The sequence below is a fragment of the Lactuca virosa genome, chromosome 5 (genome assembly GCF_052849685.1).
Source record: "Lactuca virosa cultivar CGN04683 chromosome 5, Lactuca_virosa_CGN04683_v6, whole genome shotgun sequence".
Taxonomy (NCBI): domain Eukaryota; kingdom Viridiplantae; phylum Streptophyta; class Magnoliopsida; order Asterales; family Asteraceae; genus Lactuca; species Lactuca virosa.
In genome coordinates, this window is record NC_136430.1 from 71,078,536 (window position 1) to 71,150,624 (window position 72,089).

Sequence of the window (72,089 nt, forward strand, 5' to 3'; positions counted from 1 at the left end):
TACACTTTTTTGACCGGACACTCTCTCCTACCCTCTCTAAACTCTTGATCGTACACCCCAAAACACCCTTATCCTTCCGAGAATCGTCAAGAATCACCATTGGGAGTCATTTCGGAGCATCTAGAACACGTTTTACATCGAATCCAGCTTTCTTGTTCTTGAGTGTACAGTCGTACACCCATCAAATATGCAAATATTCATCGACCACACACCAGTTCACGACCGTACACCCTTCAAAGGCCGTACACCCTTCGAGAGGGAGTTCACGGCCGTAAAACCTATTCACGGTCGTAAACACTTCCTAGGTGGTGCATTTGACTGAAAACCCACTTTCCTTGATTCAATCAAGTCCCGGTAACATTCCTTAACCGAAAGCAAGTGTTTTTTTCTAACACTTTATCTAACGAAATCGCTAATTTAGATACATATATGTATTTAATTGTTATTAGGATTCTGTTAAGTGCCACACACTACAACTCGAGGGTCTCCATTTCAGTCTGTTGATTCGACGCTTGTACACAACTAACAATGAGTTCATACCCCTACGATTTTATGATTTTTAATGTTTTTAGGGGGGGAATACAAGCCAAACACAAATGATTTTGTGAACCAAAACAAAAGGTTTTAACGAGTTTAAAACTTATGCAATTGATACAGTCAAACGATTCCCACGTTTTATAAAATATTTAGATATTTTAACCCTTTTGTACTATGTTGAGCATAAGGGACACTTTCATCTCGGAAACATAATTGCATAATTTTTAGAACAATTTACAAACCAAGTACATAACATTTCAAGCAAACTATAAAGGGTATAGTTGGGGAATTCAATACACAACTTTTACTGATTCAGATTACATACATGGGTAAACATATAAACTATGACAAATTTAGTTTATGATACACAATACTACAATAGTACAACATTTAATAATTATTTAAGTATAATTGTTACCTTATACAATATACACACAGATTTCAATACAGTAGATCATTACAGAACTACACGTAAACCAGTTAATATAGGATTGTGAGACAACACTTCAAATGTACCCTTCGGGGTACATGTTAAATCCTATCGTAGTATAACCAGAGTCTCCTGGAGGGAGAGCTTGAGATTTGTGAATAGATCTATTCAGGACTGACAATTCCACACCTGAACTGCTAGCTACAGTTAGGCAGTCATGCATGGGGTGACAAATGTCATTTATCCGACACCTGAAGAACGTCGTAAAGGTCACTAGGTCATACCGATCATGGTTATACGACTCAAAATAGTATAAACTAACCCTTTCAAAAGAACATATGTTTTATTTTTCATTAGTTTTATTCTTCATTAGTTTTATTTTAAGTAATGAAACAACTATACATACTGGTGGTAGCCAGGGTTTTCAAACAGAACATACTATACAAAGGTTTTTGTACAAGAATACACACATACTACGATTGGTAGTAACCAGACATACAAACTAATGTTTTTCCTATACTACAACAGGATACAGTAACAAACAGTCATAGTTAATTCTATAATTCCTTAGTTTAGGCATCAGGGCTACGTATGGAGAATATTTGATAGACTGTGGAATGTATGGTTTCCGCCTCATTTCCTGTTTCTTGTTTGGTTGTGGACTTAGGGCAGATCCATATAATCAACTGTCTGTTCGATATTGGTTTATACATGGCTAGCATAAACTAAGTGGTCATAGATGGAACTGATATTATCACATTTTTACTAAAGAAAATGTTGGATTTTCTTGGAAACATGCGAACATTTTTACTGATTCATCAACAGGTTTTCATTACAAAAACATCGCTTATGAACTCACCAGCTTTATGCTGATACTATTTCAAAACTGCTTGTATTCTCAGGAAATCAGTAGACAGGTACCTCCTGGAGTTTTGAGAAGGCAGAGCGTATAGAGTCACGTCTTTTTCTTTTGATTATACTTTTGATGTATAAAAACAAGAATCAAACAGATGTAAATACCTTTTCATTTATGTATTCAATGTAATGGTTGTGTTTACTATGATTACTATGATGCAATTGTTGTGATACTACATATGACGTCATCCACCCCCGAACGTTTCCACCGTTTCGGTTTGGGGGTGTGACAGATTGGTATCAGAGCTCTTGTTTATAGTGAACTAAGTATACCGAACCTTACATGGTATACAAATATAAACATTAAGGGGCCGAAGTGCTCTGAACTAAAAGTATACTTTTAAAATATAAGTATTTTATAAGAAGTATACAAGTATACATAAGTACGAGAAACAATATCATGAGTTGAACAAAATAAAAGTATTTGGATGTTGGACACTGCGGTTAAACCTGGATAGTTATGTAATCATGTTTGGGATCAATATAGCCTGATCAACTATATTTATTTGAGACATGACCAACATGTGTCTGGGAGTGATCATGGTGTTGCAACAAGCCTAAAACTTACCAAGCTATATACATCAAGATATTGATAGAATAGAACATACAACTTAAAATACTATAGGAGTATTTTAGCTAGAGCCGAATACAGTATAATAGATTCATTCCAAGTGTTGCTACTTATTTATTTCTAGCAATAGTTTACTTACATATGTAACCATTCTCTGTTTATCGCTTAGTAGAACACTTTATCTATAAGGTTGAGATATATCTTGTTTCATATCTCTTGATTTCAGATCTAGGGGACTTACCATCCTCTTCTTCCTGATTATTTTTAGAAAAAGATGTCTCCCAGAAAGAGACCTAGCAGGAAGAACAACGACCCTCCGCCGCCACCACCTTCTTAGTTCGATCCTGCCATGTTCTAGGAAGCAGTTACAGCCAGCGTGACTGCAGCGATGGTGCAAATAAACCTCGGTGGGGCTAGCGGATCCGGAGGTGGTACTCATCCCGAAAATCTCGACGATCAGGGACATCAAAAGGAATGTTCCTATAAGGATTTCATGAATGCAAAACCAAAATCCTTTGACGGAAATGGAGGAGTCATTGCCTTAACCCGATGGTTCGAGAAGATCGAATCCATCTTCGAAGTTTGTGCTTGTTCCGAGGCAAACAAGGTGAAGTTTGCCGCCTGCACCTTCACCGAGAGAGCACTGACCTGGTGGAATGGTCGAGTCAAATCCCTAACCCTGCCGGTAGCGAATGCCATGGGTTGGGAAAGATTAAAAGAACTCATGCTTGCCGAGTACTGCCCAAGGGGCGAGATGCAGAAATTAGAGCACGAGCTCTGGAACCTGAAGATGAAGGGTTCCGACATTGCCGCTTACACAGCTAGATTCTGCGATCTGGTTCTTCTATGTCCGGGAATGGTCACCCTGGAAAGCAAGAAGATAGAAAGATACATTTGGGGATTGACGCCCCCAACACAAGGAAATGTTTTGGCTGCTAAGCCTTCTACATTTGACAGCGCCAAGTGCCTGGCGCAGAACCTGATAGATCACGGGGTTGATCTTGATGAAACAACAGCCTCTCCCGAACCACCAAAGGCAAGTGGTGGGAGGAAGAAGTTTTGGAACAAACGAAAGGGGCAGTCTTCGTAGGAGCCCTCCAAGAAACAGCAACCAGTGGCAGTCCACGCTGCTACTACTCCTTCTACCGTTCCAACCACCCAAGCACCTGCCAGTAGGTATGCTGGTACTATTCCAAAGTGCGACAAGTGTAACTTCCATCATCATGGGCTGTGCTGGGAGATGTTGTGCAATAGCTGTGGTAAGAAGGGACACACAACTCGATTCTGCAAGGCACCAGTCCAACCAACCAATCAGGCTCCTGGAGCGGGCGCTGGTCAAGCCTGTTATGGCTGTGGGGAGGTTGGACACTTCAAGAGAAGTTGCCCCAAGGCAGCAACAGCTGGCAACATAGGGAGAGTGCTAGCGATGGGTCAGGAAGAGGCAGTTGCTGATGTTGTTACGGGTATGTTCCTCCTTGACAACTCTTATGCATACATTCTTTTCGATTCTGGTGCGGAAAGGAGTTTTGTTAGTCATGCATTCAAACATCTACTCAAGTGTAAATCCCAACCTTTAACTGAAACATTTACCGTCGATATGGCTAACGGAAAGAAAGAGAGCACTAAGGACATATTCATAGGCTGTACCCTTACCCTAAACGATCATTCCTTCCCAATCAACCTTATGCCGGTTTCCATAAAAAGCTTCGATGTCATCATTGGTATGGATTGGTTGAGCCCCAATCGTGCCGATATTCTTTGTTATGAAAAAGCCATCCGTCTCAATCTACCCTCGGGCGAAGCTCTCATAGTTTATGGTGATGAACTCAGCTCGAACCTTTGTATCATTTCATGCATCCAAGCCCAAAAATAGCTGCGAAAGGAGTGCCATGAATTCCTAGCCCATGTTATTAACGAAAAGCAGGAAGTTAAAAACCTCGAGAGCATCCCCGAAGTCTGCAACTTTCTTGATGTCTTCCCCAAAGATCTTCCAGGAATCCTTCCCGTTCGCCAATTCGAGTTCCGTATCGACTTAATTCCCGGAGCTACTCCCATAGCTAAATCCCCATACCGTCTAGCGCCGGTAGAAATGCAAGAGTTATCCAGCCAGCTCAATGAGCTGCTTAGCAAAGGATTCGTAAGACCAAGTTCCTCACCCTGGGGAGCCCCGATATTGTTTGTGAAAAAGAAGGATGGATCCTTTCAGATGTGCATTGATTATCGAGAACTGAACAAGCTGACCATCAAGAACCGTTATCCCTTACCCATAATCGACGACCTCTTCGATCAACTTCAGGGAGCTAGTTATTTCTCAAAAATAGACCTAAGATCAGGGTACCATCAGTTGCGAGTTCATGAGAATGATGTTCCAAATACAGCATTCCGAACTCGCTATGGACACTACGAGTTTGTAGTAATTCCCTTTAGTCTAACCAACTCACCGACGATATTCATGGATTTGATGAATTGGGTGTGCCGCCCTTTCCTAGACAAGTTCGTGATAGTGTTCATTGATGATATACTCGTCTATTCCCGAAGCGAGGAAGATCATAGTCAGCACTTGAGGCTAGTGCTGGAAACTCTAAGGGCGGAGAAGCTATATGCGAAATTCTCTAAATGTGAATTCTGGATCAGAAAAGTAACCTTCCTTGGTCACGTGGTTAGCGAGGAAGGCATACACGTGGACCCTTCCAAGATCAAAGCGATTGAGAATTGGTCAGCACCGAAGACGCCCACATAAATCCATCAATTCTTGGGTCTTGCTGGCTACTATCGCAGATTTATCCAAAACTTCTCCAGAATTGATATGCCCTTAACCACCCAGAGTAAAAAATGTGTACCCTTTTGTTGGGGAGAAAAGCAAGACATTTCGTTTCAAACATTGAAGCAGGCCCTATGCAGCGCACTTATCTTGTCCCTGCCCGAAGGGACGGAGGACTTCGCTGTCTACTGCGATGCATCCAATCAGGGCCTAGGCTGTGTGCTCATGCAGGGAGGAAAGGTTATTGCCTATGCCTCAAGACAGCTAAAAACACACGAAGTCAATTATACAATTCATGATCTAGAGTTGGGAGCAGTGGTATTTGCATTAAAGATTTGGAGACATTATCTCTACGAAACCAAGTGCACTGTCTTCACCCACCATAAGAGCCTACAACATATCTTCGATCAGAAAGAGTTGAACATGAGACAGCGGCGATAGGTAGAGCTACTCAGTGATTACGAGTGCGAAATACGCTATCATCCCGGCAAGGCCAATGTGGTAGCGGATGTCCTCAGCCGAAAAGAGTATTCGGGTCGTAGAGTGAAGGCACTGACAATGACCATCCATTCCCATCTATCCGCTCAAATTAGAGAGGCTCAGTTAGAAGCCTTAAAACCAGAAAACATGTCGGATGAAGCCTTGCGGGGGATGTAAAAGAACTTAGAGGTCAAGGGAGACGGGGTTTACTATTTCATGGACCAGATCTGGACCCCAAAGTACGGCAGTTACAGGGATGTTGTCATGAACGAAGCTCACAAGACTAGATACTCCGTTCACCCAGGTTCAGATAAGATGGATCTGGATCTCAAACAACTCTATTGGTGGCCGAACATGAAAGCAGAAATCACTACCTTCATGGGCAAGTGCCTGACTTGTGCCAAGGTGAATGTGGAATATCAAAAGCCCTCAGGTCTACTCTAGTAGCCATAAATACCTGAGTGGAAGTGGGAAAGGATTACCATTGATTTCATCACTAAGTTGCCCAAGTCTCCAAGTGGGCACGACGCCATATGGGTAATTGTTGATCGACTAACTAAATCCGCCCATTTCCTGCGAATCAAAGAAAACTTCAAAATGGAGAGACTGACGCGAATCTACATTCGAGAGATAGTCCGCCTTCATGGTGTGCCTGTATCCATTATCTCCGATCGAGATAGCAGGTTCACCTCGAGATTTTGGTAGTCACTGCAGAAGGGTCTTGGAACTAATTTGGATATGAGCACAGCTTACCATCCACAGACAGATGGGCAGAGTGAAAGAACCATTCAAACGTTGGAAGATATGTTGAGAGCCTGCGTCATTGACTTTGGCATGTCGTGGGACACTCATTTGCCCTTGGTCGAATTTTCCTACAACAACAGCTACCATACCAGCATCAAGGCTGCGCCGTTCGAAGCCCTCTATGGCCGTAAGTGCAGATCCCCTCTGTGCTGGGCTGAGGTTGGTGACACACAACTAGTCAAGGGTCAAGTCCCCGATAGCACTCTCACAGGCCCAGAAATCATCCGAGAAACTACTGAAAAGATCGTACAAATCCGGGAATGACTAAAGGCCTCAAGAGATAGACAAAAGAGCTACGCCGATAAGAGACGAAAACCCTTGGAGTTCCAGATTGGTGACCGTGTTCTTTTGAAGGTCTCACCCTGGAAAGGCATGATACACTTCGGAAAGCGTGGAAAGCTGAATCCGAGATACATTGGACCATTCGAGATCCTCGCTAGGATCGGTCCCGTAGCATACAAACTTCGTCTACCCCGAGAACTTAGCAACGTACATCCCGTCTTTCACGTGTCGAACCTAAAGAAGTGTCTGTATGATGAGACACTTGTGATACCACTCGATGAGATCGAACTAGACGAGAGCTTACACTTCGTGGAAGAACCCGTAGAAATCATGGATCGGGAAATCAAACGAACGAAACAAAGCCGTATCCCGATAGTAAAGGTTCGCTGGAATGCCAAGCGGGGACCTGAATTCACTTGGGAGCACGAAGATTTAATGAAACAGTAATACCCTCATCTATTTCCGAGTCCATGATTTGTATTCTGTGTCTAAATTTCGGGACGAAATTCCCTCTAACGGGGGGATGATGTGACAACCCGAACCTTTTTCCGTTTCCATTTACCAATTTCCGTTAATAAAATTTGAATTTTATTAAGTTCCCGTCAAACTTCTTGGTTTAGAAAATCATCTAGTTTTATATTAAATTTTTATATATGAGTCGGGACCAAAACTTCACGAAATTTCGAGTTATCATTCGATCAAAACATCGGTTTCCGGCCTAAGTGAATTTATGGCCGTAAACCCGTGTACGACCGTACACTCGTTTACAGCCAGCGTCGGGTGGACCCCACCACCGACCACGAAAACCCCTATAAATACAAGACCCTACCCCTCATTTACACTTTTCTGACCGGACGCTCTCTCCTACTCTCTCTAAACTCTTGATCGTACACCCCAAAACACCCTTATCCTTCCGAGAATCATCGAGAATCACCATTGGGAGTCATTTCAGAGCATCTAGAACACGTTTTACATTGAATCCAACTTTCTTGTTCTTGAGTGTACGACTGTACACCCATCAAATCTGCAAATCTTCATCGACCGCACACCAGTTCACGACCGTACACCCTTCAAAGGCCGTACAACCTTCGAGAGGTAGTTCATGGCCGTAAACTCCCTTCACGGCCGTAAACCCCATTCATGGCCGTAAACACTTCCTAGGTGGTGCATTTGACTGAAAACCCACTTTCCTCGATTCAATCAAGTCCTGGTAACATTTCTTAACCGAAAGCAAGTGTTTTTTTTCTAACACTTTATCTAATGAAATCGCTAATTTAGATACATATATGTATTTAATTGTTATTAGGATTCCATTAAGTGCCACACACTACAACTCGAGGGTCTCCATTTCAGTCCGTTGATTCGACGCTTGTACACAACTAACAGTGAGTTCATACCCCTACTCTTTTATGATTTTTAATGTTTTCATGGGGGGGGGGGGGGGGGTAATACAAGCCAAACACAAATGATTTTGTGAACCAAAACAAAAGGTTTTAACGAGCTTAAAACTTATGCAATTGATACAGTCAAACGATTCCCACGTTTTATAAAATATTTAGATATTTTAACCCTTTTGTACTATGTTGAGCATAAGGGACACTTTCATCTCGGAAACATAATTGCATAATTTTCAGAACAATTTACAAACCAAGTACATAACATTTTAAACAAACTATAAAGGGTATAGTTGGGGAATTCAATACACAACTTTTACTGATTCAGATTACATACATGGGTAAACATATAAACTATGACAAATTTAGTTTATGATACACAATACTACAATAGTACAACATTTAATAATTATTTAAGTATAATTATTACCTTATACAGTATACACACAAATTTCAATACAGTAGATCATTACAAAAGTACACGTAAACTAGTTAATACAGGATTGTGAGACAACACTTCAAATGTACCTTTCGGGGTACATGTTAAATCCTATCATAGTATAACCAGAGTCTCCTGGAGGGAGAGCGTGAGATTTGTGAATAGATCTATTCGGGACTGACAATCCCACACCTGAACTGCTAGCTACAGTTAGGCAGGCATGCCTGGGGTGATAAATGTCATTTATCCGACACCTGAAGTGTGACATCCCCTAATTTCTCGGCCAGAAAAGACCGATTTAATTTATGTTTTTTAAAATAAAATCAGAGTAATCCTTTTAAAAGATGTTGCGAAATTTGTTCCCAAAACAAAACATGATAAAAATTTATCAAAACCTTTCTTTAAGAAATATATATTTTCATTTTATATCAAAACCTCGGGATATCATGTTCCGATACAGATCAAAAGCATAAACAAGACCATATAAGCCTTACAACAGTTATTTACAACTACTGGCCTATATTCCAAAAATCTCTCATCATCATCCGACTATGCTCGGGGTCCACTACCTATAATATAAAAAGTTGAGTGGGTCAGGCTTGGGAGCCTGGTGAGCATATAGGGTTTTCAACCTACAATAAATAAATTTATTATGCTTAAACATCAAACAATCAACCAAATCACCCAACCCCATTATCTTAATTATTTCTTAAGGATTTACCCTAAGAATCAACTATCACTCATTCCTAAGGATTCATCCTAAGGAATAGGCACGCAGTCACATCGTCGCCAGGGTTTATGCAACAGGCACTAAGTCCATAGCTGCCAGGGTTTATACAACATGTGCTAAGTTCATAGCTCTTATTTATCGACAATATTATTCACGGGAATCCACCTCTAATACATGTCAATGGGTTTTTAGATTACAACTGATGAACATATAGTTCACACACTTACAGGTTGCGAGCCTGCTAGTGTTCCACAGACCATCTAGAATAGTTCATGGTTGTCATTCATACTCTGTTGAATGACGGGGGCCAACGTTTGGGTAAGTGATTCTCTCATATTTTACCACTCACCCTCATCTCATGATCTATATCACTGATCATCTCATTTATCCAACTCATCTTTCATCACATACCAACTATTTCATCTACCCATGTTTTACCCAATATTTTTGTAGATAAAAAAATACATATACAGTTTAAATTATTTAAAAACCTGTATAAATCATTCCTTCAACATCCATCTCAAATAAACAAACAATATATATTCACATAGCACGTATTTTATATAAAATACTTAATATCTATGTGTAAGATGAAAGTGACTATACACTCACATGATTTAACGATAATTGGGCAGCACTTCGTTTCCTAAAACAATCGTTTCTAATAAAACCGGGAGTTTTATTGAGAAACCGGCTCTGCGAGGGTTGGGTTTCAAAACCGAAAAGATAAATTTTTCTGGGTCTTCGGGCACTTCGGGACGTATTTTGGGTGTTTGGTATGATACCGGGGCTTTGGGGGAAGTTGAAATAGCTAAAATATGAAATTAGGGGTGAAAAATGGCAAATTTCCAAACTTACCCGGGAGGTCTCGCACCCTTCTATTTATAGGGGCGAGCCTCGGACCGAGGGGGAGGATAAGAGAACACGCGACAACAACGAGGGGTTCCAGATGGCTCGCATGCGAGGGAGGCAGGTGGCTCGGTTCGTAGGTTGACACGCATCAGACACGCGTCGGTCTCGGACTGGACCTGCGCTTCGGATGCGAGAGATGCGACACGCGACGGACAACTAGCTTTGGACGTGCCACGAGTCGGATACGGGGCAGCTTCTCGAGCGAGGTGACGTGGCCGAAGTCTGACCATGCGAAATTCCTCGGATTTTGGGATTTTTCTCGATTTTATTGCCCCAAACTTCTAAAATTCATAACTTTCGTATACGAGCTCCGTTTTCAACGTTCTTTATATGCACGCGTAGATAAAATTATGCTCTACAACTTTCGTTTAGACTTCGTCGGCTAACTTTGACTTTAATTTTAATATTATTATTTTTAACAGACCTGGACAGGAAATCCGTTAAAAATTCATAACTTCTTCATCCGACGTCCGTTTTCGTCTGTCTTTTTACCGTTGTACTACTATTGACGATACCTTCGGTTCTCGTTTAGGTTGTGTCGGCTAAAAATCACTCGATCTAAAATTCGAGTTTTTAGCTGTCTACTGCTAAGCTGAAACTTAGAAAAATCATAACTTCCTCATACGAAGTCAGATTTGGGCGTTCTTTTTATGCATACTCTCAGTTTAACGAACACTAAGACTTTCATTTTGATCACCAAGGCTAAAAAGTAGTTTATCAAAAACTCACTTTTTATGTCATTCGGCGCCATGTCGGTTTTGTCGCGAAACTTCAACATGTCATAACTTCTTCGTTATAACTCGGATTTCAATATTCTTTATATATCCGGAATCCTTGTCACGATCACTACAACTTTCTTAATAGATATCGGCTTTATCTAATATTCATTCTCGACGCTTATTTTTATTCTTAATTAATTAAATCCTAATAATTAAGCATAAAACACATAATTCACATAATAATCACATAATTCCTCTTCATTTCTTCAAAATGAGTTACAAAGGTTAACCTAGACTATTACGTCAATATTAATGCCTAGCCTAGAAACACGGGCGTTACATGAAGAACGTCGTAAAGGTCACTAGGTCATATTAAGCATGGTTATACGACTCACAATTGTATAAACTAACCCTTTGTTTGCGAGATTTCATTCTTCATTAGTTTTATTTTAAGTAATGAAACTACTATACATAATGGTGGTAGCCAGGGTTTTCAAACAGAACATACTATAAAAAGGTTTTTGTACAAGAATACACACATACTACGATTGGTAGTAACCAGACATACAAACTAATGTTTTTCCTATACTACAACAGGATACAGTAACAAACATTCATAGTTAATTCTATAATTCCTTAGTTTAGGCATCAGGGCTACATATGGAGAATATTCGATAGACTGTGGAATGTGTGGTTTCCGCCTCATTTCCTGTTCCTTGTTTGTAACATCCCAAATTTCAGAAATATGATATAAAGGCTTAAAGTGTACATTGAAGAAGCTACTCGACGAGTAGGTGCGAGTACTTGTCGAGTCGGATCGAGTTTTGGTCGCGAATTAAGTGACCAACTCGCCGAGTCGGAAGCTGGACTCGACGAGTTGGTGCTGGGAAGAGAAAACCCTAATCTCAGGGCTTGCACCCTATTTAAAGGACCTTAAGTCCTCACCTCAGCCTCTTTGTCACCCCTTGAGAGTCAGAAAACCCTAGAATCGTGTGTGAGCCTATGGAGTGAACTTGGAAGCTTCGGAAGGAAATTCTAGCAAAGAAGGCTTGTAAATCAAAGTGTAGAGCATCAACGGATTTGCGTAGATCCAGAATCCACTTCAGCTTGGGCATATTTTAGAGGTAACAAGCTGTTACCTTGACTCTATTGCATTTATATCTATTCTAGAATGATATTTGGGGCCATTTTGGCATGGTAAGGATCTAATTTGGGTTAGGGGTCTAGATCTGAGGTTGCTACTTCAGATCTAGACTTGTCTTGGTCCAGAACCTCACAAAGTATCAGCCCTTGGCTTGTTGGTGAAGCATCATTGTCTTAAACCTTAGCCCTAGAGTGATTTGGGCTTATAACACCTTGTATTCACGTAAAGTTTGCAACTTTACGTGAGAGTCATGACCTAGAAGTGTGGATCTATAGTTTGGAGCCCCTGCATGACTCGAAAAGTCTCTGCATGAATAAAGGACTGAAGAGACTCGGCGAGTATGTTCTTGGACTCGGCGATTCTGTTGAAGATAGGCATGAACTCGACGAGTTGGAGGAACAACTCGGCGATTCTGTTGAAGATTGCAGTGGACTCGGCGAGTCTGTTCTTGGACTCGGCGAGTCAGAACGCAAAACCCCAACCTCTTCTGGTTAAGACTCAGATCAGCGAGTTGAGTGGTGACTCAGTGAGTTGGTCATGATAGGACTCAGAGATCGTTAAACTCGACGAGTCATGGAGTGACTCGGCGAGTCAAGTTGTGATATAAGAGTTTTCTGAAGTTGGGAACTCGGCGAGTCGACGGGTTGACTCGGCGAGTAGAGTCAATCAGGAAGGTTGACTTTGGCTAGGACTTTGACTTTGACCTGTTTGACCTTCAGGGGTGTTATAGTGTTTTGGATATTTATGTCATGGTTCATTGATGGCATCAGGTGCTGGAGTTTGGAGCAGTGATTCGGGCCAGTGTTCTCGTGTTTCGATTCGGCAGTTGCGAGGTGAGTTATCCTCACTATATCAACAGGGTCTACGACACCAAGGCCGACCCTTTATCGGATTTGTATTCGGGTATTCGCATGATATACTTATTGGTCTGTTAGATCTGCGTCCTGGTAGTTAGGACGGTGTTATGTTAGTGACCGGTTAGGTCAGTATCCTGTTTAGGATGTTGCTATGCTATTATGATCTGTTAGATTGGTATCCTGGTATATAGGATGATGTTATGTTAGTGACCGGTTAGGTCAGTATCCTGTTTAGGATGTTGCTATGCTATTATGATCTGTTAGATTGGTATCCTGGTATATAGGATGATGCTATGTTAGTGACCTGGTTAGGTCGGTATCCTGGTTATAGGATGTTGCTATGATTGATGATCTGTTAGATCGGTATGACTGTTATATATATGCCAGTATATGTTATTTATGTGCACATGGTTATTTTTGGTGGGTGGGTTGAGGCGGGGTCCTGCTTCGTGCGGTTGAGGCCAACATACCCGACGAGCGGTCCAGATAGACTGTGAACCTACATGATGGTCCAATCATACCGAAGGCTCGAGATAGATCCAGGTAGACTGTAGGCCTTGCAAGGCGGTCCAGTCAAGCTAAGGGTTCAGTATGCATGTTGTTCTGTAATCGTTGATATGATATGATTATGGTTATATGAGGTTGGTATTTTGGGGACAACTCACTAAGCTTTCGGGCTTACAGTTTCTGTTTATTGTTTCAGGTTCAGCGGATGGCCGCGGGGAGGCGAAGGCGTGACCGTACAGTTCCTCGATTGACGATTATGATTTCTGGGAACTCTGATGTATAAACTATTTTGAAAACAAATTGTAATAACTGAATGGTTTCAAATGATTTAAAAGTTTTAAATTGGCTCGAATTTTATGGGTGTGACATTGTTTGGTTGTGGACTTAGGGTAGATCCATATAATCAACTGTCTGTTCGATATTGGTTTATACATGGCTAGCATAAACTAAGTGGTCATAGATGGAACTGATATTATCACATTTTTACTAAAGAAAATATTGGATTTTCTTAGAAACATGCGAACATTTTCACTGATTCATCAACAGGTTTTCATTACAAAAACATCGCTTATGAAATCACCAGCTTTATGCTGATACTCTTTCAAAACTGCTTGTATTCTCAGGAAATCAGTAGACAGGTACCTCCTGGAGTTTTGAGAAGACGGAGCGTATAGAGTCACGTATTTTTCTTTTGATTATACTTTTGATGTATAAAAACAAGAATCAAACAGATGTAAATACCTTTTCATTTATGTATTCAATGTAATGGTTGTGTTTACTATGATTACTATGATGCAATTGTTGTGATACTACATATGACGTCATCCACCCCCGAACGTTTCCGCCGTTCCGGTTTGGGGGTGTGACATTAGGTAAAAGACAAAATAATCCAACTAGTCCAAAATGTTGTGCATGACTTATTAATTCATACCATATGAAATAATAACTAGTAATACTCTATTATAATTATTATTTTCACAAACAATAATTATTCCCTAATTAAAATACAAGAATTGATATTATTTATTAATAATCACATTAATAAGAAATATATAAAATGTGTCAACTTGATAAAGGTGTGACCCTATAGGATCATATATTATTAGCAATATCACTCCATAATGATTTTTGGTCATATAGATCGAACAATCTCCCACTTGCACAAGATTCATTATAGACTGACATAGATAGTAGCTGACGTCTAGCAACGAGCTACTGCCCCTAACAACATATGAAGGGTGTCATTTCATCACCAGCCAATTCCAAGAGCTCTTAGCTACAATTGTTACTAAAGGTGTGGTATCAATTATTCCTTTGTCTCAAACATCAAGTTGAACATGAGATATGGATCGCGATCAATCTCATTTACTGTTCAACTTTAACTAAGGCTTTAGATGTCATACTCTCAACGAATAAGAGGGACAAATCCCATCTTGACTACATACGTCCATCAATATAGTTCATGTCATACCCAACGATGGCCCTTATGACTGCCTTTTACGAAACAACGTTAAACCATGTCAAAGCACATCAATTCCTACAGTTCAAGTCCCAAATATGCATCTCAGGTCTAAGAATACAAAAATCATTTTGACTACATATGCCCATCAATGCAGTTCATGTCATACCCAACGATGGCCCTTATTACTGCTTTTCACGAAACAACGTTAAAACATGTCTAAGCATAACAATTCCTACACATCAAGTCCCAAATATGTATCTCCGGTCTAAGATTAAAAAGATACAACCTTGATCAAAACATCACTCTTGACTACGATCCATAAAGTGGTTTTGATGCGGGTCAAGTCCAATACTTATTCTCCCAATCAAGTATCTATAAAGTTGGTAGCAACTCTTTTCCATTCTCATCTCCATGAGAATCCACAAATCCACTCATATTAGTCTTACCTCATAGTTGCTCCCAAACCTATGAACGACTATGGACATTTAGTATAACCTAGTTATTCAAGGATTTAAACATGCTAATATAGAACACAACAATTATTTAATGAAAGACTCATATCCAATATATCATTCATTACAATATATGTTGCTTGTACTATTCCACTATCCAAATACTAAACTTCAATCAAATACATCTACTTGTATCAACAATGCTCTATAGCACCAGCTTGACTTTCATGTTTTAGCTAATGAAGCAGCTTTGTTAAGCAGATTTGACAAACTTGATTTGTGTAAACTTTGCGAATACAATCATTTTTAGATTTATATATAACTCATGTATAAAGAAAAACTATTGAGAATGAATTGGATGCTTGAATATGACTTAGATACCAATACTTGTGTAATGGGATTACTCATAGTCATAATGAACTATACATTAAGCATCTTCGTACGTGGTTCTCCAAACCACGAGGTTCTCTAATTCTGATGTGTAACTGTAATTAAAATATACATGGAACCACTATCAATGTAACTATCTCTTCATTCATAATGAGGACACGCCCGATTGTGACTGAAAGTCATCTCAATCTATTTGAAATTTTATCACATGTTTAACAACTTTAAACATAGCTTTCTTTCAAATACTCCGTAGACTAGGAATATTTCTATAGTTCTCGCAAGTACTTTAGAATATTCCTATAAGTCACATAATGACTTGTTCTCGGATTATACTGGTATCATTCGACATGCTCCAAGCATACGGCTTATTTGGACTTTATGCATAATCATGACATATATAATTTCTCCAACTGCAACAACATATGGAATACAATCTAGTTCAAAAACATTTCCACTATGATTTTACTCAAAGTCATGTCATGTAGTTTTGACAAGATAACTCTCTTAGAGTCCCTTATCTTAAGCTCTTTAAGATCCTTGACAATTAATGCAATTTTTACTTAATCCTTTAAGTTGCCATGATCTATATATATATATATATATATATATATATATATATATATATATATATATATATATATATATATATGTATATATAGAGTGAGAGAGAGAGATCCTTATTACATGAATTAATATGTCGACTACATATAACGTTAGGAATGTTACTACGCTATCACTAGCTTTGTAGAAAAACAGAAGATTCATCTTGATTTATAATCAAATCACACTATGTAATTATCTTATAAGAAAGAAGATTCTTACTTTGAGATGTTAGCTTAAATTTGAGAAGATTTTTCAATCATGTATGTTTTCTCCCTTGAAAACTCACTTACTCTTTATAGTCAAACTATATCGAGGAAGATCAATCAAGCCCATACTTGATAATCATACATGAATGCATCTCTGTGTGTTTTATTAGTTTCTGATCAACTATTGAGCAGATTCAACAACAGTTGAAAAATTTGCTAGTTCCAAACTATAATGCATTTATTATATGGATCTTTAGCTCTTAAAGTTCCAAATTGCTCCAACATAGAAAAAGAAATTTCTAATCACTTGTCTTATGGAATGACAATTAGTGGGATTAGTAGAAACTTCATCCTAAAACAATCATTTAGGATAATCTACATAAATGCAGTTACTAGACCCTACAGTGGTTAAAGCTTATTGTTTAACATAAGCTCTATAACTCTATACATTTTAGATAAGGACAAACCATTACATCCTTAGTCTAATGAAAGTATTAAACCACTTGTTTGGTTGGAATATATATATATATATATATATATATATATATATATATATATATATATATATATATATATATATATATATATTCAATATATATTTGTTGCAGTGAGCATCATTCTAATAATTTTATAAAGTAAATAGTTCTTTTAATAAACATCATGTGATAGACTAAAATGTATATTTTTATCCTCTTCAAAAACTTGTACTATCGACATTCAGCTAGTGGCTAGTTGACCCTATCCCACTAGAGAATTCGAAGGCTACCTCGAACAACAAAAGATAGATCCAATCGACCAGGTAATCGAGTGTCACAAGAACCATAGTAATGACGAGTGAGTGTTTTTGTCGGAATGAGTTGTGAATCGATTCTACAACTCTTAAGATGTTCTAAGAAGACTTGGTCTACAAAAATAATTTTATTTATCACAACGAAAGGTGAATGATGATCTCATTAAGTTGTATTTCAATCTTCACTGTGAAACAAATTTAGCAAATCAAAGGTTTCAACAATAACGAATAAAAGTCGTCAGTGAAATTGAAGAAACATCTATCGCCAAATCTATTCATGGATTGTAAAGGATTACATACATCACTTATGTATAACTTTTTGTCAAGCCTTTTGTTCTTTAACTACTAATAGACAAAGACACTTGTGAATCATCTTCCCATATAAATAGGATTCACATATATCAAACGAATCAAGCTCATTTGCCTTCAAAAATTCCATCCTTTTGAGGTTGGTATATGTATTTCTTATTTATATGGTCATGATGATTATGACATAGATAAGTTCTAATCAAATATCATTTGATTATATAGGTGTTATGATAAGAACTATTAATTTAATGAAAGATTATAGATTTACTTCATAAATAACATTATGAGAAAATATTCTTTAACACAGTGTACATCGTTTCAGAACATAAATGTGAACATCCATTAAATGATAGGTAAATCTAGATTTATTCATAAATTACAATTGTTACATGTCCCTATAAGGATAGGTACAATACATCTATTGTTTAAATAAAAAGACTATAACAACACTTGTTATATCTTCGACACGAAATATCATTCGTTTGTAATCAGTTGATTATTTCTTCCAATCATCAACACATAATATCAATCATTAGTGTCACCTAAAGTATAACATACTCAAGTGAATGATGGAAAAATAAATAGTTCTATTATATAGATGTATGAAGTATTGTCCAAGTCAGACTTCTTTAGCTCGATGAGATTAGAGGAGCAATTCCTCTTTTAGTGTCGAGTTTCTTCCACAATAGAAACAACACTAATCATTTGGTCCTTTCTTGATTTATGGGTTTATGTTGTATTTCCCTTAACTGAACTATAATTCTATATGAGTGCACAATCTCTTAGACTTCCTTTTATTCAATGCTTGAACAGACTTGAAGCTATTTCTAGTGTTCTGATTGAATATCTGCTTTACTTGATGAGACATCTGATATGTTTCATAATTATATCCAAGACCTTATGCAAGTCAAGGTTAATTTTTTCTGTATGATGTGAGATACATCATCATCATCACAATAATACTTCCATCAAAATATCATGATCAAACTAACTGGTTGCAGATGTTATTTAGGTATGAGATCATTCAGTATTTGTAATTTCTATTTATCTTAAAGGTAGAACCTCAAGATATTATACCAGTTATAAAAATTATAACCATCAAATGTTATTGTCTCTTGGAACTCAACAAGAGAGAGGTTTTGCAAGGCGTAAAATTATTAACAATTATCAACAGAATTAACAAAGTTTCATTTAGTATTTTCAATATTTAGTCTTTAAAAATTAATACCTTATATTGTTTCTTAAAACATTAATTTATTAAAGTCTAGGATCCAAGTAACGAAACAAGTAAATGGTTAGGCGACCTTTATCCCAAAAACTTAATCAAACTCGGTAGATAGCGATTACCAATTGCATACGATATGTAACTCCTAGATTATGGGATCCTAAACAACTATTGTTTAGTTTGGCATGTTCATCCCATCTATGCCTCAAAACTCTTATGCTTAGGCGACCTTTATCACATAAGAAATTGATCAAATCATCTATTTAAAAAACATGTGAGTTGTATTTCACAAATGGTTAGCTGACCTTTATCCCATAAGCAAATACAAAAACACCTTGACTATTTTTGACGACTCAAATGAATAAGGTGACCCTAAAATCCACATGAACTGCACAAAAATCCCAAGTGAATTTTAAATGGATTGCATAGATTTGAAGTTTTGTAAATAAGGATTTATATATGTTTTACAATTATAGTTTATAAAAACATGGTCTCATGAATATTGCATGCATCCAACAATTCATGTACCCTTTTGTAAAATTCATATCACTTGTTATGAGGTTCTTTAGGTGCCAAATAAAATTTCATTTTATTTGTCTTTAACCGCGATCAATTATAAACTAAAATCCGGTATTTTAAAGTTTAGCCGTAGATCGGTTTTAAGAACTGGTAACAGTCTTAATAAAACTTTATTTTATGCTTAAGACTTGGAGTTTTGGACGAGTTATAAAATCACTATTTTAAATCTCCTTTTAACAATAAAAAAAATTATGACTTCATGAATTTATAGAATAAACTCATTTTATTTTATAAATTCAATTTTATGCATCTTATGATAAAAGTGATATTTTGATAAACCAAAACTTGGGTGATGATACTTATATTTTAAATCTCATTTAGCATGTATAAAACATAATATCAACATGTTGCGTTATGTTTAAAACACCAATATCATATATTAAGTTTCGACGCAAAAAAAAATTACTAGTTTTATTATTTGCCGTTATAACGCTATAAACCGATTTTAGTCTTTTTAATAAAACCTCATTATTTATTATAAAGACATGGAGTTTATATAAAGTTTAAACATCTTTTAATCCATTTCAAATATTTTAAAGTTGGATATTTATAAGTTTTACAATAAAACTATTTTTAACAAAAAAAAATGAGTTTTAACCGGTAAAACGTTTTTTTTATAAATATCCATTTATAAATATCTTATGTTATCTTTTAAATATTTTTTACTCAAACTCCAAGTGATATTATCTTATGAAAAAAATGTTATTTGACATGTAAAACCATTTTCATACATAAAACATAACATATATTTAACATAAAATAAACATCACAAGCATACATTATAATGTGTATAAACCAAACCACGTCTAGTAATAATTTTTGTGATCCATCACAAGAATTATTAAGTCTTTCCTAAATGACTTAAGGGACACTTCAAAGAGTCTTCAAGCTCTCACTTGCCAAGTCAACTCTTGCTTGCAAAAGGACTTCAAATCTTCATGTTGTGAAAGTTGCAACACTTAAACCATTAAGACTATAATTAAGCCAAAAAACACAAGTAGAAGCTAATGGTTTGGATTATGGTCTTAAATGATTAAGTTATCTTCAAGGAGGTCATTTCTTCATCTTGTTACATTTAAAAAGAAATACAACTAGTCTAACTAATTTATTACAACAAATCAACAAATGAAAAAATACATATTTATCTATTACATCTTATGAGTAAATAAATATCAACCAAACACAACACAAATGTCAAAATGGCTTGTTTATACATAACAACATATCAAATATTACAACAAACAACTCTTTGTTTTTTCTAAGGCAACTTTTATATAACCAAAATGCATGAAAAATAGTTTTATATAAAAATAAACAATTTTAACCAAGAAGTTGCCAAAGAAGTCAAATATGGATTTTTCTTAACCAAAAGAAATTAATGCTTGTTTTCCAAAAATTAAAGATTATCAAACATAAAAAATCATTCTAACATATAAAAGATGACTATTGATACCACTGATGGGTTTTGATACGAAATAGAAATTTGTTTTTCATAAAAAACCGGCAACGAAAGACTTTAAAAATAACAAGTTTATGTTTAGTTCATAATAAAACCGAACCATCATGGATCCATTTATAGAGGTTAGAATGAAATAAAAAAACCGTAGGATGTTTTAGAGATAACATTTGAAGCCTTTGAACCCACTTGGTTTTGAGGTGTTGATGAAGATGTAAAGATCAAAGAACATGATCTTCTCTACAAGTATCCACCATCAAGAGTAAGGCACTTGGAATGCTATTTCCTTCTTGTATTCTTGAATGTCTTAAGCCTTTAAGTGTTTAACTCAATTAATCACTAAAGGGAACAACTCAAGAGGTCTTTTAAATACCAAAGTAAAGCACCAAACTTCAATACCAAAGTAAAGCACCAAACTTCAAAGGTTTGAAGCTCCTTCATGTTAATGGTTTTAGAGAGTAGAAGAAGGGAAGAAAGAAGATCAAAAACTTGCACATTTCTCATACATTAGACACTCTTATATAGTCCATGAGATGTAAGGCCTAACCATTAAAATAATCTAAAGTAATGGTAACCTTTAGAAGCATGAGAGACAAAAGGTGGAAGGTTGACAAGCAACCTCCCACACCTTCATGATACTTTCGCCCCATGCTCTTTTTATAAGAAAGGTTCTTTATTTTTTATAAACTCCAAGTTTATAAAATATAAACTTTGTCTTTAGATAAAAGACAAAAAAATCCAACTAGTCCAGAATGTTGTGCATGACTTATTAATTCATACCATATGAAATAATAACTAGTAATACTCTCTTATAATTATTATTTTCACAAAACAATATATATTCCCTAACTAAAATACAAGAATTGATATTATTTATTAATAATCACATTAATAATAAATATACAAAATGTGCCTACTTGATAAAGGCGTGACCCTATAGGATCATATATTATTAACAATATTACTCCATAATGATTCTTGGGCATATAGATCCAACAGGTCTTCTGTTAAATCTCGTATTCTCTAAGTCAGCTCAATTATCGCGAATCTTCCAATTGCCATGGCGTGGTGTAGAGTAGCCACACCGTGGGCTTCAAACTTCATCCCTTATTGTCTTCAAATGTCTTAGCCCGCTCTTTCCTGCTTCGAGCTCTGCATTTGATTTCTTTTCATCCCGAGCATGTCTTTTCTACTAAAAAATAAATTTTAAACGTAATAAGTACCATATGTCCCAAAATAAGCATAATTGTAGCTAAAAGTATTCGAAATATTCACAAAATATATGATTAAATATGCACATATCAAAATACCCCACAATTGTCTTTTGCTTCCCTCAAGCAAAATTGATTTTTATTATCATACCATCCCATTAAAACCCTAGCTACCAATATCGCACAAGACAATCCATTTTGAACTTCTCCATTTCATCAAGACCGCAATGCATGTATTTATGTCTAAATTTTATAAGAACCTCCCCAATCCTAAATACTCACAATCCTCATAAAAACTTTCCAGTTTCTTTTGAACAACATTCATTTTATGCATCCCTCCGAATATATCCTCATAAATCTTTCTTAACCTCAAGGTAATTTTTGGTTAAGCCGTCCAAGCATACATATGTAAAAATAACATAGAAAGAAAAAAAATACGATCAATAATAACTTGGCATATTGCCTTATTTCCGAGTCTTCAAGATCTTCATACTTTAATAGCTTTTATTCACTCAACAACTTTTGACAATTTTTTTTTCTATTTTTTTCTATTTTTCTCTTTTTTTTTCATAACTTTTTTTCACTTTTTTTTTTCTTTTTTTCATAACTCATTTTTTTCTCTCAAAACTAAAAACCTAAATGAAAAACATGTGCTTAAGCAAGGTAATTTATCTTCAACGTTTATTGGTTAAAGGAATTAGTCTAAAGTGCAATGACTACAAAAGATCTCCTGGATACATTTATGGTAAAAGATGCTAAACATATTTTGTCCCTCAAACTAAGAAAGGGCGTGTGTTTTGTCCCATGATTTCACTAGGACAGGGAAGCCACAAATATACTATAACATATATAAGCTCAAATAAACATCGAAACTCCCATCAGATCACCCCACATAACACTAGCAACCTAGGTCTCAACACAACAATACAACAAATTTTAACTAGATTCAATTTTAGACCATTATTTCAAGTCTTTATATACTAATTTATTTAAATCCTAGTCATTTTTTTAATTTTTTCACCAGTAAGCTTGCATTCCTAAATTCAACCCCTACCCCACACTTAATTGATGCAATGTCCACATTGCATACTTAAAAAATTAAAGAACATAAAAATAAAAAGGGAAAATGGAACAAACTCCCATGGGGTAGTAGTGGCGAGATCGAAATTGAAATTTGTGTCGTTGACATCTCGTATAATGGCTGGAAACAGTACTTCTGAACTCTTTTCTCGTGAATGTAAATGTGCTGGATATAAATAAACCAAAGAACCATCTTCAAGAAGTGTGTTGAACGTGGGCCACGACATGGAGATGATGGCCATGCCGTGGGGGTAGGTCTGCAAGATTATTGATCGCGATAAACTCAACGCCACTACGTGGTAGTGATGGCCACATCGTGGTGAGTTTATAGAAGGTCATGAGGATCCAAAACATAATGCATCTTCACTTCGTAATGGATTAGGACCATTCTCGACCTTTTATTTCTGTAAAATTCATCAAAACTCTTCTTTTCATCTTGTAGGCACCCACACTTATTCTAAAATATGGTTTCCAAGATCTAACGGCTTTTTTCTAATTAAGCTCCTTCACTGCTTCACTTTCTTTCAACACTATGAAATTAGATCAAAAGACTAGAGAAACACATCATCATTCTATTAAAATAGAATAAAACTAAAACAATGACTAAAAAGAAATCAAAATAAAATGCAAACTCTTAAAACATCGGGTTGCCTCCCGAGAAGCACTTCTTTTTGTAGGAGTCATGAGCTGGCCTCCTTCCCGCTCTACGTTGTTGCGGGCAGAAGTGGGTTCTCCAACTTCTCCTTTTGGTCTTTCCACCTACTCTCGTATGCTTGAACTCACCTTATTTACACCTTTTTTGAGTTCTCCTTCTTCTTTTTATTGGTGCCTTCCTCGTATTTTCATTTCACCCATTTACTTTTTTCCAGCAAGATTCGTCTTCCTTTCCTTTCCTTTTTCTTCCTTTGCTTCAACTTCCATCTTGACAATGATTGGATCATTTATTTTCTTGTTCAATCTTTGCCTCACTCATCTCTTCTTCATCACCTGATTCATCTACTTGAGCCTTGGGTGCAGTGAACGTGAATACTTTAAAGGTCATTGGAATTGAAGCCTTCTACTTGGAACACTTTATTTCTTCAGTTTGAGGCTTCTCCCAAGCCTTCAACTCTTCCTCCATCAATTTCTCAATCTCATCTAGCTCGTTAAGATTTTCTTCTTCCAAATCATTCACCCTAACACTTCATCTCTTGGCTTGTCATAACTCGCTTTTTGATGCATTTCAAAAGTTATTTCTTCATCTTCTACGCGAAGTGTAAGCTTAGAATCATGGATGTCAACAAGGGCTCTTGCGGTGCTCAAGAATGGTCTTCCCAAGATTATGGGAAGGTCTCCGTCTTCTTTCATGTCTGGAACCACTTGCAAAGACCATTTCCATTACCTTTTATTGATCAAATGCTCGAGTGTTTATCCGAACATCTTTATTACTGCTTTTTAGATGGTTTTTCAGGCTATTTTCAAATTCCCATCGATCCATGAGACCAAGAGAAGACGAGATTTACGTGTCCAAGAGGGACCATTGCCTATCATCGGATGCCATTTGGATTATGCAACGCACCGGCCACATTTCAAAGATGCATGACCGACATCTTCCACGACATGGTGGAAAAGTTCATGGAAGTTTTCATTGACGATTTTTCTATTTTTGGTTCATCTTTTAATGATTGTTTGGATAACCTGATTTGATGCTTGCTAGGTGTGAGAATACCAATTTGGTCTTGAATTGGGAAAAGTGCCATTTTATGGTGAAGGAAGGAATAGCTTTAGGTCACAAGGTTTCCAAAGATGGGATTGAGGTGGATCGTGCAAAGATCGACACCATTGCTACATTACCTCCAACAAACATGAAAGGGGTGCAAAGTTTTTTAGGACATGCGAGATTTTACTGCCGTTTTATAAATGATTTTTAAAAAAACACAAGATCATTGACTCAATTACTTTTAAAAGTAATTGATTTTAATTTTTTCTAATGAGTGTTTGCAAGCTTTTGATAATTTAAAGGAGAATTGACTCACGCCCCAGTCTTGGTTTCCCCAAATTGGAACTTACCTTTCGAGCTTATGTGTGACGCTAGCGATTTTGCTTTAGGAGCGGTTTTGGGACAACAATTTGATAATCACTTTCAACCCATCTATTATGCAAGTGAAACCCTTAACCTGGACCAAGAAATTACACTACTACTGAGAAATAATTGTTGGCGGCCATAATCTATGCTTTTGACAATTTTTTTCCCTATCTGATTTTGTCCAAAACAATTATTTTCACTTACCATTCTTCTCTTAAATATTTGTTTAATAAGCATGATGCAAAACCAAGATTGATTCGATGGGTGATTTTACTTCAAGAATTTGACATTGAGATCAAGGATAAAAAGGGAATGGAGAACGTGGCAACCAATCATCTATCAAGATTAGAGAATCTGAAGCTTGAAGAATAGAAAGAAGACGAGTTTGATGATAACTTCCCCGAAGAGTACTTGGTGGTGATAGCGGGTGAAGATCCATGGTACGTGGATATTGTGAACTACCTTGCAAGCAAGTATCTTGAAAAAAGGATGAGCCTTATCTATTCAGAAGTTGTGCAGATGAGATCATAAGATGTTACATATACGGGAGTCAAGCAAGCGACATTCTCCAACAGTGTCATAGTGGGCCAACTGGAGGACATCATGGGGACCAATACAAGGAAAAGATGGTATTTGATGCATGATTTTATTGCCCATGATCTTCAAAGACGCCACCATTTTTATCAAGGAGTGCGACTCTTGTCAACGTTTGGGTAACATTTCTTCTCGCAATGAGATGCCCCAAACTAGCATTCAAGTGTGCGAAGTTTTTGACATTTGGGGTATTGATTTCATGGGTCCATTTCCAGCTTCTCGAGGTAACAAATATATTTTAGTTATGGTTTATTAAGTGTCGAAGTGGGCGGAAGCGCAAGCGTTACCCACAAATGACACACGTGTATTTATTAAATTTCTACAAAAATTGTTTTCTTGATTTAGTTTGCCAAGAGCATTTATAAGTGATCGGGGTACCCACTTTGCAAACGAAAAACTTGCAAAGGTGTTACAAAAATATGGTGTACACCATAGGTTTGCAACAACTTATCACCCTCAGACGAGTGGGTAAACCGAAGTCACGAATAGGGATTTAAAAAGAATACTTAAAAGATCGGTTGGTTCTAATAAAAAAGAATGGTCCGAAAAACTCAATGACGCATTGTGGGCATTTCGAACCGCTTTTAAAACCCCAATCAGTACTACGCCTTATAGGCTAGTTTTTGGTAAAAATTGTCATTTACCGGTCGAAATTGAACACAAGGCTTATTGGGCTTTGAAGACTTGTAATTTTGAACTTTCCGAATTACGCACTAATCGTTTGATGCAGATGAATGCCTTGGATGAGTTGAGGAATGAATCCTACACTAATTCATTGATTTACAAGGACAAAACAAAGGAATGGCAAGATGATTAGTTACGAGGAAACAAATATTTTGAAGCAGGACAAAAGGTTCTTCTTTTCAATTCAAGAATGAAGCTTTTTCCCGGGAAATTGAAGACATGATGGTATGGACCATTCGTGGTGAAAGAAGTGTTTCCACATGGAGAAATTAAGCTAATCAAAGATGACGACACAACATTTTAGGTCAATGGGCATCAACTCAAAAGATATGAAGAAGGGATGCCAAGTGAGGACAAAGAAGGGGAGGACATGCTTTTGGGGGCAACTGCCACAATGTAGGGCGGGAAGGAGTCCAGCTCAAGACTCCTAAAAAGAAGCGCTTACGGGAGGCAACCCATGATTTGAGTTTGCATTTTCTTTCTTTTTGCTTGAAATATTCTTTTGATTTTGTTTTGTTTGAGTTTGTGTTTTATAAAGGATTTTCACTCTTTCATCATTGTTAATGATTGTTGTTGTGAGGGCAAGCAAGGCACAAGTGTGGGGTGAGGTGTTTTTAATTATGTTTTTTTGAAAAAGTTTAAAAAATGCATTGTGCTAGCACCACGACATGGATGAGCTGTTCCCACGGCGTGCTGGCTAAACGGTTCCGATAATTATGAAAATTTGAAATGCCACGACGTGGCCTAAACTTGCCACTGCATGGTAAAAAATTTTATGCAGTAAAATTCATTTAACCTTAAAAGTCAAAATATTTTCACCCAATACACTTAACACGCCACTGCTTTCTCTCCCGTGACATTCTTCTCCAAGAACCTCCGATTTTTAGTGTTTTTCTCCAAAAAAGGTACAATCTTTAAACTCATAATCAGTTAATTAGTGCTATAATGTTGATCTTGAGCATCAATTTGGTTGTTAGATCGATTTTTTTGGAATTTCTCAAGAATTAGGGTTCCGAATTTGAGTCGATGTAGGGTTGTTTTTATTCGATTGTGACATGAAAGCTATGCCTAATAGTGTTATTATTTATCCTAAACAAAACCCTTGTGCTTGATTTGTGTTTAATCGGTCGAATTTGTCCCATTTTAAACCCCACCTCCGAACCTGTTTGTCCGCATGACGTGTGATACTTAACTATGGTGTGGTGAGTTTACAGTTAGTATTTTTTTCACATCTAATTTTTTGTTTTGGTTTGGATTGTTTGTGTTATTTTTTTTACAGAAAATGAGAGGAAGAAGGCAACCAAATCAACAAGAAAACCCACGTGAACCTCGAGAATTTCCATGTTATAATTTCCCCACCGGTTGTTGAACCCGTGATTTTGGTCGAATGGAGGAACAAATTGGCTTCTTGAGGGTTAAAGAGGTTCATGTGCCAAATGCTTTGGATTGTAATTGGTTGCAAGAGGTAGGACTTGTGGAAGCACTTAACCCATGTTTGACTAAGGAGTTTATTGGGGATGGAGATAGGATCATATGCACGGGATGGAGGAGATTATTCAGAATCCAAGAACCTGTCTATAAGGAATTGTGTGTGGAATTTCTTGCAGCAATTCAATTTAGAAAAAGGGACAAAATCCATGATTCGGGAAATTTTACTTTTTGCTTGGGAGGAGAAAAGAGAGAGTGTAGTCTGGCAGATTTGGTATGGCGATTGGATGTCTACAATCAATATGAGGTCATAACAGAGGGGTTCAACATATTTCTTTATCATTGCCACAAAACTTTACCGGATGGTATCAATGATGCAAATTGGTGGAGCACTATTGCAAGTGGGACATATATTCCAGGAACCGCTCAAGAGGGTGGCATTTGGTCACCTATCCATCGACTTATCTACCGCCTCATTACCTTCTCCCTCAACCAAAGAAAGGAAGGGGATAAAGTTCTGAGCCTTGATGTGTTTTACCTATGGAGCATTACTATACTGGGCGTCTTTTGCAATCTCCAGTATCATGTGGCTGACTTTTTAACATCTCGTACAGGAAAGGATAGGAAAGGAACACCACTCTATGGAGGAATGCTAATAATGAAATTGGCCCAATCGTATGGTGTTTTTGAGCTGCGGGTGGCTAGCCTTTTGACCTTGGAGCATATCCGCCCTTTTAACCGACTTCTATTTAAAAGGGCGCACATAGTACATGACAATTGGGGTGGTAACTACTCGATACCTTAAGATGATCCAGTGGATGCTTCGGAGGCGAGGCGAATTAGAAGGAGGTCGGATGATATGAAGAAGGACCCACATGTTATACATGAGGAGGACGATCTACCCATGGATGCCTACAATGTCGCATTGAGGAGGTATTAAGATAATATAGGTCCAGGTTTGAACTATATGGGGATGCACCAAGATCTTATGGTGCAAAATATGGCGATTGATCGACCGGATGGGTACCCCACTTCATACACTTACATCCCAACTTGGGACGAGAAGTGGGAGGAGCGTCGAGGAGGTGATGGTGGTCGTGGAGTTGGAGATGGAAATGATGAGGAGTGATCATCCTTTATTTTAATTTTATTTTCTGTTTTGTGTGGTGTGTTTGAAGACAATTTATTTTTATGTTTGGTTGTGTTTGGATTTAAAGTAATTTAGGACTTAAAGTAAATTAGGATTTAAGTAATTTTAATTTGTGTGATTCTTTTTCTTGTTTATTACTTGTTTATTTTTGGATTTCACAAAAACATAGGGAGTTGATGAGGGGATGCGATAAATGATTTCCGAAAGATGAGACGAAAGCTTAAGTGAGGGGTGAGACTCGCGACTTGAAAAAAAAAAGATCTTGAGTGAACATGATGATTAGTTAATCATAATAACAGGAACATGAGTGTTTACAACAAAATAGAGGGGTATACCACTTTGGTGTAACCTTTTCTTGGCCAAAATCGCGCTGGACAGAAGACATTTTAGCCTGGAAAAACTACAGCCACGGTGTGGTCACATTATACCTCAGCGTGGCCATGAAAAATATCGCGATAAGAGTCCAATTTACAGAAGACCACGACGTGGAAAACTCTAGGCCATGTCGTGGTGATGCTCAACTCCACCATTTTTGGTTGCTTGTTTCGCACTATTTGAAGTCCGTATTTCTTGGTGTATTGAAGATTATTCCTAATAAAGTCCAGAAGTATTGTTTTCTAGCTATTTCACGAGATGTCAACCACACAAGATTCAATTTCAACCTCGCTACTTCTATCCTAGGGGAGTCTGTTCCCATTTCTCTCTTTACTTTTATGTGCTTTCATTGTTAAAGCATGCATTGAGGACATTGCATAAATTAAGTGTGGGGTAGGGGGTTGAACATAGGAATAACAAGTATGCTGAATATATATATATATATATATATATATATATATATATATATATATATATATATATATATATAATGATTAGGATAAAAAAATTTATAGAGACTTGAAACAATGGTCTAAAATTGAATCTAGTTAAAAAAATTGTTGTATCGTTGTGTTGGGACCTAGGTTGCTAGTGTTATGTGGGACAATCCAACGCGATCATAGATGTTTATTTGAGCCAACATATGTTCTAGTGTATTTATGGATTCCTTGTCCTAGTGAAATCATGGGAGAAAAACATAACCTTGCTTAGTTTGAGGGACATAATACGTTTAGCATCGTGTACCAAAAATGTATCTAGAAAAGCTTACGTAGTCATTGCACTCTAGACTAATGCTTTAACCAATAAGGGTTGAAGACTAAGTTCCCTTGCTTAAGCATATATTTTTGTTTAGGTTTTTAGTTTTGTGTGAAAAAAATGAGTGAAAAAAAAAAAGAAATGTTGAGTGAACAATGCTTATAAAGTTTGAAGATTGAAGAATGAAGCAAAAATCACCATGAAGTCAATTAAGTGTTTTATTTTATTGTAATTTTCTTTTATAGGTCATTTTTCTAAATGTATGCTTGGGAGCTTAATAAAAAATTATCTTGAGGTTAAGAAAGATTTCTGAGGATATATTCGGAGGGATGCATACAATGAATGTTGTTCAGAATAAGTATTTAGGATTGGGGAAGTTTATAGGAATTAGACACAAATACATGAATTGCGGTCTTGATGTAATGGATGAGTTAAAATGGATTGTTCTGTGCGATGTTGGTGACTAGTGTTTTGATGTGATGATATTAAAATATAATTAATTTTTCTTTGGGGCAAGCAAAAGTCAAGTGTGGGGTATTTTGATATGTGCATATTTAATGATATAATTTGTCTATTTTCTTAATACTTTTTGTTACATTTATGCTCATTATAGGAAAAAAGGTGTTTAATTTATTTAAAATCTATTTTGTAGCAGCGAAGTCATGCTCGGGATTAAATGGAAGGTATTACGGAGCTGGAAGCGGGAAAATTGGACGGAGTCAACTGAAGTCAAAGAAGCCTAGCAACTAGAGTACCACGACATGGTGATTACCAACCACGCCGTGCTAAATGGAAACTTCCTGATCATCGAGTTACTTGGCGGATACACGATTTTAATAATCGCCATGTCGTGGTGCCTATTTTCCATGGCGTGGTAAGCGAATTTTGGGTTTTATAAATTGATCGATTCCTCTCTCAACCCTAACTTATGTTGGAAGCTATTGTCGACTTTTGAAGACCGAGGCTTTGGAGTGCAGAATTCAATTGAGAGCTTGATTTTGAAGAGATCTAAAGGCATCATTACTCTTAATCACTTAATTACTTTGTTTTGATCATGCTCAACAAAATGGATTTCATTTTTATGTGTTTGTTTCCAGTAGTTATGGGCTAAAAACCACAACTTTCGTTTAGAGTAGATGATCTTGCATACTATGTGTTGATTAAGTGGATTTGGATTCTTATTAGTTGCTTATGTATTATGTTTGCTTGTTAAAGAACATTTTTATGCTAATGACAACTTCTTTTATGTTTATTGTTGAGTTTAATTGAGATTGTATGATCCATCTATCTTAATTGACTTGAATCTTATGATATTGTGAATAACTTTGTTATAAGACTAGTGATTTGACCAAAAACCTAGGATTAAATAGAAAAGTTGGTAAGTTAATGTAGGAGTTAATATATGAAGAACAATAATTTATTAAATTGATATTTATAACCATTTATGTCAATCAAAATTACAAGTCTTGTAGTGTTTGAATTGAATACTAGTTTGCTTGATTAATTGTCCAGTTGATCACTGAATGATTGAACTTGTTTAGCTAAAGGATTAGTCTATTAATAATGATTATAATCAATCTAGGAGTCGGTAAGCAACAAAATAACAATCCATTGCACTTTCCACTAAATCAACCACATGAGCAAGTTAACCGAATCTTAGCGAAAGTCTCTTTAGTTTCATGGTTAAAAATCGTTTGTTTGTTTCTTATTTAGTTTTAAATTGTTTCTTTGCCAATTTTCTTCTTTGATAAGTCGTTTTCAAGTTTCTAGACTTGCAAAACTAGAAAAACACCCTTTTTTATTTGATTATTAAAATTAGTTAACTTTAGTAGATATTTTAACTGTTATTATTGTTCCATGTGTTCGATACCCTACTTACCTGAACTATATTGATATTCGATTAGGTACATCTGCCTATCGCATATTAGTTAGTTTAGATTAGTTGGTTTATTACTTAGTACATAAAATACGTATCATGAATCTTTGCGTTTCTTCGTAATTTCTTGATCTTCATACTTTGTACGCTCTTATTCACTCAATAACTTTTGAAAACTCTTTTTTTTTCACAACTTTTTTTTTCACTTTTTTTTCTGACTTAATTTTTTTCTCTATACTAAAAACCTAAAAAAAACATATGCTTTAGCTTGGAAACTTAACTTCAGCCTTTACTGGCCAAAGAATTAGTCTAATGTGCAATGACTACCCAATTTTTTTAGGGATACATATCAGTAAACAATGCAAAAAAAATTTATATCCTTCAAACTACACACGTTTGCATTTTTGTCTCACGATTTCACTAAGATTGGGAAGCCACAAATATACTATAAAAATTTGGCTTAACTAAACATTAGAATTCATATAAGATTATCCCACATAACACTATTAAACTCAGTTCTAACTCAATAATATAAAAAAAATGTAGATTTTTTCTATTTTAGACCATTCTCAAGTCTTTTTCGTTTCAATTTTTTAAATCTAGCACACACACACACACACACACATATATATATATATATATATATATATATATATATATATATATATATATATATATATATATATATATATATATATCTGGAATGCTTGTTTTCCTTTTTCGACCCCCTACCCCATATTTATTTCATACAATGCTCTCATTGTATTCATAAACAAAAATAAAGAATATAAAAGCTAAAAGGGTGAAAAAGGAACAAATTCATTAGGGATAGTAGTGGCGAGATCAAATTTGAGTGTAGTGTGTAGTTGTTGACATCTCGTGTAATTGCTGGAAATTAGGACATCTGAACTGTTAGATGCATTACCAAATCATGTACCAAGAAAACGGATTTTGACATGTGGTAAATGCATACACAAAAATGGGTATAAACTTCACAGCGTCGTGGTAATGTAGTGACCACAACGTGGTGATATGTATATTGTAGCAAACCATCGTGACAGAAAGCCTCACCATGACGTGGTAAGTGTGCAACCATGTTTTGGGATCGTAAATTCGCGTAATATGTCGCTGTAATAATAACCAAAAGTGATGTCGCAATGACATATTCTACTCCTGTTGTAAACATCCTTTTTCCTAGGACTAATGGTAAGCACTCACAATTTTTCTCAAAAATTCTATCAAATGATAAAGTTGCACCCTTATCTTGATTTTCTTCATGTATCTGGATAATCACATTGAACTCTCACAGCCTATTCGTTGAACTTACTGCCAACATTCTAAATGTAACGTCCCAAAAACAGTGATAAAATTTTTCATTTTCAAAATCATCAATCCCATAAATCATAAGTCTAAAAAACAACCATGGTACAAACTGTTCAAAACATAAGAGTAAAACGAATCACAATTTCGGAAACATGAGGGGAGAATTATTGTGCCATCACGACGGGCCCTTCCCTTATGCACTGAAAGTACCTTAAACCATAAACATAACTATAAGCACAAGCTTAGTTAGCTTCCCCAAAAACCACATACAATATACACATAAAATAATATAACATGTGGCTGTGTCGGGTCCATATCAACCCCCGGGTCCGAATTAACCCCATGTAACAACAAGTAGTTGTGTCAGGTCCGTATCAACCCTGAGTCCATAATGACTCCAAGCCTAGCATGGCTTTATACATATAACATTCAATTATATCAGTAATAACCACATAGTCACATACATCCTACGCATGCAAATCAGTGGGCCGACATTGGTGCCTTCGACCCCCTAGTGTAGCGAGGAGACTCACCTTACAAAAAATGCTCAACTGCTACAACTCTCACTGACTGAGTACCGCTGCTACATACCACCTAATTTGTCAAATCAAAATAAACCTTGAGTTCTTCCTCCAAATTAGGTACTTGACTAAAAGTCAACTCAAGTCAAAAGTCAATGGTCAAAGTCAACGGTCAACGTTTACTTTAGTCAACGGCCACGTCGTGGCCCTCCAGTAACAACCAGTCGTGATTTTCCCTAATGCCACGCCATGAGCACTAGGTTTTCAGTAGCTTAATGGATTAAGCTGCTTTCTTCGATTTTAAACACTCCAAATTTCAGATCTGGTCTGAAACAAACTCTAGAAGGATAACGTTTCCAACTTTACCCGATAAGACTATCCAAAAGGTTAAAACCTCAAACCCTAAATTCAAATGAGCTAAATATGACATGACCTTTCCCATTAAGCACTTATCCCATAAAGTCCACAACTCATTTACTTCTAGAACATATTCTAATACCTAACTCAACATAAAAGCCGGTGCTTTATAGACATGCATGTCCAATGCATGTCTTGAAGCCACAATGAGCCAAATAAGGTTTTTTCTATGGAAATCTCATGCATGGCTCAAAACCCATCAAGAAACCAGATCCAACCCAATAATCATACCCAAAAGTCTTCTATATTCATAAAGTTGTAATCTTTAAGAGATCCCATTATTCCAATCCCACAAAACATGAAGATTAAGGGTAAAAACATAAGATCTAGCAACCTATAATGATAAAAATTGAGTCTTGGGCACTTACAAAGGTCCTGAATACTGCTAGCACAAAGGACAAGGACTAACTTGCTGAATCTTAGCTTACTTCTTCTTCTTTCTTCCTTTTAAGGCTTCAAGTACACCAACAAAGGAAGCAATTAAGGGAGAGAGAGAGATTCTGGTTTCACAGGTCTGATGGAGGCTGAGGGTGAGAAAACCCTAGCCTCCTCATTTATGTAAATAAGGAGCAAAACCCGGGGAATAGGGTTTCTCTGTAACATCCCAAAAATCAAGTTAAAATTTTCGTTTTTCAACACCTAGAAACCACTAATGTTTACAAAACATAGTTTCCAAAAGTTATAATCATGAATCAGAGTTTCCCAAATCAAACATCATAAAATACGATTGATATGCAAGATTGAGCCTTTGCCTTTCCCCTATCCTTTGAAGTACCTGAAACCATAACAATCAAACTGTATGCCAAAGATGAGTGAGTCACCCCAAACTATGACATACAACCATACAGATAACAACATGTATAAATGAGCCTTCAGCCTGACTGGACCGCCTCTCAGGCCTTTAGTCTATCTAGACACCACGAGTATCTTGGCCTTTTGCACAAAGCAGGACCGCCTCAACCCAATAACCATAACATGCCGACATATAAAATAACAATCAATAACCATCAACACATCTAATCATACAAATCTACCAATCTAATGCATACTCAGTGAACACATGTAATCATACAGATCTACCAATATAACACAAACTCAGCATAACATCAATCCAATATAACAAGATACATAATGCAGTGGGCCGAGATTGGTGCCTTCGACCCACAAGTACAGTGAGGAAAACTCAACCTGAAACGAAGGACCCAGAATCACTGCGACGCGCTTCCGTTCTCTACTGATTGCTCCCACGATCTCTCTATCATCAAAAAATGGAAGAGTCTTAATTAACAGCCCAAATCCTTCAAGTTTGACCCAAGGTCAAACTGGCCAAAAAGTCAATGGTCAAACTTGGTCAAAGTCAACGCCATGTCGTGGCCATGCCAAAACAGGACAGACGCGATTTTTGACTTCGCCACGCCGTGGCTACTAGAAAATGTCATTTCTCTCATTAAGAGCTTAATCCTTTTAGATCTAAGCTCCTACTTCCATATCTATTCCCCCACACTAATTTAATGGATAAAGTTTCCAACTTTATCCATTTGGACTCCATTGCAAGGCTAGATCTAGAATTTAATGTCTATTAGGTCCTTAATGAGGTTACAACTTGCACACGTACACAAAATACACCAAACATGGTCCTTTTTCTCAATCAACATAATTGAATGACCTAGAAATTCCATCAAAAGTCTTAGAGTTGTTCAACTCCAAAGCATCCAAGGGAAGGACCAAAATGATACTAAAAAGGACCCAAACTTGCATCAAGAAGAACATAAGTCAAGATGAGAACTTTATACCTTCAAAAACTCGAAAATCTGGAGAAGATAATGGATGAAAGTTCTCTCCTTGACCCATGGCACCAAGATGGACTTCCTTCTTTCACAAACTTCACCAAATCAAGGGAACAACCCCAAAATCAAGTCACCAAGCTCAAACTCATGGAAAGGAGGCCAGGGTTTCGAGATGGGGAGGTGGAGGCTAAAGGAGATAACCTAGAGAAGGAGTTAAAGCGTTTATATATGATGGAAACCCTAAAAATCTCAGATTTAAGCTGCAGCGGCTACCACGGGTTGAACCCTGATGCCATGTCGTGGGACCTCCCAAAACACGCATTTATAAAATTTCATGCCACGCCGTGGGCATCATCCCCCACGTCATAGCTGAGCATTTACTCGAAAACCTTATTTTGATTTTCTTAAGTATTGTCCAACCTTCTTCGAACATGGGTGTTACATTCTCACTTGGCAGTTGTCATGATGTGAACTATACTGCCACATCGTGGCAACTTAAATGAAATACACGGCTGACCTAGACTTGTCACGCCGTGGTTCCTTCCCACCACTTCTTGGTGATCCTAAAAAAAAATCCAAAGTTTCAAAATCTAAAGTACCTCGAGATCCAGAGGTTACAACTGTACCCCACTAGAATCAGAATTCGTCCTCGAAGTCTGCCTCTACAAACAACTCGGGGTAATTCTCTTTCATCTCGTCCTCTGCTCCCACGTCTACTCAGAACCCTTCGGTGCTTCCATTTCACCTTCTCCTTTTTCATATCTTTGTTGCACAAAGACTTCATCTTTCTGTCGAGAATCGAAATCGGTCTCTCTACATAATTCAGGCCCTCATCGACCTGAATTTCATCTAAGGGAATCACCGAAAAATCATCGACTAAACACTTCGTAACTGAGAGACATGGAAAGTGTTGTGTATTCGACTGAGCTCATCAGGCAACTCTAAACGGTATGCAACCCTTCCCACCCGAGCAATAATTTTGAAAGGACCGATAAATCAGGGACCTAACTTCCCCCGTTTCTGAAACCGAATGACACCCTTCCAAGGTGACACCTTCAACAGTACCAAATGCCCCACTTGGAACTGAAGATCTGAATGATGTCGGTCGACATAACTTTTCCATCGACTTTGTGCGACCCACAACCTTTCACACACCTGCTGTATCATATCGATGGTCTTGGGCACTACATCAGTACTCCCCATGACCCGATGCCTGACCTCGACCCAACAAACTGGGGTCCTTTACCTCTTCCCATACAACATCTCGAAAGGTGGTCGGTCAACACTGGATTGGTAACTGATGTTGTAGGAGAACTCGACCAGTGGAAGATAAGTATCCTAACTCCTGCCAAAATCAAGCACACACGCCCTGAGCATATCTTCGAGTGTCTGAATGGTCAGCTCACTCTGCCCTTCGGTCTGGGGGTGGTATGATGCACTAAAATGTAGCTGAGTACCCAAATCCTCATGAAAATTCCTCCAAAACCTAGAGGTAAAACGGACGTCTCTATCCGAAACCACCAAAACAGGCACTCCGTATTGAACCTGTTGGATTAGGTGTCTAAGCCCATAACTATAATTGGTATGTACTTGACCCGATAGTAGCATGGTCCTTTTGGGTTTCCTTTACCATAGCAATTTGATAGGATGAGTTTTGGAGAAAGAGGTTAATTAATGATTTATTAATATATTATAAGAATAATATATTAATTGAGAAATCACATTATTTAATTAGTATTGATTAGAAATTAATTTGAAATTAATTTAGTGATCAAAAGAGACTGATTAAAAGAACGGGAACTGATTATGTAAATCAATGATAGTTGTAGTTTGGGCTAATGGATCCTATTGGTATAGGATGGACGAAAATCTATGGGAAGCCCATAGAGTTTTCGTCCAAGGCTTACCACGTGGAAGTCTATGTGTTGCTTAGGGCCTAAGCAAGGGAATTCGGGTTTCCAGTTGAAAACCCTAGCAACCTCAACTATAAAAGGAACCCTCTATCCTCATGAAATCGACCACTGCTTCCCTAGAAGAAACCCTAGTCGATTTATGCCTCTCTCTCTCTCTCTTCCCCTCATTCTTTGCTTGTTGTGTTTGTGACTCCATTAGAGGTGCAACAATTGAGGCACTAAGCTCTTGACAGTCAAGATCAAGGAAATGATTACTTGTTACTACTAGTTAACAAGAAAGGTATTCTTCTAACCCTAGTTTGTTTATTAAATTCGAAAATTGTATGCTAGATTAGGGTTCTTGCTTTGGAAAATTGATTTGCATGTATAACTTGAGAAAAACCTAGATCCAAAGCAATTAGGGTTGCATGTACACCATAGGAATGTTGTAATGCTCAAAACCCATCAGTGGTATCAGAGGTTAGGGTGTTTTTCTGTTATATGTGATGCTATTGTGTTTTGCCAAAGCTGGAACAAAATCGATTTTTGGTCTCTGCCTGATGAAATCGACGAGTCCAATGAGGAACTCGACGAGTTGGACCAACTCGATGAGTCCATGCCATGACTCGATGAGTTGGTTCGTCTGTTGGCGGATTTTTCGGATTTCAAGCCTAAATTATATAAGGATCATTACCTTGAATTGTTTTAACTGTTAAAATTCGAATTTTCTGATATGGTAATGAATATCCTCATCTAATTGAAAGATAATGGTCAAATTTTAAGATAATGTCCATATTTATGTGATTAGTTTAATTATTTAAAATTTGATCTAGAAGTTTTGAAAAGTTTCAAAATTTGCCCTCAAGTTTTAATTTTGAAATATTAAATTCTAAAACCCTATTGTTTTAAAAGTTTAAAATACAACACTTATACTATTCTAATATTAAAAGATTAATATGTATATATATATATATATATATATATATATATATATATATATATATATATATATAAGATGAGTCAGTCTTAACGTTAGTATGCCTCATTCACGAAGCTGGTCTATAAGGGGTGTTTAAGGAAGTGGCGTGTAAAATGACCGCCATTGGGTATCCACTCTTACCCACCACATTCTTGACTAGTGGAGGGTCGTTAGCCAAACGGGTAAGATATGACATTAATTCCTCATTAATAAGTATAATGAATACTATAAAGTAACTAAATGTTTTTTTTTATAAATTCCTAATCTTAGTTACTTTAGGAAAATGTGAAAATGATGCTAGTCCATGAAATTGTACTTTGCCCATTGTCAAGTCATTAGTGGAGCGTGTGTGGTTAACCGGCACACTAACTTGGACTAACAAGTGTGGTAAATGGTAGCTCGAGAATTGCCATAGATCAATGGAGCGTGTATGGATAACCGGCACATTGATTAGGTGGTAAATGACCTCGAAAGTACCAAGCTAATTTGCATGGTTATTCATACCTTGTTTGTGATCCTCGGTATCCCAGTCACAAACTTGAAGGTCATAATCGAGATTAAACATGCCATTGAAATGTTCACTGAATCTCAAAAGAATCTAGGAATTTCATTTCATCTAAAACCTATTTCTTCCTTTCGTTTTTCATGGTGGAATTGGTAAATCATCATTTACCTACCTTCAAATAATTTGCAATTGGATTACGACATCCCTCTTCCGAATTGTGCATTATTGTGTTGGGTCCTAGCGTTAATATTTCATTTGGGTGTTGTATTAAGGATTCTTTATCTAATCAAAACTTTGTTCTTTTTCTTTTCAGATGTATGGCTCGAACTCCAACTCCTCAAGCTCATTTTCTCTTATGAACATTTGTGGGAGGGTATCCTTCGATGGATCTAATTTCAATGATTGGATTCACAACATATATACGAATGGCCCTTCGATACGAGGAGAAAGAATACGTCCTCGACGAAAAGCTCAAAGAGAAAGATGAAACCAAAGCTACTGAAGAACAAATAGCTGAGTATAGGGCTCACAAAAAAGACGCGACAAAAGTGTCGTGTATTATGGTAGCCACTATGACTCTTGAGCTCTAGCGGTTCTACGAGGACTACTGGTCTTACGAGATGTGCCAAGATTTGATGGAAAAGTACCATCAAAGTGCACGTCAAGAAAGGTACGAGATTGTCGCGTCCTTGATAACAACCAAGATGAAAGATGGAGAGTCCATCACGAGCCACTTGCAAAGAATGCAAAGGTATGTGGATCGTCTGCTCAAGTTGAGTGTCAACTTTGACGGAGAGTTGGTGATTGATATTATCCTACACTCTTTACCTCCTTGTTATGATCAGTTCAAGATAACTTATCACATGAACAAGGAGGAAGTCACCTTGAGCAAACTTCAAGGTTTATTGAGAACTGCTAAAAAGTGGACTTAAAGGCAAAGTTGTCGAGTCCACCCCTACTGCTGTTGCCCCCGTCCTCGCTATAGGACATGGAAAAGGGAAGAAGAGGAAAGCTCCCTCTAAGAACCACAAGGGAAAGTCCCATGATGGATCTACTTCAAATGGATCCAAAGGTAAAACCGGTTCCGCTACTCCCTGATCTGATCCTAAAGAAGCAACGTGCTTCTACTGTCATGAGAAGGGGCATTAGAAACGAAGCTGCCCGAAATACTTGCAGGACATCAAGGATGGGAAGATAAAGCCCTCCTTCGAATGTATTTATACTATACAATCTAATAACTCATGCTAGTTCTTGGGTCCTTGATACAGGATGTGGTTTTCACATTTGTTCTGATTTGTAGGGGTTAAGAAGAAGTAGGGATGTGGAGCATGGGAAGATGAACCTGACGATGGGAAATAGGAAATCGTCGCATGTCACCAAGATCGGGATTTATTCTTTAGTGCCTAGTAGTGGGTTAGGATTAGAGTTGAATGATTGTTGCTACTCGTAAGAAATGACGAGGAATATTATTTCTTTAATAATGAAGTTGGTTCTATAAATGCTTTCTATAATGGTACTTTATGTTTTGATGCATTGCCTTGTAATGGTGTATATGAAACTGTGATGGTTGTAGACAACTTAGCAAATAATGTGTTGCATATTGATTCATTTAATGGTTTAGACAATGCATGATTATGGCATTGTCGTCTTGGACATGTCAACAAGAAGCGCATAGCCCAACTCCAAAAGGATGGAGTCTTGGAATCATTTGACCTAAAGTCAGATGACACATGCGAATCTTGTTTACTTGGAAAGATGACTAAATCATCTTTCACTGGTACTTGTGAAAGAGGTGAGGGATTGTTCGATCTCATACACACAGATGTGTGGGGGCCCTTCAGATCCACCACAAGGGATGCTCATCGCTTCTATATGAATTTTACCGATGATTGTAGCAGATATGGATATATCTACTTAATCAAGCACAAGTCGTAAACCTTTGAAAAGTTCAAAGAGTTTAAGCAAGAAGTGGAGAATCAATTGGGCAGGAAGATAAAGATGCTCATATCCGATAGGGGTGGTGAGTATCTTAGTATCGAGGTCCATGACTATATTAAGGAATGTGGAATTGTTTCACAATTAACGCCACCTAGGAAACCACAACTTAATGGTGTGGCTGAGAGCCATAATTGAACCTTGTTGGACATGGTTCGTTCTATGATGAGTCGAGCATCGTTACCTATCTCATTCTGGGGGTATGCCGTAGAGACTGCCGCTCATATCCTTAATCTAGTCCCAAATAAGAAGGTTGCCAAAACACCTCACGAGATGTGGATAGGGAAGGTTCCCTCATTGGCACATATCAATATTTGGGGTTGCGAGGCTTTCGTAAGACGAGAGACTCATGGCAAGCTCGAACCTAGTAGTGAGCGATGTATTTTCATCGGCCACCCACATAAATCTTTTGGATATCTTTTCTACAAACCTAGTGACAACGTGGTCTTCGTAGCAAGGAGAGGGGTTTTCCGCGAGAGAGAACTCACATGCCAAGAGGACAGTGGGAGGCAAATTGATCTTGAAGAGCTTCAAGAGTCAAGCGATGAAGAAACCTCTAACACTAGCGCTCAACCTGAGGAAGAGATTCCTGTTGAACCAGTTGATGAGTCCTTACCTCTGAGACGTTCCAGTAGAGTTAGTGTTCCACCTGTGTTGTATGGTTTCCATATAACTGCTGAAGGTGATACGTTTATCAGTGATAGTACACTGATAAATTTGGATGAACCTAGCAACTACAAGGAAGCCATGGCGGGCCCACAATCTGCAAAGTGGAAGGAGGCAATGGACAACGAGATTCTGTCTATGTATGACAATCAAGTTTGGAACTTGGTTGACAATGTACCAGGTCGTAAGACGATCGGGTGCAAGTGGATCTTCAAAAAGAAGACCGACATGGATGGGAAAGTGCATATATTCAAGGCTCGACTGGTTGCAAAGGGCTTTACTCAAACCCTAGGGGTTGACTATGATGAGACCTTCTCACCAGTAGCCAATATCAAGTCTATAAGGGTTATGCTGGCCATAGCTGCATTTCATGATTATGAAATATGGCAGATGGACATCAAAACTACTTTCCTTAACTGGAAGTTGGCTGAAGATGTTTACATGTGTCAGCTAGAGGGTTTTGTAGATGCGAAGTACCCAAATAGAGTGTGTAAGCTTGAGAAATCCATTTATGGATTAAAGCAAGCGTCTCGCAGATGGAATCTTTGTTTCGATGAGAAAGTCAAAGAGTTTAGATTTTCGAGAAGCGAGGATCACTCCTGTGTGTATATCAAGGCTAGTTGGAGTATAGTTAGCTTTCTAGTTTTGTATTTTGATGAAATACTGCTCATAGGAAACGACATAACGACCTTACAGGAGGTCAAGTCCTGGCTTGGGAAGTGTTTCGCTATGAAGGATCTAGGAGAAGCTGCTTATACTCTGGGGATAAGGATTTTGAGAAATAGAAGTAGGAGACTAATATGACTTAGTCAAAGTACTTACTTGGACAAGGCGCTGAAATGTTTTAGCATGGAAAATTCCAAGAAAGGGTAACTGCCAATCCAAAGTAATACCAAGCTGAGTAAGACTCAGAGTCCGAGTACCGATGCCGAGATAGTGGAAATGAGTCGAGTACCATATGCTTCCGCCGTTGGTTCGATCATGTACGCTATGACATGTACTCGCCCTGATGTGGCTTTTGCATTGAGTATAGTTAGCCGATCTCAAGGGAACCCGAGTAGAGCTCATTGGACAGTAGTTAAGAACATTCTTAAGTACCTGTGAAGGACTGAGGACTGGGTCCTTACACTTGGTGGGAGTGATGACTTGAGAGTGACAGGGTATAGTGACGCCAGCTTTCAGACCGACAGAGATTATTTCTGCTCTCAGTTGGGCTGGGTATTTACCCTAAATGGAGGAGCAATTACTTGGAAAAGTTCCAAGCAGGAGACCGTGGCTGATTCAACGTGTGAATCAGAGTACATAGCAGCGAGCGAAGCGTCAAAGGAGATGATATGGTTGAAGAACTTCATTAGATACCTTGGAGTTGTACCAGCCATAAAGGAGCCCATTGAGATTTTCTGTGATAACGAAGGAGCGGTTGCCTTAACCAAGGAACCAAGGGATCATGGTAGATCCAGACACATCGACAGAAAATACTACTTCATCAGACATTGGGTAGAAGAGGGACTCCTCGTAGTCAAGAGGGTATCGTCAGGGGAGAACCCAACATATCCTCTCACAAAGGGTCTCAGCAGGGTTAAGCACCTACAACATGCGAGGAGCATTGGTTTGAAGGACGATATTAGTTTTAGTGATTAGATAGATGTTTTGAAACTTGTAATAGATAAATGTAATTGACATCTAATGATTAAGTAATGGAGATTCATTTATGAGTAAAGTTTACTATCTTGTGTTGATTGTTTACTATTGTTTCACTTTTGCATGTTTTACTTCCAGAATAATTAGATTATTCAAATTATCCACATTCGATCATACTTTGGGTGTAAGTTATGAGTTTAGACTGTCATGAATCAGTTGTAGATTGTCTAAGTGCTTAGACATAGCAAAGGTTTGCTGCAACGTTCATGAGTACTTTTGAAATAAGATTTGTGTATTGGATTTAACCCACACTCATTTGAATCACTTCATGGAATTTATCACGAGTGATTGTGAGACGATAATATCAAATAATCTTTAAACCGAGATATATGAGTTGTTGTTTACAAGTTGGTTATACATTGATAATGTGTAAACGCATCAGTAACTTGGTGTTATAAAACGTGTTGTTGTGTACAATTTGATGAGTAAATAGTACAAGCATATAAGTCAAAGTTTATCTGTTACTTTTATCCTAGGAGGGTAAAAGCGATATCTTGGGCCCCTCGATGATTTTGTGTTGACTTATGTGTCGAGCCCGGTCAGGACATAATTTGTAATGACCCAATTTTTCAAAAGATTTTTTTTTTATTTTTAATTATCCAAATCACATTTTCATCATCCACAAAACCAGTTACTATTGTTTTTAAAACCATATCAAATACAACTTTATTTCAAAATATCAGAGTGTCCCATAAAATGCCTGAGTGAGAGTGCACGCCGCACCATCAAGCCTTGCCCTTGCCCTTGGGCTCAGATGTACCTGAAACAAATCCACAAACTGTAAGCTAATGCTTAGTGAGTCCCCCAGAGCATACCCCACACACAATACACATAACACATGTCATATTAGCTGTAAAGCTACACATATCACATAAGCCATGCATACAACATATAAGGAAGCCATGGAAACCCTCCAGGGTCTTACTCCTAATGCCACGGGAACCCCCACGTAGTCCTATCTGCCACGAGAACCCCCACATGGTCTTCCATTCTTGGTAACCCCCACAAGGTCTTCCTGCCTTGGGAACCCCCACAAGGTCTTCACTACCAAACAAGACATAATGCAAACTATACAAGCAGATATACTAGGATGCCATGGAAACCCTCCAAGGTCTTATACCAAATGCCACGGGAAACCCCACGTGGTCTTCCATGCAAATGTCATACTATCATAATGCATAATCAATCAACAATCCACATAACATAAAATAGGCCGGTCTTGGTGCCTTAGACCCATTGGTATGGTGAGAAGACTCACCTCTCAAATGCTGAACTGACAAGTTAGAATCAGGTATGTCCCACACACTGCTCCTCCTCAACTGTCTATAAGCATCACGTGACTAACTTGTCATAATCCCATAATCACCCTCAAAGTCAACTCTGGTCAACCCTGGTCAACATTCAAGGTCAACAGTCCATGTTGACCTCAACTCGTCGAGTACACCCATCAACTCGTCGAGTTCCTGTATGACTCGTTAACTCGATGAGTTACCTTTGTAACTCGTCGAGTTCCTTCCGAGTCCATTCCACTGAGTCCCGCCTCAACTCGCCGAGTCACCCTATTGACTCGTCGATTTCATCATGTGTCCTGAAAACTAAAGTCTGAATGGAACAAAACCCTAATCCTTCACTACACTCATCCAAAAACCTTGAAACGGGCAAACCGTACCCCGACTCGTCGAGTCAGCTAAGGGACTCGACGAGTTCCTTCAGCCCATTCCAAGTTCAGCCCTTTTTAGTGGGATCTATGGTCCCAAACTCCAGATCCAACTCCCTTAGTGCAGATACCACGTAAAGTTGCAAACTTTACGTGCATGCAAGGCTCTTCAAGGCCATAACCTCAAAATTAGGCTTCTTACAAGGTTTTTGTGCATGGAAAGGGCTAGGGTGCATAAAGTGAGCAACTTTATGCCATTGGAGACCTTGAGAGGTCCAGATCTAGAATCATATCCTTGTGATAAGTCCAGATCCAAGCTTGACTCCATTTTGCATCAAAAATGGCCATTTACTTCAAAAAAAGGGATCTAATCAACTAGAGATCAAGGTGACGACTTTATACCTCAAAATGATGGCCAAGACAGAGTAGATGTTGGATCTACTACTCCTCTCCTTGTTCCTTCCTCTTCAAGCTCTAGAATCCTTCGCAAATGCCCCAAAATCACTCACAAAATCTCTTTCTCTCACTCAAGAAGGTTCAAGATCGATATAGGGTTTTCTCTGGATATTAGGGTGATAAGGGAGGCCACAAGAGGCGCAATAAGTTCTTTAAATAAGGTTCAAACCCTAAAAATTAGATTTTCTCTTTACAGCTCCTACTCGTCAAGTCGGGGCCTTCCGAATCGTCGAGTAGGACCCAAACCCCGCGTCCCCTAACATCTCTACTATACGAGTTGGAGCACCCCAACTCACCGAGTTCATGCACAAAACCCTAAAAATTATAAAAATAAATAAATACCTAGAACGGGTGTTACATAATTGATGTGTTCAATTATGTTTTATGTCAAAAAAATCAGAAATCGGGAAACAAACTGTTGGACATTGAAAATGATTATGTTCCATGTCTTTTTCCACACGATATCTTACAAAACGGAGGATTATATGATCCCTTATCTAAAGGATGCGTCATTGACTAGGTCAGAGTTCGATAGTAGCTTTTGAGAGCTATGATTGCTAATCGGATTTTGAAGTCATAATTGCAGCTATAGTTATTAGACTTATCTAAGTGGGAGACTGTTGGATTAGGTGTGTAAGCCCATAACTATAATTGGTATGTACTTGACCCGATAGTAGCATGGTCCTTTTGGGTTGCCTTCACCATATCAATTTGATACGATGAGTTTTGGAGAAAGAGGTTAATTAATGATTTATTAATATATTATAAGAATAATATATTAATTGAGAAATCACATTATTTAATTAGTATTGATCAGAAATTAATTTGGAATTAATTTAGTGAGCAAAAGAGACTGATTAAAAGAACGCGGGACTGATTATGTAAATATGTGATAGTTGTAGTTTGGGCTAATGGATCCTATTGGTATAGGGTGGACGAAAATCTATGGGAAGTTTGACATCCCCTAATTTCTCGGCCAGAAAAGACCGATTTAATTTATGCTTTTTAAAATAAAATCAGAGAAATCTTTTTAAAAGATGTTGCGGAATTGGTCCCCAAAACAAAACATGATAAAAGTTTGTCAAAACCTTTCTTTAAGAAATATATAATTTCCTTTTATATCAAAACCTCGGGATGTCATGTTCCGATACAGATCAAAAGCATAAACAAGACATTATAAGCCTTACAACAGTTATTTATAATTACTGGCCTATAATCCAAAATCACTCATCATCATCATCCGACTATGCTCGGGGTCCACTACCTGTAATCATAAAAAGCTGAGTGGGTCAGGCTTGGAAGCCTGGTGAGCATATAGGGTTTTCAACCCACAATACATAAATTTATTATGCTTAAACATCAATCAGTCAACCAAATTACCCCAACCCCATTATCTTATTAATTTCTTAAGGGTTTACCCTAAGATTCAACTATCACTCCTTCCTAAGGATTCATCCTAAGGAATAGGCACAAGGTCACACCATCACCAGGGTTTATACAATAGGTTCTAAATTCATAGCGTTTATTTATTGACAGTATTATTGACAATATTCACCCCTGTCATACATGTCAATGGGTTTTTAGAGTACTCCTGATGAACGTATAGTTCATACACCTACAGGTTGCAAGCCTGCTAGTGTTCCACAGACCGTCTAGAATAGTCCATGGTTGTCATCCCTACTCTGCTGAATGACGGGGGTCACCGTTTGGGTAAGGGCTTATCTCATATTTCACCACTCACCCTCAACTTATGATCTCCTTTCACCACTCACCCTCAACTTATGATCTATAGCACTGATCATCTCATTTATCCAACTCACCTTTCATCACACACCCATTATTTCATCTACCCATGTTTTACCCAACATTTTTTGTAGATAAAAATACATATACAGTTTAAATTATTTAAAAACATGTATAAATCACTCCTTTAACATCCAACTCAAATAAACAAACAATAAATATTCACAGAGCACGTATTTTATATAAAATACTTCATATCTATGTGTAAGGTGAAAGTAACTACATACTCACCTGATTTAATGAAAATCGGGCAGCAATTCGTTTCCTAAAACGATCGTTTCTAATAAAACCGGGAGTTTTATTGAGAAACCGGGCTCTGCAAAGGGTCGGGCTTCGAAACCGAAAAGATAAATTTTTCGGGCTTCTCGGGCACTTCGTGGCGTATTCGGGGGCTTATAATCGATACCGGGGGTTCGGGGAATGTTAAGATGAAGAAAATATGGAAAAAGGGGCTAAAAATGGCAATTTCTTAAAAATATCCGAGAAGGCTCGCAGCCTTCTATTTATAGGGAGGAGCTTCTGATCGGACGGCTGAGAAGCCTCCAGGTGGTGCTGATCCGAGGGCTCGCAGGGAGGGCTCGCACATGGCTCACACATGGCTCACACATGGCTGCGCATGCGAAGGGTTGCTGGCTTCTTGTGATTGGACCGAGGTCTAGGTCCGAAGTAGGGGTTCCATGGCAGCCTTGCGAGGGTTCGGACACGAGGGAAGTGGGTACGTGTCGCCTTCTCAGTGGACCACTTCGGATCAGGTCAGGAGCTCGGATGACTCAGCAGCTCGGAAATGTGGTTCGCATGACTCACCAATTTCGGACACGTAGCACGTTCTAAGTGAGGGTGACGTGGCAAAAATGTGACTATGCGAATTTTCTCGATTTTAGTGCAAAAACTTCAAAAATCCATAACGTTTGCATACGAGCTCCATTTTTGACGTTCTTTATATGCACGCGTAGGTAAAATTACGCTCTACAACTTTTGTTTAGACTTCGTCGGCTAATTTTGAATTTAATTTTTATATTATTATTTTTAACAGACCGGGACAGGAAATCTGTTAAAAATTCATAACTTCTTCATCCGACGTCCGTTTTCGTCAGACTTTTTACCGTTGTGCTACTATTTATGAGACCTTCGATTCTCGTTTAGGTCGTGTCGGCTAAAAATCACTCGATCTAAAATTCGAGTTTTTAGCTGTCTACTGCTGAGCTGAAACTTCGAAAAATCATAACTTCCTCATACGAAGTCAGATTTGGGTGTTCTTTTTATACCTACTCTCGGTTTAACGAACACTACGAGTTTCGTTTAGATCACTAAGGCTAAAAAGTAGTTTATCAAAAACTCACTTTTTACGTCATTCGGCACCGTGCCGGTTTTGTCGTGAAACTTCGACAAGTCATAACTTCTTCGTTATAACTCGGATTTCGACATTCTTTATATATCCGTAATCCTTGTCACGACCACTACAACTTTCTTAATAGATATCGGCTTTATCTAAAATTTATTTTCGACGCTCATTTTTATTCTTAATTAATTAACTCCTAGTAATTAAGCATAAAACACATAAAACACATAGAATTCACATAATTCCTTTTTCATTTCTTCAAAATGAGTTACAAAGTTTAACCTAGACTATCACCTTAATATTAATGCCTAGGCTAGAAACACGAGTGTTACAGGAAGCCCATACAGATAGTACCTCAAATTTGGCTGATCCATTAGGTATCTTAGACTGTTGTGATCAGTAAAGATGGTACTCCTAATCCCATACAGATAGTACCTCTAAATTTTGAGAGCAAAAACTATAGCTACCAACTCCAAATCATGTGTATGGTAGTTCGCCTCATGAGGCTTCAGCTGCCTCGAAGCGTAAGCAATCACATGTCCCAACTCCAAATCATGTGTATGGTAGTTCGCCTCATGAGGCTTCAGCTGCCTCGAAGCGTAAGCAATCACATGTCCCTTCTGCATGAGGACGACTCCCAATACCAAGATAGACACATCAAAAGAAACCGCAAAATCATCCATGCCCTCAGGAAGAGTGAGAATCAGGGACTCACACAATCTCTGTCTCAATGTATCAAAAGCTAGCTGCTAATAGTGCCCCTATCGAAAAGTAACATTTCGTCAAGAGGGTCAAAGGCATAACGATCTTGGATAAATCCTGGATAAATCTCCGATAATAACCCACAAGACCTAGAAAACTCTGAATCTCCGAGGGGGTCCTTGGAGCCTCCCATTTCGTCACGACCTCAATCTTAGCCGAATCGACCAATATACCCTTCTGGTTAATGATGTGCCCCAAGATATGCACATCGTGCAACCAAAACTTGTGTTTGGAGAATTTGGCATACAACCTCTCCCTCCTCAGAGTCTCCAATACCTTTTGCGAATAACGCTCGTGCTGCTCCTTGATCTTGGAGTAGACTAGAATATCATCAATAAACACGATCACCGGCTGATCAAGCATCGGTCCGCATACCCGGTTTATTAGATCCATGAACGCCGCTGGTGCGTTGGTGAGCTCAAAAGGCATCACCACGAACTCATAATGACTATAACGAGTTCTAAAGACTGTTTTCTGCACATCCTCATCTCTGAACCTCATCCGATGGTAACCTAATCGCAAATCAATCTTGGAAAACCAAGATGCACCCTGAAGCTGGTCAAATAAATCATCGATCCTTGGAAGTGGGTAATGATTCTTCACCGTTAACTTATTCAACTCTCGGTGGTCAATGCACATCCTTTATGAACCGTCTTTCTTTTTCACGAACATGATCGGTGCTCCCCATGGTAAATTGCTCAATCTAATAAACCCCTTGTCTAGCAGCTCCTGAAGCTTTCGTAGACAAATCATGCATCTCTGGTGGTGCCAATCGATATGGTACTTTAGCTATCGGGGCCGTACCAGGAACTAAATGAATACGAAACTCAACCTGTCTATCGGGAGGCACTCTAGGGTATTCCTCCGGAAACACATCGGGGAAATTCCGAACGATAGACACCCCACTCAACGTAATCGTGCCCCCAACTCGAGTATTCGCCATATATGCAAAAACCCAGAACATCCCTGCTGAAGATATCTCCTGACCCTCGCACTGTACATAGATTCGGTCCACGTGGAGTTCCCACTCCACAAATAACTAGTTCTCCCCCACTTGGGGTTCAAAATCTAACTAGCTGGTGCTCAAAATCAATCATGTCCCCATTGGGACACAACCAATCCATTCCAAGAGGGACTCAAACCTTTGATGTCGTAAATTGTCCACCCAATCCCATTATTGTATTTATTCAAAAGGGTGATCAATTCCTCTTCTTCCTTTTTTGATAGTTTGTTTGAGTTGATTATAGGTTGGGTGCTCTCATTCTCGGGATACACATTCTTCAAAGGGTATCAGGGATTTTTTGATTTTGGTTCTTGTGCTTGTTCCATCGGTAGGATAAATTTTGATTTGGTGGTTAACTCGGCTTCTTCCATCATCTTCCATATTCTTATCATCCATAAACTTGAAAATCTCCAGCACCTTCTCGTTTATGTCGAACTCCTTTTAAAGTTCATTGGCTTTGTCCTTGTCTAATTTTTGTGAAAAGACTAACTCCATAAAATCATGGTCAGTCAAATTTAAGTTCTTTCAGCCGAGGGCTAGATCATATTCACAAAATTGATAGATTGAGCATCAGAAGGAACCTACTTTACTTCATGAATATCGAAGTTGATGATTTCCCCATCAAATTCCATTAAAGCTTCGTTGTCGATATCAATTTTTGTTTTTGATGTTTTAAGAAATGGCCTACCAAAAAGTATGGAACTTGAATTTTAGGAGTCATCATCTCCCGTTTCTAAAATATAAAAGTTCGATACGAAAAAAAGTTCATTGACTTGCATTAACACATCCTCTAGTATACCTTTGGGTGTACTATCGACCAACCAACAAGTTGAATGATTACACCGGTTTGCTTAATGTTCCTACACCAATTGATTTATAAATAGAGTATGCTAGGACATTTATAGATGCGCCTAAGTCAATCATAACTTGAGGTACTCAGAGATTCCCCAAATTGCAAGGAACGGTGAAAACACTTGTAACGACCCAAAAATAGTGATAATTTTTTTTGTTTAAAAACCATTAGTTACATACATCAAATGTCTAAAAGTCAATCACCATACACAATGTCAAAACATTAGAGTAGAAATAGCCGAAAGTGCGGAATCATGAAGGGGATGTTGTGCCATCACGGTGGGCTCTTCCCTTTCGTACCGGAAGTACCTGAAACGATAAGCATAAACTATAAGCACAAAGCTTAATAAGTTCTCTAAGGCACCACATACCAAACATACAACTGGGCCTAGCGCTGACGTTTTTCCAACCTAAATTACAATCATGGGCCTAGCCCTAGGGCCTAACCATGGGGTCTCTTTGAACCCTTCACATACTTTGGGGCCCAACCCTAGGGTTTATTTCAACCCAATTATAAAATAATGGTCCTAGACATGGGTTTATTTCAACCCAATTATACAAACATGTAAGAGTCACAAAGACAACTAGCATCCTACATACACAAATTAGTGGGTCAACATTGGTGCCTTCGACCCATAAGTACAGTTAGAAGGCTCACCTCTCAAAAAATGCTCAATTGCTGCATCTCTCACTGACAGAATACTGCTGCTATGCACCACCTAGTCAATCATACCATATAAATCCTTAGCTCTTCTTTCAACTAGGGGTTTGACTAAAAGTCAAATTAGGTCAAACGTTAATTGTCAAAGTCAACGATCAAATTTGACTGACCACATCATGGCGTTCCTTGGCCACGTCGTGGCCCTCAAACGACAAAATAGACTCGTTTTCTCTAGTCGCCACGCCGTGGCAACCTAAGCCACGTCGTTGGCACTGGGTTTTTCAGCAACTTAGTGGATTAAGCTGCTTTCTTTGATCCTAAGGGTTCCAAATTACAAATCTAGTCCGAAACAAAGTCTATAAGGATAAAGTTTCCAACTTTACCCGTTAAGACCACCCAAAAGGTCAAAATATCAAACCTTATATTCAAATAAGCTAAATAAGACATGATTTTCTCCATTAAGCACCTAATCCAAAAAGTCCATAACTCAGTTACTCTAGAACAGATTCTAATACCAAATGTTACATAAAAGTTGGTGCTTATAGACATGCATGTACAATTTATGTTTTGAAGCCATAATGAGCCAAAAATGAGGGTTTTTCTGTGGAAATATCATGCATGGATCAAAACCCCACAAGAATCCAGATCCAACCCAACAATTTTGTCAAAAGTCCCAAAGATTCATAAATTTGCAAAATTTATGAGATCCTAACACTCTAACTTACATGAAAATGAAGATTTAGGGAGAAAACATAAGATCTATCAACCTAGCATGATAAAAATCGAGTCTTGGACACTTACAAAGGTCCAGGAGATTGCCAACACAACGGATGGGGACTAACTTGTTGAATCCTAACTCACTTCTTCTTCTTTCTTCCTTTCAAGGCTTCAAAGAACACCAAAAAGGCTCAAAATAAGAGAGGATGGATTTTGGGTTTATTAGATCTCAAAGAGGCTGATGGAGGCTAAGGGTGAGCAAACCCTAGCCTCCTTATTCCTTTAAATAGGGAGCAAAACCTAAAAAATAGGGTCTCTCACTTGCCAGCTGCCACACCATGGCCTATATTGCCATGCCCTGGCGGATTAAATGAAATACGCGACCTGAACTTTACTCGCAATGTCGCGATACCTCCCCACCACGTCATGGCAAACCTTAAAATGCCTAAACTTGCAAAATAAAAAAAAATACCTCGGGATCCGGGTGTTACAACACTGGGACCCTTGCACTCCGGGGGCATCGTTTTTTTGGAAAACCATTAAAATATTTTCAACAAAATTTACCATTTCATTACCTTTAAGTTTCTTTTTAGAGGTGAAAAGTTCTTTTAAGAACTTAGTATATCTAGGTACCTACTTTATGGCCTCGAGGAGTAGGATGTTGATTTGTACACTCTGGAACATTTGCATGATTCTGTTCTCCTCTCGTTCTTTCTTTGTGCTTGCCAATCTTTTGCGAAATGGAGTGATCAGAGTATATTTGACTTTGGTGGTGGATTGCTTATTTTTTTGGATTTTTCTTTATTTCCCTCCTAGTTACTCGAATTCTCCACTACTATCTCTTCTTCTACTTTTTCTTGATCAACTGCTATTGTTGGATCATTAGAACTCTTTCACTAGCACTCAATGTAATAACACACACTTTGTGCCTCAGGTTCATTTTAGTTTGAGTGAGTAGTTTCCCTTGAGATTCCAACCTACTAACCGAAGTAGCAAGCTGTGAAATATGTTGCTCTCGATTCTTGATGCTTGCTTTTGTGTAACGTCCCAAAAATTACGAATAGATATTTTATTTTAAAATAGATTAACGAATTGAAAACTTTTACTTAAAATCAATAAGATACATTTATTTGTTTGAAACCATAATGTTATCAGAGTTAAATTTACAAACAACAAAAACTATAATCTTCGATGCGTGTGTACAGTCCTGCCGACCTCTTCTCACGAACAACCTACAAAACATTTTATTCACAACTTTAAGCATAATGCTTAGTGAGTTCCACATATTCCATTATATATACAATGTATCCTCACAAAGTCCTCGAATTTAGCACCGAACAACCAAATCTCCTATCCACATACATAAATCATACATAATGGGCCCTACCCAAAAGTATAATGGGCCCAAACCTACTCACATAATGGGCACCGCCCATCCTGCATAATGGTCCCCACCTATATACATAATGGGCCCTGCCCACATACATAATGGGCCCCACCCAAGGAGTATAACTGGACCAACCCTAACTCAATTGTTAGGGGCCAAATCCTAGTCTTTCATACAATACATAAAGTTATATGTGGTTAGAGATCAGATAGACAGTCGGACCGGCTGTCCACCCGAAAGCAATAAATCAGACAAGAACCATGCAATTAGGCTTTAGACCAAGAGTTCTTAGGCTATCCAACTTCACCATCTACAACCAATACAATCATTTCCCTAACCAACCATGACACTTAACAATATCATGCAATCCACAAGAGAGACCCTATCAGTCTAGCATACCATGGCACTAAATGTCCTACACTACTCAACCAACCGTATGACACAATCAACAGGAAAGACCCTACCAGTCTAGCATATCATAACACCGAGTTTCCTAAATTGTACATGCATAACAAGGAGTGATCCTAGCATACTTGTAATGTAACAGTACCACTACGTATCATATAAAGTATATATGGTGGGATATGTGGCATAGTGAGAATACTCACTTGAATTGAAGAACTAGAGAAGCACAACAACCCACTCAACTCCTTGTACTGATTAGAATCACGAACCGATTAACACCTAACAAATATCAAATCCTAAATACACAACCCAATAGCTCAAAGTTTGACCCAAGTTCAAACTAGTCAAAAGTAAATGGTCAATGGTCACCACGACGTGGAGACCTTTTGGCCACATCGTGGATATATCAGGATAAAACAATCGACATAAAGACACCACCATGTCATGGTCCTTCCTTGGCCACGTTGTGGTTACTAGCAGATGGGTATAATCTTCATTAAGAACTTAATCCTTACATATATAAGCCAATAACTTCAGATCTGGTCCTTTTCTGTGACTTAATAGATAAAGTTTCCAACTTTATCCATTAGGACCTCACCCAAATCAAGATCTACAACACTAAGTCCATTAAGTCCTAAATATGACCAAAACTTGTGCATGGAACAAAGGGGACCACGACCTAACACTTTTTCCACCAAGTTGAGTATAGAAATGGTCACCAAGTAAGTCTTAGGTTCTGAAGTTTCCCAAAACTCCAACAACATCGCATCAAAAGACTTCAAATCATGAAATAAGAAACAAGAATGATAAAGGTGGAAGCTTTATACCTTCCAAATCTCCACAAGATGCAGGAGAAGTAAGATCTGAAGTAGATACACCCTTTCAACCCATAAGCACAACCTTGCCCCTACTACCACTATCACCTAATATCATATCATGCTAACATATAAAACATATCAGATAGTGGCAAACCCAAGTAATTATCACAAAGACAACTACCTGACAAACAATCCCTACTAATGGGCCGACATTGTGGCCGTAGACCCACTTATATTGGAAGGTAACTCACCTCGATGTCGTGCAGTAACTGAAATGTCCTCGGTGCTGGGGCCAACTCCTCTCAAACTCCTACACATAACAACCTTCCTTAATTACCATTTCATACTCGTAACCCTTTCAAGGGTCAACTCAGGTCAAGTCAAAGTCAAGGTCAACACCTTGGTCAAAGTCAACTTTTGGTTAGAGTCAACATCTGGTTGACTCAACTCGCCGAGTTGGTCCACCAACTCGTCGAGTTCCATGATCCACAAAATACTGGAACTTCGATCCTAGTCGTCGGGACCTTTTGCTCATGACTCACCGAGTTCATCCTTGAACTCGTCGAGTCCTGCTTCATATCAGTTGGAACGTTTAGCCCTTGACTCGCCGAGTTCTTCTTCATAACAGTCGGGATTTTGCCTTGAACCCGCCGAGTTCATCCTTGAACTCGTCAAGTTCTTTGATCTTCAAGTCCAGCCTAAAAATCTTGACCCAATCATTGCGGGTATCCTTGAGGAGGGCCGGAAGTACCTTCCTACAAACAGAGTGGAGTGGTAAAGGCGAATGAGCCGTTTTACCCAATTAGGAACAAAAGCATGAAATTGCTTGATGGTTCTTGGTTTACGAGAATTGATTATGATGATGGTCTATCTACAACCATCCCCTATGCCCCAATTCGTATGCACGTCCATATTGTTGAGTCCTCTTCTAGACTCAACCAGATTACTCAGAAACGGAAAAGGTTGGGGAACCATGACCCGACTCGCCGAGTCCTATGAACGACTCGTCGAGTCCCCTAAAGTCCAAGTCCATACAGTCGATTTCAGTCTGGCTTATTGCATCCAAAGCATAGATCTGACCTCCTAGGGTCGATATAACACGTAAAGTTACAAACTTTACATGCATGTATGGGTGTTATGAAGCTAGAACACCAAAACTAAGCCATAAAGGATTCGTAATTCATGGGATAGGGCCATAGCTTAATAAAGGTGGCAACTTTGAGCTTCCTGAGCTCAAATGTTCCCAGATCTGAGGTCATCACTCTAATATACACTCAAATCCCGAGAGTGACTTAGAAATGTCCCAAAAATGACAAGATGGAAGCACTAAAGAAGATCTAAGTGATGGAAAGCCAAGGTTGATGCTTTTTACCTCAAACAAACTGAAAATGCAACCCAAACTCTGGATCTACTGCCTTCTCTTGAATCTCCAAGCCTTTCCTTCCTTCTCCAAGCTTCAAATCACTAAAATGGCACACAAATAGCTCAAGAACACTCATAAGCTGATTAGGGTTTCGAGAATAGGGTATGAGGTTGATGGAGGCTGGAGTGGAGGCCATATAAGATGTTTAAATAGGGTGCAAACCTTAAAATTTAGGGTTTCATTAAGACAGATCTATTCGTCAAGTCGGGGCTTCCAACTTGTCGAGTAGACTCTTCCACCTGCGTCCAAGATTCACCCCCTACTTGACGAGTTTGGGGCCTCAACTCGTCGAGTCCCAGTATAAAATGCAAAAATCATATTTAAAATACGTACCGCGAACCGAGCGCAACAAATATCCCCCACTAATTTTAGACTTCGTCCTCGAAGTCTGCTGCTGCATCTGGAAAAAGCTCGGGGTAGTGCTCCCTCATCTCGTCCTCCGGCTCCCAAGTCCATTCTGAGCCCTTGCGATGCTACCATTGCACCTTCACCAGCTCGACCCTCTTGTTCCTCAGATCCTTCGAATTCCTGTCGAGGATAGCTATTGGTCGCTCGATGTAGTTCAGGCTGTCATCCATCTGAATATCCTCTAGAGGCACCACCACAGAGTCGTCTACCAGGCTCTTCTGTAGCTAGGAGACATGAAAGGTACTGTGAATCTGGCTAAGCTCGGCTGGCAGATCCAACCTATACGCCACCTTGCCCACCCGGGCTGCAACCTTGAAAGGTTCAATGTACTTGGGGCCCAACTTGCCCCGCTTCCTGAACCGGATGACACCTTTCCAAGGCGACACCTTTAGGAGAACCATATCCCCGAACTGGAACTCCAGGTCCGAACGACGCTTGTCGGCATAACTTTTTTGCCGACTCTAAGCAGTCTGAAGCCTGCTCTGAACCTGTTGGATCCTCTCCGTCGTCTTGAGTATCACTTCGGTACTCCCCATGACCTTCTGTCCAACCTCTCCCCAGCATATCGGGGTCTTGCACTTCTTCCCATATAACATCTCGAAGGGAGGACGGTCGATACTCGCGTGGTAGCTATTATTGTAGGAAAAATCTGCCAAGGGAAGGTAGGTATCCCAGCTACCACTGAAGTCTAATACGTAGGATCGCAACATATCCTCCAAGGTTTCGATAGTTCGCTCACTCTGACCATCCGTCTGAGGGTGGAAAGTCATGATAAAATGCAGACGAGTTCCCAACTTGTCATGGAATTTCTTCCAGAATCTGGAACTGAATCGCACGTCTCGATCAGAAATCATGGAAACTGGCACTCCGTGTCGAGCTACTACCTCTCGAATGTAGATATCGGCCAGCTTCTCGGCCGAGATGCTCTCCTGGATCGGTATGAAATGAGCACTCATGGTCAACCGATCCACGATGACCCAAATCGAATCCACCGCTCGTGCGGTCCTGGGAAGCTTTGTGATGAAATCCATAGTAATATCTTCCCATTTCCACATAGGTATATCCAACGGATGCGTCTTGCCGTGAGGCCTCTAGTGCTCGGCCTTGACCTTCCTGTAGGTCATGCATCTCTCGACATACCAGGCTACATCCCGCTTCATGCAGGGCCACCAGAAATCAGGATGAAGATCTCTGTACATCTTCGTCGCCCCAGGATGAATCGAGAATCTGGAATTGTGCGCCTCCTCCATCAAAACCTAGCGCACACCTCCATGTTATGGAACCCACACTCTTCGGTGTAGTGTCAACAACCCACAACTATCATAGTGAAAAGAGGAAACCTGACCCAAAATATGCTCACTCTTCCAATGTTTCTCCTGTTGATTTAGTGTCTAAGCCCATAACAATATTGGTATGTACTTGACCCGATTGCGAGCATGGTCCTTTTGGGTTGCCTTCACCAAAGCAACTTGATAGGATGATTTATGGAGAAAGAGATTAATTATGATTTATTAATATATTATATGGATAATATATTAAGAGAGAAATCATATTATTTAATTAATAATAGTCAAGAATTAATCAGAATTAATTTTGTGGCTAAAAGACATTAATTAAATAAAGGGGACTAGAACTGTCAATTGTGTGATAGTTGGATATTGGGCTAATGGACTCCATAGAGGATGGAGTGGACGAAATCTATGGGGAAACCCATTAGAATTCGTCCAAGGCCTCTAAAGGAGGAGTCCATGGGCTGCTTAGGGCCTAAGCAGTCAGATTAGGGTTTCCTAGTTCAAAACCCTAATAGCCTCACATATTTAAGGACCCCTAGGGCACCAAAACGTGGCTAACAGATTCCTTAGGGTATCTAGACGTTTTTGGTGTCCTATCTCTCCTCCTTCTTCATCCTTATTGCTTATAGTGTTTGTGAATCCATTCGACGTGTGACATTTGTGACACTAAGCTTTCAGAATCCAATTACAAGAAGGAATTGAGATTGTTATTGCTACATAACAATCAAGGTAATATCTAAACCCTAATTTATATGTTATTTGATTATCACATGCTAGATGTAGGGTTTATGGCTTTGGATGATTATTGCATCTTCATTAGACAAACTAGATCCAAAGCTTTAGGGTTTGCATGTACACGATACGAATGTTGTAGTGCTCAAAACCCATCAGTGGTATCAGAGCCTAGGCTGTTTGTTTGATGTATTTGATGCTTAATTGTTCATTGCTTGCTTGAAAATCGAATTTTTTGGGTTCTGACTGGCAGACTCGTCGAGTAGGACCTACTCGACGAATTCCATTGTGGACTCGACGAGTCCAGGGCTCTGGTGCCGGGATTTTCGATTTTTCTGCCAGATTTTGTTGAGGATAATTGCCAAAACTCGTTTTTCTTGCCAAAATCCGAATTTTTAAGTTTGGAATGGTTATCCTCATCAAAATTGATGGATTTGGTTAAATATGGATAATATAGGATTATTATTAGTCAAATATTTGACCTAGTAAGTTTGAAAACTTTCAATTTACACCCCTTAGGTGTTATAGTTTAAATTTGAACCTTAAAAGTTTTAGTTTTGAAATTTAAATAGTTGAACTCTAATATTTTGAAAGGTTTCAAAATTTGTCCTCAAGTTTTGGAATTTAATTTTTTGATTAAAAGGTTAATTTTGAAATATTTAAATTCTAAACCCTAATGTTTTGAAATGTTTCAAAACTTGCCCTCAAGTTTTGGAATTTAAATTTTGATTAAAAGTTTAATTTTTGAAATTTTAAGTTCTAAAACTCTAGTTTTCAAAAAGTTCAAATTACATCCTTATGGTTTTATTAATTTAATTAAAAGTATAATTAAAAGAGAGTTAATGAATCCATAATGACATGGTTTATGTTTAATTAAATTAAAAGCTATAATTTATTAAATTAAGCCACCTAGTATTTTAAAAGTGTAAAATACAGCCTTATACTATATATAACATTAAATGGTTTATATATAACACCGTTAGTAGGCCTCATTCACGAAGCCGATCTATAAGGGGGTATAAGGTTATGGCCTATAAAATGGCCGTTTAATGGGTGTCCACTCTCACCCACCGCTTCCTTGATTGGTAGAGGGTCGTTAGCCGAACGGGTAGGATATGGCAAACCCTCTCCTCATTAAAAGTATAATGAATGTTAAAGTAACTAAATGTTTTACTAAATTCCCAAATCTTAGTTACTTTAGGAAAAAGTGAAATCGATGCAATTTCATGGAATTACACTTTGTACCCTTGTCGAGACAATTAGTGGAGCGTGCGTGGTTAACCGTCACACTAAGTTGGGTTTGGCATTGGTAGCGAAGGGTGACTCGATGTTTGTCATAGATCGATGGAGCGTGTGTGGTTAAACGACACGTCGATTAGGTGACTATAACATTGAGGGCACCACGTACATTCTCATGGTTATTCACACCTTATTTGTGATCCTCGGCATCCCAGTCACAAATGAAGGGCATAATCGAGATTAAACATGACATTGAAAAGTTCAATGAATCTCAAAAGATCTAGGAGTTTCAATTAATTTAAAACTTAACCTTCTTTTCAGTTTTCATGGTGGAAATTGGTGAATCGTCATTTACCTACCTTCAAATGTTCTGCGAGTTGGATTACGGCATCCCTCTTCCAATTTGTAGGATATTGTGTCGGGTCCTAGCCTTAATATTTCATTTGGGTGTTTTATTAAGGACTCAATCAACTAAACTTGAATTTTCTCCCGTTTCATAGATGTCAAAGTCTGACAACTATGGTCTTCCTAAATCCGTTGGAAAAAGTTTTCCACGTGAAGATGATGTTCCACGATTGTATTGTGGAAATGGAAATCATGCTTCATTTCCTCCACCTCCTCCAATAATTCTCCCTGACCCACGTGTTCGAAGACTTGAAAAGTTCAAGGTCACTCAATCCCTATTGGCAAAAGACACGAAAATGGAAAGTCTATATGTGCTCATGTCTTGGATAAAAGGTTACATATTGTTAGATTGGGATTGTTGGGTGTCGATGTTTAAAGGAACCTGGCTGTTGACTTGGTTCTTTAGTCACTTCCCGAATCATATGGTAAGTTCGTTAGAGAGTATTATATAATGGACCACGCATGACACTTATTGATTTGACTTATTTGCTTATTGCTGCTGAATCATAAATGATTTGGCGCACTGGTCAGCAAATTTGTCTGGTAAATCAATATCCTAACCCTCTATGGGAAATGGTAACACTGGATGTCCAGAAAAAGTTTTCTCTACGCAAGAGAAAGGCTGAGTCTGAGATAGTCCTGTGTACTATTCCATAAGAATCCATGTGTTTCTGCTGCCAAAAGATGGGGCATTGGTTACGAAGCTGCCCTGACTACCTGAGAGATCTAAGAGATGGGAGAGTCAAGATGTATGACTCTGCTTCAGGTAAAATCCACTATCTAACTCCATTAAGTTCCTATTTGGAGATCCTTAATACATGATGAGATAAGATTACATTTCGATGTTTTGAAGGATCGAAGAAAGGAAAGGAAGCTTAAAGGAAGGAGCGAGCTGAGTCTGATCACGAAGAAATGGATTACGATCGCATGGATTCAATGATCAGATTTTGAGCTGCTGCTTAGAGTTTTGATAGATTGCTTAGGAATATGTAATAGCATAGTTTTCGTTTGCATTATAAGGATATATTTTTCCGCAATAAAATAAATTTTGATTTTATTTATATTTCCTTGCAATGGCAATTGTGAAAATTGATGTTTGTGTGTTTCTATTATAAGTAATATTAAGTGGATGTGATTCTTAGTTATGTTATTTATGGTAGTGTCGTGATTTTATAAGTAAGGAAAGATTCTCATCGCCCAAGTTTCAATTGGACAGAAGCTTGGAATCATATTATTTTAATCATGTGATGTAAGGAAATGTTGATACTTAGAAATTTTAAGGCTAATTCCTTGACAAAGAGTCAAGTGAAGGACTAGGAGATCGAGTTCACAATGTTGTGCACTGATCAAGTCCACCATAAATAACAATAACATTATTCGTCATGATTTACTAAAAGTCTAGTAAATGTGGTTATACATACAAGATTAAGTGTAATTCTGAATCATTGAAAAGTTCAATGAATGGAAGAACGAATAAGTAGAATCAATGTAGGCAGAGAAGATAAAAGTTTCTCTAATCTGAAAAGATAGGAGAGTACTTTTGTATCATGTTTTATGATCGTCTTGGTAATCGTAGGAACCATATTACAATTCATCCTCTAAGGACACCTTAGTGCACTAGTATGGCTAAGAAGAGGAGTCGGTAATTGTCAAAATGGGTTAAGTCAATAAGATGAATCGTACTGCGATCCAAAGTCAAGTTTTAGAGTCAAACTCCAAGATTGTGACTTGAGTGACATAATCTTAAGTAGGAATGTTCTTACATTTGCATATTTTGGTAAGTTATGATGTATTGAATAAGACAAAGACCAGCTAGTACCAAATTGTGTGTAGGTTTGTCTTGATAAAGACACACACTAACTCTTGAGTATTTGGTTGTCAAGAAATGTTTCTTGACAAGAGAATCTTATATGTCAAGAGGTCAGTGGGAGTCTAAAGATCTTGAAAAGTTTCAAGAACAAATCAACAAGTAAACCCATTAAACACTAGCATAAGACTTGAGGATTGTAACCTATCGTGTTGACAAAATTTTATTTATGTGGCAATCCAGTTGAGTGATTATGCATATGAGTTCTACGAGCTCTCAATTGATTGCATAAGGGCAAACACCTTAATCAATGAAAGTACATTGACTGGCATAGGTGAGCTCGCTTGGATCAATGAAAGTACATTGACTGGCAGAGGTGGGACCCTTGATGGCAAGAAATTAAGAATGAACAAGTTCTGTCCATAAGAGTTTGAATTTATCACAAACGTTATCTTACGATTATGCTCATGACAAATTTGCATGGATAGGAACACATGCACCATAAAATCTAAGTGTAATAAGGTTTCTTTCCTTCATGAAAATGATTGTGAGGAAACGCTTTCACTAAGAGAGATTTTAAGGAGATAGCGATTATGTAAATTGCATTCTCAAATTCGATTATGATTACGACATCCCTCTTCATAGTTCGAATTGTGAGATTTGGCAGTTAGTCTGAACATTTAGGACTTAGTAATATAAGTTCTGAATTAGTTTAGACACACATGTGAGTTGTCTAAGGAAAGGTGTGTGAGATTGAGAAGCTTAGATAAAGGCTTATCGAAGCACATCGTATTGGAAATATGAACTTTGGAAGTCAATTAATATTGTCTTTTAGAAGTCCGACTGTTTTCTGAATACGTGTCAAAGCTAGTGGGAGCATAAATGTTATGCTGGTATGGATATAATCATGATGTTAGTGGGAGCATGATTATTATTGCAAGTTAGCAATATTAATTATAGAAAACAAAAGTTTCACTTTGCAAAGTTGCATAGGTTGAAAAGTTGTTTTGCTATAATTAAGGGAGAGAATATTATACTTCGTTTCAAATCTAAAGGTTTAGATCGATAAATTTTGATCAAATTTAGTCAAAAAGATATATGAATGTTATGTTAAAAGGATTCAATGTAAGAGAATACTATATATGAAAATAATTGTTGTGTTCTCACACTCGACTATGATTACGGCATCCCTCTTCATAGTTCGAATCGTGAGAACATGGCAAATAGGAACATTATGGCAAGAGACTGGTAAAGTATCACGTCTTTATGTAAGACACTATGAATCGTGTTCCATACGCTTCGAGTATAGAATCAATTGCATATGCTATAATATTTGTGTGTTGTAAAATTTTCCAAATGCCTAGGGCGTTAAGAGGGAAAAAGGATTGGAACCATATATGACTAAAAGTGGTTAATCAACTGTTAAGAGGATAATATGGAAATGTTTCCGTATTGGGAGTTGGACGTCAAGAATTTATGTTTAGATTAGAAACTTTTATGCAAGAAGGATATTTAAAGGAATATACTTTGAATGTGAGACTTCGTGTCTATGGAATTGTCTTACAACAATCTCCAGTAGAGGACTTTGTAATTTCATTGGCAATAGTCTTTGTGACTTTGGTACTGCGACATTACGAAAGGATCATTACATAAAATGTTAGAATCTGGTATTATTACACTTGTGGTAAGGATTGGGAATTGTGAAATGAGTGTGATTGAAAATGTTATTCAATTATACTATTTCACAAAGTAAAGACCATAGGAAAACATAGTGTGAATGCTAAGAGCATGGGACAATTGTTGGTATAATTCAAGTAAAAGTTGATTTCCCGAAACATTATACAATGAATAATGTGTAATCAATATGGTGATTGAATAAAAGGAGTTTTATTTATACTCAAAAGGTTGGGACTATATTGGATTCAATTATTATTGTGTTTCACTTTGCATGTTTTGACTTCCTAAATAATTGAGTTATTTGAGAATAATCGAATTATTCGAACGTTCCATAGTCACTCATACTTTTGGAGTAGGTATGAAAGAAGATTGTCATGAATTGGTTGTAGATTGTCTAAAGTGTATTAGACATAGCAAAGGTTTGCTGCAACGTTCATGAGTGCTTACGGATATGATTTGAGCATTGGATTAAACCCACTCTCACTTGGATCGCTTCATGGATTTTATCACGAGTGATTGGTGAGACGATAATATCTTATATTCTTGGAACCGAGATGTGTGAGTTATATCTTGCAAGTCGGTTGCACATTGATAATATGTAAACGCACTAGTAACTTGGTGTTATAAAACATATTGTTGTGTGCAATTCGGTGAGTGAGTACAAGCGAGCATTGAGTCAAAGTTTATCCGTTCCTTTTACCCAATGTGGGATAAAAGCGATATTTGTGGGCCCCTCGATGATTTAGTGATGACAAACATAAAGTGCTCGGCCGGGCCAGGACTGATTTGATTTGTTTAATTAGTCAGTCGTCATAAATCGTAAATCGGGAAACAACACATAGACTGAGAGAATGATTTCAATCCATGTCTCACGTCTATACGATATCTAGAATGGAGGAATATATGATCCCTTATCTAAAGGACGCGTATCTGATAAGATCAGAGTTGACAGCGGCTTTTGAAAGCTACGATTGCTGATCAGGATCTGAAGTCATATGCATAATAGTTATTAGACTTATCCAAGTGGGAGACTGTTGGAGTAGTGTCTAAGCCCATAACTATTTTGCTATGTACTTGACCCGATTGCGAGCATGTTCCTTTTGGGTTGCCTTCACCAAAGCAACTTGATAGGATGATTTATGGAGAAAGAGTTTAATTATGATTTATTAATATATTATATGAATAATATATTAAGAGAGAAATCATATTATTTAATTAATAATAGTCAAGAATTAATCAGAATTAATTTTGTGGCTAAAAGACATTAATTAAATAAAGGGGACTAGAACTGTCAATTGTGTGATAGTTGGATATTGGGCTAATGGACTCCATAGAGGATGGAGTGGACGAAATCTATGGGGAAACCCATTAGAATTCGTCCAAGGCCTCTGAAGGAGGAGTCCATGGGCTGCTTAGGGCCTAAGCAGTCAGATTAGTGTTTCCTACTTCAAAACCCTAATAGCCTCACATATTTAAGGACCCCTAGGGCACCAAAAACTTGGCTAACTGATTCCTTAGGGTTTCTAGATGTTTTTGGTGTCCTATCTCTCCTCCTTCTTCATTCTTATTGCTTATGGTGTTTGTAACTCCATTAGAGGTGTGACATTTGTGACACTAAGCTTTCAGAATCCAATTACAAGAAGGAATTGAGATTGTTATTGCTACATAACAATCAATGTAATATCTAAACCCTAATTCATATGTTATTTGATTATCACATGCTAGATCTAGGGTTTATGGCTTTGGATGATTATTGCATGTTCATTAGACAAACTAGATCCAAAGCTTTAGGGTTTGCATGTACACCATAGGAATGTTGTAGTGCTCAAAACCCATCATCTCCTTCATAGCCTCATGTTGGGCCTCTCGGATCTGATCCAGAAGAGGAGTCACTACTGTCATCCACAATCAAATGTCTCTGATTGGGGCTGCCTTGCGGCTAAGAGCATCGGCCACAACATTGGCCTTCCCCGGGTGGTAGAGGATCTCATAGTCGCAATCCTTCACCACATCTAGCCACCGATGCTGCCTCATGTTCAGATTCGGCTGATCCATGAGGTACCTTAGACTATTGTGATCCGTGTAAATGGTACAACAGACCCCATAGAGGTAATGTTGCAAAATCCTGAGGGCGAAGACAACCACCCCCAAATCCAGATCGTGCATCGGGTAGTTCGCCTCGTGAGGCTTCAGTTGCCTCGAGGCGTAGACGATGACGTGCCCTCTCTGCATCAATACTGCGCCTAATCCCGAAATGGACGCATCGCAGTATACTACAAAATCATCCACGCCCTCAGGCAGGGCTAAGATCGGCGCCTCGCATAACCTCTGCCTCAGTGTCTCGAACGTTGTCCGCTGCTCAGGCCCCCAACAAAATACAAGGACTTTCTTCGTCGACCGGGTCAAGGGTACTGCTATCTTGTAGAAGTCCTGAATGAATCTCCGGTAATAGCCTACTAGCCCTAGGAAACTCCGAATCTCAGATGGAGACTTCGGAACCTCCCATCTCATCATGGCCTCCACCTTGGCCATGTCAACCAAAATCCTGTTTTGGTTGACAAGGTGCCCCAGAAACTGCACCTCGCGCAATCAGAACTCGTACTTGGAGAACTTGGCGTACAAGCACTCCCTCCTCAAGGTATCTGACACCTCTCGCAAGTGCTCCTCGTGCTGCTCCTGTGTCTTTGAGTAAACCAAGATATCATCAATAAAAACTATCACAGAATGATCCATGTAACATCCGGATTCCCAGGTATTCTATGTTATTCATTTATTTTGAGTTATGAGGAGGGACTCGACGAGTTGACGCCTAGACTCGTCGAGTAGGATCGCGATTTGCTGACTGGATTAATGAAGGGACTCGACGAGTCGATGGGTGGACTCGACGAGTCCGCGCTATGGACAGAAACCCTAAATCTTTGGGCATGTGCCCTATTTAAGGGTCCTTATAGCCCTCAATTGCGGCTACCAGTCTAGAGAGAGAAACCCTAGAGAGCTTGAACGAATGGTATAAGAGAGAGAGCCTTTTTGATCCTTATTAGTGTGATTTTGCAAAGAAGAAGTTGTTTCCAGCAAGAGGAGCTCAAGGGGATTGCTATTCTATGGATTTCCAGCTTGGATCTGCAACTTTGTGGTAGTAAATCGATCCCTTCTTCTATTTAGTATAAGATCCTTGAATTTAGGGTTTTCTATACCCTTTTAGTGGCTTGAAATGATGAGTATATTGTCCCTTTGAGTGTTAGACTCTGGATCTGGGCCTTTAGAGGTCCAAAGAGCCTTATCCAACCTGCTTTATGTTGTTTCATGGAAGAAATGATCTTAGGTTGCCTTTTTAGAGATGATTTCACCAAAGAGAGCCCTATGTGTGTTGCATGAGTGTAAAGGTCGGACCTTTACGTGATTATTGTGAATGAGGAAGGCTGATCTATAGGTTAGAGAAGCGGATCTGACCTCATAAAGTCATTTGAGTGTTTCCATGGGCGCTACTCGTCGAGTTCATAAGTGGACTCGACGAGTCGAGTCGGGGTTGCCCCGCGATTCGTGACAGGTGTAACCCGTTGAGTGAAAGGATGACTCGACGTACCAAGTGAGGATCTGGGCCTTCTACCCAATCTTTAGAGATGAGTCTATGAGAGGGTATTGATCAGGAATGTTATTCGTATGATAGGAGGAGGCTAGGTCGGGACGTCAAGCACGAGAGTTTATCCGACTTCGTATGAGGTGAGTCTTCTCACTATACTGTACCTAGAGTGGTACCTATGTGTGACCGGAAGGTCTTATATGCGATGAGTTATATGTGTTGTATGCTGTTATATGATATGTATGTGTTATGTATGTTATGAATGATAAGGACCGGAAGGTCAGGATGATATGGACCGGAAGGTCCTTACGGGTAGGGCCGGAAGGTCTACTAGGGTTGTGGGACAGAAGTCCTCTGAGACACAGTGACCGGAAGGTCTTATAGCCTTGAGTGGCGTATGTGCGTATGTGGTATTTTGGGGAATTCACTAAGCATTTATGCTTACAGTTGTTGTGTTATGTGTTTCAGGTACTAGCGAGGATCGCGGGAAGGCGCCGGAATGATCCGTACACGCTCATGGAGTTTATGTCTTGAGATTCTGGTATATATTTTGTTATGATAACATTGGATACATTATGTTTTGATATTACCTTATGAATAAAAGTATGTTTTAAAAATGAAAAATTGTTTTGGAAATTTACGTTGTTACAAGTTGGTATCAGAGCCTTGGTTTGAGGGATTCGGATGCACCTTCGGGTGTATTTGAACTCAAACTGAGGATTTGAGAAAGTTTTTCGTTAACTAAATTTTTTTTCTAAAAAGTAAAAGGATTTGAGAAAAGCAGAAGGAAGCAGTGTGTACGATCAGCCAGTGCCCGAACGGTGATTTCCCAAAATACCCTTACATTATATGTTATGAGATATGTTATGATATGTTATGCATGCTAGAGTAGGCTAGGTGTTCATATTAGGACTAGAGTGGCCTGATTTGTGATGCCTTAGCCTAGGAAGATTTCTGCTGCTATGTGATGCTTGAGAGTGAGTCGGTAGCAGCGAGGAGCTTATGAGAGGTCTACCGAAGGGTAGCCTATGCCAGCGAGATGTAGGGTACTTGTGATCTGGGATCCTAGGAGGAGGACTTGGGGTGAATACTGATGCGGTGTGGACGGTAGTATACGGCCCGTACTACTGAAGACACCGGATCAGTGCGCAGTCCAAGTAAGAATCCTTAGGGTACTAGGGAACAAGTAGGGTTGAGTGATCGCGTGCGAGCATGCTCGAGCGAGTCTCTGATATTTTTATTTCAGAGACATCATGGTTGGGACACGCCACAGACCGGAGACGAGCGGCGTGAGTGACGAGGAGCTTCGTCAGATGATCCACGATGAGGTGGCTGCGGCGATCCGAGCCGAGATTCCGGAGATGTTTTGGTCTATCAAGACCACATTGATTGAGACCTTTGATGAGTGGTACGCAGTGGTTACTGACGCTGCGGCTGCTGCAGCTACTGCAGCTGTTGCAGCTGCTAGACCTAAGGGGGGTGACTCGATGTTGTTCTGGGAGTTCAGCAACACGAAGCCACCGGAGTTTGATGGGACACAGGATCCGATTGCTGCGATGAGATGGATTTCTGATATCGAGGGATGCTTCTACACCTATTCGTGTCCGGAGCATTTGAGGGTTCGGTTTGCACTGAACCAGCTTCGCTTGGGAGTGAAGGACTGGTGGAAGTTTGTGACGGCAAACTTCACTCTTGCAGAGATTTCGGAGGTGACCTGGGAGAGGTTCACCATCATGTTCAGAGACGAGTACGTTCCCCCGGTAGCCAAGGGACATGATGGGGTTTGTGGGAAGTGCGACAAGGGACATGATGGGGTTTGTCGATCAGGTGCTTGCTATAAGTGTGGCAAGGAGGGGCATATAGACAAGGACTGCCCCAAGGTATTTATGGTTTGCTTTCATTGAAACCAGACGGGCCATCGGAAGGCCGAGTGCCCGCAACTGTTACAGGGATCAGCGCAGGGATCTGCCCCTGCTACTGCACGAGCTATTGAGGGTCGGCCAGTAAAGTCCGAGGCACCGAAGGCCCGCGGGAGAGCCTTCCAGTTGCCGGCGGAGGAGGTGCGCGCAGCGCCCGATGTCGTGGCTGGTATGTATTCTTTCATTTATTTATGCTGAGTTTGAGATATTGTGCTTATATTATGATATGCGTAGGTACTTTTCTTGTGAGTTATGTACCTTCTTTGGTGTTATTTGACTCGGGTGCGAGTCGGTCATTTGTGTTGTTAGTGTTTAGTCAGCACATCAGTATTCAGCGGGAGGCGTTAAGTCGACCTCTACGAGTTTCCATAGCTGACGAGCGAGCGGTGTATGCTACGGATGTGATTCGAGGATGTGTACTCGAGATCTTCGGTGTTGAGTTCCCGATAGATCTAGTCCCGATTGCAATGGGGGACGTGTGTGTCATAGTGGGCATGGATTGGTTGAGCCGATTTGGGGCTGTTATAGACTGCGAGCGACAGTTGGTGACGATACGAGACCCTAGTGGGGGAGTACTTACGGTGTACGACAAGGGTACCCGTTCTGGGTCAGCATTTTGTTCGGCTGCTAGAGCAAGGCGGAGCCTACAGCAGGGTTGTAGTGGGTTTGTGGCTTATGTGATGGATTCACGGCTGGCTGCAGAGGGGCCGGGTTCGGTTAGTGATGTGCCGATAATGCGTGAGTTCCAGGACGTTTTCCCCGAGGAGTTTTCGGGTGTGCCTCCCGAGAGGCAAGTGGAGTTTCACATCGATTTGGTTCCCGGAGCGGCTCCTATCGCCAAGGCGCCCTATTGCCTTGCGCCACCAGAGATGCAGGAGTTATCCTCACAGCTTCAGGAGCTGTTGGGGAAAGGATTTATCAGACCGAGTAGCTCACCATAGGGAGCGCCGATCCTTTTTGTCAAGAAAAAGGATGGTTCACACCGGATGTGCATTGATTACCGGGAGTTGAACAAGTTGATGGTCAAGAACCGTTATCCACTACCGAGGATTGATGATCTATTCGATCAGTTGCAGGGAGCATCTTGGTTCTCCAAGATAGACTTGAGGTCTGGATATCACCAGATGAGGGTGCGAGATGAGGATATCCAGAAGACGGCGTTTAGGACTCGTTATGGGCACTACGAGTTTGTGGTGATGCCTTTTGGGCTCACCAATGCACCAGCAGCGTTCATGGATCTCATGAATAGGGTATGCAGACCGATGTTGGACAGGTCGGTAATTGTATTCATCGACGATATTCTGGTGTATTCGAGATCTAGAGAGCAACGTGAGGAGCATCTGAGAGAGATTCTCGGAGTTTTGAGATCGGAGAGGCTCTATGCCAAATTCTCCAAGTGCGAGTTCTGGTTACGGGAGGTCCAGTTCTTAGGGCATCTCGTTAACCAGAATGGGATATTGGTCGATTCGGCCAAGATTGAGGCTGTGATGAGTTGGGAGGTGCCGAGATCACCCACCGAGATCAGGAGTTTTCTGGGGTTGGCCGGCTACTATCAGAGATTTATCAGGGATTTCTCCAAGATTGTCGTGCCTCTCACCAAGTTGACCCGGAAGGGCGTTGCTTTTTCGTGGGGTCCGGAGCAGCAGACCTCGTTTGAGACTCTTCGCCAGAGGTTGTGCGAAACCCCGGTGTTATCCCTTCTAGAGGGAATGGAGGATTTTGTGGTGTACTGCGACGCATCGATATCGGGGTTAGGGGCGGTGCTTATGCAGAGAGGGCATGTGATAG